The sequence below is a fragment of the Oreochromis aureus genome, linkage group 15 (genome assembly GCF_013358895.1).
Source record: "Oreochromis aureus strain Israel breed Guangdong linkage group 15, ZZ_aureus, whole genome shotgun sequence".
NCBI lineage: Eukaryota > Metazoa > Chordata > Actinopteri > Cichliformes > Cichlidae > Oreochromis > Oreochromis aureus.
The window spans coordinates 1,581,285-1,647,102 of record NC_052956.1 but is presented as its reverse complement, the minus strand read 5'-3'; the positions used below and the strand labels follow the sequence as shown (position 1 = coordinate 1,647,102).

Here is a 65,818-nt window from a genome sequence, read left to right as displayed (position 1 = left end):
TTTACCAGAGGCGCTGGCTTATTACTTTTGAGCCTGACTGACATAGTCTTATGGAAAAATAAATTGGCAGAAGCACACTTGAATCATGGCACAGCACTTATGATGCCGGTTTGGTCCCCGAGGAGAGACATGAAAGGAGATGGATACTCGACGATAAGATGTATTGTCATGAATGAGAGCAAAACCCTGAATAGGGCTGGTAGCCCCTTTGTAGCTGCAGTCAAAGTGCTTCTTGCAAATTCAGAGCCGGAGCCGATGATAATGTGCTTCTCGTGTCCCAATAATGGCTGCCGTGCTTTGCTCCCCTTATAAGAATCTGACTACACGTTTCACCAAGTCCAATGTTATCGCTTGTTAAACCTGCATACATTTCATATGGTTTTATATAAAAGCAAAGTGTCATGTTTCCTCCTCGTGCATTCTCTTTCTTTAAACGCTGCTGGGTGAATGAGGCTCTTTCATGGATGGTTTACGTCAAAGTATTTGTACAGTGACTGGTTTAAGGCAATTCCTGTGCTGTGGGAAGCGCGTTCTCAGCTGAAATGCAACAATTGTAAGAGGAGCTTATCTTTTGATGAGCCATGTGAGAACTCTATTGCCCAAAACCATCTGGATGACACATAAATGAAGCTGAAAGCCGGAATCCGAGTAACCTGAAATCTAGCGTTAACATGCCCGTTGTATCGCATTTTAATCACACATAAGCAGGTGGATGCATGGATGTGCTTTTCAGTGTTTTGTCGAACGAGTAAAACAACACAATTAAATAAACACTGAGTAAAGCAACTACGATTTGTAAAGTCGTCGAGAGGGACACGCACATGCTTGGAAATGCAGAGCAGCATGTGCTTATGTTAGGCAAAGATTAGCAGGATGTTTGCGTTCCAAATGATGGAAGTCCAAACGTATGTTGCTGCATCCATCCATTAGAACTGAATATGCTTCTGACAGCAATTCCTAATCTTTCTCAAGTCCTCTCCAAGTGTGGTGAATAAAAGAGAAACTGCAGTGACCCAGGCCCATAATGTCTCGATACATTAGCCCTGCACTCTGAGCGTGCCTGCCACCATAATGCCCCACCTGTAGCGCTGCAGTCTGTGCCAGCAGGTCTGACTCAGGAGTAATATCCATTTTGACTTGCTGAAATATTCATTGGCACACCTTGGGTGCACCGGAGGAGGTGTATAGTGTGTCAAATAAGGATGTGGCAGCAGTGTTCATCTAACCCTGTGGAAATGCAGGCTAATCACGGTGAATCATCATAAAATTGGACTTTGAATGTGATATCAGGATGGAGGGAAATCTGTTTGACGCATATTGTGAAAAATACCTTTCACATTTATGTTTTTAGTCACCGCTTTCAGGAGCAATTTAAAGGGTTCATACAGGAAACATTATGGCAGGAACTGAAACAGGTATGTATTTTCTAGAAGCCAACATCCACTATTTATTCTGACTTAGTGGCTTTTTTCCTCCATGTAAAAGCAGCTGTGACAAAAACTACTCACAGTAGTAGACTGTAATCAGCCACAACATTAAGACCACCTGCCAAATATTACGTCGGTCCCTTTTTGTGATGCCAGAAAAGATTCAAATCGATTTAAATTATATAGCACCACATCACAACAGTCAGACCCTACAATAATACAGAGAAAAGGGCAAGAAGCACTTGGTGACCGAGGGGTCTTATCCAAATGGAGGAGACCACTGCTGTGGCCATGTGGTTGTATTAGATCTGCATCAGTGTTTAGGTATCTGTGTAGCACTCACATGCCAGGAGCCAAAGTGCTTTTCAATGTAACAAAATGATTGGTTTAATCTTTTGGCTGCCTGATGTACAACAGAGCCAGAGTGAATTTTATCCTCACTAAAGTAGCTAATATTAGCTTTCACGTACCAACCATGAGTTAATCACCTGAGAATCCTTTGAAGGAAAATCTGTGATTTGCATTGTTTGCCATCCTTCTTCTCTACATTCACCAAATTAATTGTTGCCCAAGGGCAGAGAACTAAAGGAAGAAGAAGGTCTGAAGGGGTCAAGGTGCCGCACACAGGACCAAAGGTCCTCCAATCATACTGCAAAGGGTAAGTTTCCATCCAACTCTATACTGCAAACTGAAATGTAATCTACAGAGACTCTACCTTTGCATTCACTACTGCTATGCAAATGTAAACAACAGTGCTAATGCTTCAGTTAAACCACAGCAGAAGAAGAAGATCTAATTAGATGACACAATTTTAAAGAAAGCTAGACCTCAAAGGATGGAGAAAAAAATACGACGAAAATATTTTGATTTGTTTCATGGATTCATCTGAGGAAAGTTGTGCTCCTCTCATCGCTCCACACAGATCTCCACATCTCGGTGGGTGCCAAAATTTTTCATCCCTGCAGTGAGGCAGAAGCTTTTGTGGATGTTGAAGCAGCGTATTTCATTCATGTCATGATTTATGGGCTAAGTCTGTCTCGACTGCACTTTGTTAGATTTAATTTATATTTACTTATAAATAAAGGGGTGGAGCCAAGCTGGTGGCTGTCTTGGTTTCCAGATACTAAATTCTGGCGCCCATACCTGAGTGATGGTGAAGCCCGATACAGAGGTACAGTTACATTTTCTGACAACTGATTTTCTGGGAGATTATTGTTACGGTTCCCATACAGAGATATCTTCATCAACAATTAAATAATAATCTGTTAGCTACTATTACAGAGGATTCATTTGAAATACGTATATATATATATATATATATATATATATATACCACATGTGTCTTCTTGGTGTATTTCTGCAGTCATTCCTAAAAATGCAGAAATAAAGTAAGTGACCTATAAAAATGTAATATTTCGACTGTAGCGATTTGCATTGCAAAAATAAAAAAGAATAAGAAAGGAAGGCCACCCTAAAGTCAGTTATGTATCGTAACAACTCTTATAAAAATAGTCTGGCTCTGCCACTGCACACACTTCAGTGTTTCCACCTCTGCCGGCAGAAGGGAAAGGTCATTTTGTTGCACTAAGAAAAAATCGCCTTCTAGTGTCACACAAGATTATTGTTTAAATAAAACAATACAAAGTTCCAAAGGATGTTTTAGTAAAGCAAACAAACAAAAATAAATTATATTAAATATAAATAACACATTATTTTACTTTCAGTCTTTTTCAATTCAGTTTTTTTTACATCGTAAAGTAAAGACCCTCAAATAATACAGAAAAAGCCCCTCTGAGCAAGCACTTGGCAACAGTGGGGAGGAAAAACTCCCTTTTAACAGGAAGAAAGAACCAGGCTCAGGGAGGGGTTCTCATCTGGGGGGTGAAGGGGAGGAAGATTGAATGTTTGGTCCAGTTTTCCACAGCTCAAGGAAACACTGGCACATCTGCTTAATGAAAGTGGAACGCCCATGTGAATGTGTTCCTATTATATTATTATGCTGTCTTGTTGTTAAACCTCACATGTATCATTATAATAATAACAACTAGGCTCAAACTGAACATTTGGAGTCAGTGAAAATTAGAGTGAAAGCTACTGTGGAAACGAAACCAGATTAAAGACGAAATCGTAGAACAAAAAGAAAAGAAAATGATAACAAGCATGATAATAACTATGGAGTCACAGCTTGAACAGAACCATAAATAACGCTGCACCTGTGTTTGTCCTACAACAAAGTCAAAATATGTGTTGTTAGAAAAAACCAGCCTTTCATTTCCATCTTTGTGGGTGTGCTCATTTTAATTTTACGACCCTTATAAAGTGGTATCGAATATATGATTATACTGCTAGCTTGTTTAAACCTGTCCCACTGACAGCTCGTGGTACTCGTTACAGTGCTGCCCTGATCTGCACGGTTATTCTACCAGATAGAAATGATGGCCGACGGCTGTGTGTACGCCTGTTCATGGTGTGAGCTTGTGTAATCGTATCGCAGGTTTTGATTGGGAGGCCTGAATCTGAGCAATCGCACAGGACGCTTTGCAGTTTGCGATGAAATGCGAGAATCTCAGGAGCGCTTTTCTGAATTTGAATGCTGAGAAATGCATCAAACTGTATCACCGTGATTTGTCACAGTGCCGTCTGGACACTGCTCATCATCCACCTGGTGTGTCCTGTCCAAATGTTTATCTCTTCCTTCATTTGTTCAGCTGTCCTCTCATCTCCACAGTCGCTTCACCACACACACACACACACACACACACACACACACACACACACACACACACACACACACACACACACACACACGCGGAGGCCTCAAACTGTACACAGAGTGCATCGTTTCTGAGGACGGAGAGAATCTCTAAGATACACAGCAGGTTGTGTGATTGAGCAAAACATAAAAAGAGTGAAAATCTTCCTCGGGTGTCAGCAGGGAAACAGGAATGATCTTTATTTGAGGAAAAAACAACTTAACAGTAAGACTCGACCTTCACGCAGCATCCTGTCTGCTTCTTTCTAACTGCACCAGCGCTCTCTGCACGCCACCACACTCGAAATAGTTGAAGGAAATAAGAAGAAGAAGAATACTGTCATTCTAGTGAAGAGGTTTGATGTATTTCAAAACAGAGATCGTACCTCTCTAGTATCTCTCCTCAGTACATGTAAACATTCAGTCCAATGGAGATTTTTCCAGTACCTGACACCACCAGGCCTGATTTATGTAAGCACATCCTGGGACTGTAGGAAGAGTGGGATACCATCCACTTTGGATTTCTTTACACTGCTCTTAAGTGAAGCTCATGTCTGGAAATAAAAAGAGAAAAAAAATCCACAAGCAGTGCATTGTCTCACTGTGTCCACACACACACACACACACACACACACACACACACACACCACACACACACACACACACGCATACCTGGCCCAGGAACAGGGCGATGAACCGAAACCAGCTCTGGGGTTTGGTTCCTAAAACATGCAGCATATGGGCGAGTTACACAGAGTGTTCTCCTGGAATGCATTACACAGACGTTTGAGTGATGGGACGCTTACAAATGTGATTTTAGGTCGGCGCTGGATCCGAGGAGGAGCGACGCGAGTAAAGTGGTGTCGCCGTTCCTCCTGCAAACCTTGTTTTGCCATTTGGCGGCTCGCCTGCCGACCGACATGCTCCGAGGCCCGTGCTTCCACGGCTCGGTGGGCAGGTGACCTCGCTCTCCGCCTCTCCTTCTCTCTCCTCCTCCTTCTCTCTTCTACGCCCACCCCGGGCTTGGCACCACCAGCTGTTGAATGCATCAAGGCCCCAAAATGGCTCCTCAGCTGCTGCTGTGGTACGGAGCAGGAGAGAAAAAAGCCAGACAGGCTGCAGCTGCTGGGCTCAAATATGGTAAGGTCACTCTCAGAATGAAATATAGCTGTAGTCCTGCTCAAACACTATTTGGTACCATGTTATTGAACCAATCCAGCTCGAGAGCCTGAGAACTTCAACTGAGAGTTATCAGAAGAGGCACGCAGAGTCATCACACCGGTCTGAGTGACACTGTCGATACGTGCATCCATGAAACGTCTCAGTGTGCCTATAGCTCCAAATATGAGTCACTGACTGTTCTAAGTATCTCCTCTTTACTCAGTTACCACTTTTTGTAATAGGATTAGCATAATTTGTAATCAGATTGATGTAATTATGCTCCATAGGATTTGTCACTCTCCAATCTCGTTAACTGCCGTGTCAGTGGTGAGATAAAGAGCGGGCAGCTGATTTACTGTTGGTGTTGACACGCAGCGAACGCGGCCCTGTGGCAGTAGACGGGGGCACCACTCCCACATTAGAGTCTTAAAAGACGGCTGTGTCTAATAAAGCAGCCGGCGGTGTCAAGTTCATGGAACATGTGGCATGAAGCGATTTGATGTCATCTGCTCTTTGCCAATACTCCCAGAGGGCGAAGCTCCGAGTCGGGTTCAGTTTGCTCAGTTGGTGGATGGATTAATAGTTCGCAGTGAGGGGCAGGCGCACCACTACTCCTGCAGCAGACGGAGGGCACAGAAATGGCTCCTTCAATTTATAAAAAGAGAAAATATCATTTAATAATAAAAAACCTCCATGTTTTCTCAGACACTGAAAATGACAGTTAATTAAAAACTGTGTCTGATAATGACTGAACTCACTGTTGAGAAAAACAAACAACCTCCAACCCACTGAGTTCTGCTTTCATCACATTAGTGTTTGGGCTAAAACCTGAGAACAATAATAATACCGATCAACATTTTTATATGGCACTCACACATGTGAGGCTTTCAGAGAACGTGTCAAACACGGTGGTGGTGGCATCATGCTCTCTGGCTGTTTTGCTGGTACATTTGATGGAAAGGAGATGGAATAATGAAAACAACCAAATCAACAGCTACACAGGTGAAACTTGTAGGCAGTTGGCCGCACCAACAGGAGCAATCGAATACCCGGCCAGAATCATGACACACGCTTGCTGATGGCTACCTGTGACTTCTGGTTCAGCTTGCTAAAGGACATTTAACTAAATATACATGGAGAGCTATGTTGTAGTAGAACTTGAAAAAGTGTGATGCAAACTTCAAAGTAAAAGCTGTCCTTTATTGCTGAGACCAACAGGTTGGCTCAACTTTTACTCTTAAGGCGAGCGGTCTTTGTTTCTGGTTTGTGTCTTTTCACAGGTTCACTTGCAGTTGGCAACTGCAACTGCCGGCAACCTCAAGTTACCATTTGCAGAACACACATTTTTCCCAAGCAGTTGGTGGTTACCAGGAGATCACCGATCAGTCTGTAGCTCTGTGTTACTTGGGGTTACTGGGGCTTTAGTAAAAGCGTTTTCACAGCGACTTCCAGCAGTTTCCAGCAACCACTCCAAACCAGTTGGGAGAATACTCAGACCAGTGCCAGGCAGTTACCAACCAGTGTCTAGCTCTGTGTGACTGGGACCTTAGTAAAAGTGGCCACACCTTTAAATTTAATTGCTAACAAATTTGAACAAGTGATTTATTTAGAAAATTCACCCATTGTACAGTTGTCACGAAAACCGTGATAAGCTGTTTGTAGCAGGCTGTAACTATGTTACCCTCATAGATGACGTTGGACATTTGAACATGGGAGCCAATGAGGTTTCACTTTCTTAGTCAGCAGCTGATTAAACTGCACTTTTTGGCATTTCAGCAGTGGACTGATTTTTCATTCCACTCTTCTGTTTTCAACACTTAACATTTTTTTGTGTAATGTGGTAACTTGTTACAAAACTAGTTATAAGACTTTGACCTTTTATTCTATTCAAACCAAGGGAGCTGTAAAATAAAGGCATGCTACCAGCTGAGATAAACAAAAGCTCAGGAAATGCAGTATCTGTGTTTGGGACAGCATCCAAACATGATTACAAATCACTGTGATGCTGATTGTAGTAGATGGTGCATGTCACATTTAGGCTAGCAGCTATGACTGTAAAGGACAGATGATGGAACGAACAGTTGAGCTGAAAAGCATAACTAACAAAAAGCCAAAAGGAATTAGCCCCAAATACTGGATAAAGACGGGTTCGGGCGTCAGACAAAAAAGGTCTCAGCTAACATCAAAATGGCCCTGAGAGCTTTAGACCGGCTGATCCACTTATTAATGAACACTAAGCAGACCGACCGCTTTCCTTCTGAGAAAGGCCTGATCCTTGGCAAGTCCATTTGATTGACTTAAACAACCCCTTCCCACCCACCCACTCCATCTAGCCGGTGCTAAAAGGGTGTTTCCTGACAAGTGAGGTCGTTTTACATTTATGCGTAAAGGTTTTAAGGCCAAGGCTTAGGTTCAAAATTTATTGGCTATTGTATAATGTTTCACGTGGGAGACTGGGCGACTTTGCCTTGTGTTTTGCCATCGGCCCGCACTCAGGAAAGAGCCCATGTATTTTGATAGCAGTGAGAGTTGAAGCTGTCAAAGACTTTGCCTGAGGGAAGCTCACCTTTTGCATTTCTGACTGATTGCGTAAACTCCTGTCACACAACAAAAGCAGCTCTGTGAGGTCCCCGCCACTGTAATTAACTCTGACTCTGCCTCGGCGGACTGCTTTTACACGAACCTCAAGGTAGCAAATTTATCAAACATTAACCCACGGTGTGGCGCACATAGATAATTAATTATAGATGCATATTTGCACAACATGGCACTCTGTGCAGTCGGAAAGCATCCAGCAAGGAAAAACGGATAAACATTGTTAAGGTCGTTCCAACAGCTTCCAGAAAGAAGGATGGCTCGGATCGATTCAGGTGTTTTCGCTGATTTCAAAAGACCGGCTTAAGGTAGCAGTTTCACTTAAAAGAAATTTAATATAATCTCTGATTTAAAGTCAAGGGCGAGTATGAGAGTGGGAGGTAAATAAAGTGATGTGAATAGCTCTACTGCCGCTGTCGCGGTGTCAGCGATAAATGTTTTATCCCTCTGCACAAACCTGCTCGTCACTGAGACTCCCGGTTTAGTTATGGCTGCCTTGACCTTAGTCAACTCTTGCGCTCTGCATTTCCTTTAGGACGTACTTTAACGCAGCTCTTTTTCTTTTTCCCCTTTAAAATGACACCCACAGCGTTCATCAACCATGAGAAAGTGCCTCCGGAGGTTTTCCAGTCTACATGTTCTTACAATAAACCCTGAGAGCCAGCGTTCAAAAATGTGGAGAGACGCACGCACGTTGCACCCTGACAGAAGCTCATGAGGTCAGCAAGCACACACTGTAACCCTTTAACCCAGCAAACACACACTAATGAGTCATAGGACCGGCCGTGTGGGTGTGTGTGTGTCACCGCACAGATGCAGAGTCAGTAAAAAGTCTCTTGTTAAAGTCAGCTGAAATATGGATTCAAGTTACGCCTTAAGACTCCTCTACCTTCCCCATCTAGATAAACAGGAAATCAGCTTTTGTGGTTCCACGAATGTGAAACGAAGCCAAGCTGATCTGTAATTTTGTTTATTGCAGGGCTGCATTAGGCTCGCCGCAAGCCGCTTATTTTGGCTTCTCCGGAGCTTCTCGCGTTGCTTTTTTTTAATCTTTCCACTGACTCCTTCCTGCTGACTTTCTTGCATTATCATCACGCTTCATTGACTGAACGTGCAGTCCCAAGTTGCATCGAGCATTTTTTTCCTCCCCTTCCTCTTGTACTCAGATAAACAATTTACAAACCTCGGATGTGCCGCACACACATCGGAACAAATTACATGGTCCGGGTATTTGCACGCTCCTGCAAAAGCAGCCATTATGGTACAATTTTTTCATTGTAAACACAATTATGCAAACTGAGTTGGATCTATTTATCTGCTGCTGGGAATTGATGTGTAATTTTCCAAAAAGTGTTTGCCTTGCATTTTAAAAAATAAAATCAGTTGCTCTACAGTCTGTATATGCATCTCATTGCCTTGATATCGAATATGTGTCGGGTTAGGATTATAAAAAAACCAAAGACAAATAAACAAATGCAAAAAAAGAAAGAAGGAATGACTAATTGTCAGCAGGGTGTAAAGAACGAGGGAGTTAGTACTGTATATGTATGTAAGCTAATTATGAGCTGTTTGGATGTGTTTGTTAGTTTAATTGTGAAAATGCACATAATTCACTCTGTCATCTCCAGGCATTAGCGCAGTCAGGCATCACTTTTACCGGCGGAAGTAGCTCTAAGAAGTCACAACAGCTCAAACTGTGAGCAGGGTGTGCAGTTTTTCAGGCTCTATCGCTGACAGGAGGACATATCCGCAGGTTCTGAAAGCTGTCAGCACACTTGTAGAACAACAGTGCGTCTCCCATAGTTTCTGTCTGCAGTACATACATAATTGACAAATACAGCTAGAAAGCCTGAGTTCTTGCTCAGCCCTGTAGCGCTGCTGAGCTCTGCATTAGGAATCATTACTTTGCTAAAGAAATAAAAGGATCCTGTTTTTCATTATGAGTATGCATGTTCCAAAGCAATCTAATCAGTGCCTATGAATGAGCCCAAAGCCAAAACATCGTATTTATTAAAAGTAAAGAAGCCAATACAGAAGTGCCTTAAACCTGCATTTTTTCCCTCCGATGGCCGGCATGGCCCGAGTCCTGCCGGTGACGTAGTTGTGTAGAAGTCTTTGTTAAATTGCCCGACTTCTTATGTTATGCATGACCTCAGTAAATATTTTCTTGATGACTTTATTGGATTTTAAGTCTTCTTTGAAACAGCATGACTTTTATTTTGTATATAAACCGGGTATGACTTTGTGTGCTGCTAGCATGTGACTCACAAACTGCTATATGACCATAACAGATACAGAAATGAGGAACTTGAGGCTTCAAAACGGAAGCAAATGGGTGACATCACCATGACCACATCGATATGATCTCAGCTTTAGCTATTACAGAAAGCTACGGCAAACTAAAGTTAGCTTGTGCTGGCAACTGAAGAGTTGGCTCTTCAGTTGATGTCATGTGATATTAGGTATGGACTTGTGTTTAAGACTCATAAGACAACATATGAACAAGTCGTCAGATAACTTCACTCATTTCTTTATAATTTGCTTCAAAAGAGCCAAAGCTGCTGCTAATTTTTTTAAGTAGTCTTGAACAATTTCTCAAGGTCTTTCTAAGGTTTCTCTTTTTTTCACTTTCAGTCAAGTCCTTGTTTCTGACCATTTTCTGACTGCTTTTTTGGTTGTTGTTTGTTAAGCCAGTCATCACTGATCTATGAACCATTCAAGCATAGAAAGGCACCAAACTCAAGGGATGAAGCAGTGTTGTATCTACACAGACATCAAAGAACCAGTTATGCTAAAAATGCCAAAGATAACAAACAATGAGACACATGAAAAAGTATTTTTTTCACCAACAAGGTGCCAAACACTTACCTCAGCATGGCGTGCAGACTGGACAAGTGGGGGGCAAGAGAAGAAGAGTCAGGCCTAAAAACTACCTACAGTAGATGAACAGTATCTAAGGTCACGTCCTTAAATAGGGGGAGAAATCGAGCAAAGGCCTGACACAGGCCCTTTGGTCCATCTACTGTTTGGTCTCAGTGGAGTGTGGCTGTGAAGTTGTTGTTGTTAACAGGGAGAAAAGGCTAACGTATGCCACATTACCTGTTTAACGTATACACATTACATACCTGTTATTAACCTCTGTCTCTCTTCCACAGCATGTCTTTATCCTGTCTTCCTTCTCTCACCCCAACCAATCACAGCAGATGGCCCCGCCCCTCCCTGAGCCTGGTTCTGCTGGAGGTTTCTTCCTGTTAAAAGGGAGTTTTTCCTTCCCACTGTCACCAAAGTGCTTGCTCATAGGGGGTCATATGATTGTTGGGTTTTTCTCTGTATCTATTATTGTAGGGTCTACTTTACAATATAAAGCTCCTTGAGGCGAGTGCTGTTGTGATTTGGCGCTGTATAAATAAAACTGAATTGAGCTGAATTACACAAGAACTGGACTGAAGATTAGTGGCAACAGTATAGTGCCCTCACTATGTACCTGTGGCACTTCTACCTTAACTTTAGTGTATTTATTGTAGACTGAACTATTTTTTATTCTTAATCCTGCTGCTGTAACACAGTAGTTTCCTTTGTGGGATCTATCTATCTACTGGCAATAGCTCGTGGTCATGGATTGGCCTCCCCAGAGCTCAGACCTCAATAGTCTTGAGGCAGTGTGCAATCGATTTTGACAGAGAAAAGAACAAAAGCCAGAAACATCTAAAGAAGAGCTTTGAACGTTCTCCAAGAAGCCTGGAGAACTATTCCCAAAGACTACTTAAAGAAATGACATGAAAGCGGCCTTTGTTCAGAAGTTTTAGTGCTCAGACATGTTGAAAATTTGACTTTCAAACAAAATATAAAGAAATGAGGCTACCTCAAGATTTTTGGACTTTACTGTACGTGTACTGGTGATTATTAGTGCCATGGAGGCATCATTGAAGGAAACCACCCGGCACAGTAGCTAAAGAGTCAGATGTCCAGGTGGCCACCTCCAAATGAATCCTAACATGGCTCTGAAAGTTTGGGCATATAGTCAGGCAATGTTTTGCTTTGCTGCCAAAAAACGTGGACATAACAGGTCTGTTCACGTTCAAGTTATGCTGCATGCAGCATTAGGAAGGCCTAATCTTCATCTCTTCAGCAGCATCGTGTCTGTGGGTCATAGCTTAGATCCTGTGCTGGTTGTCACCTGTGTGTTTGACTGGACAGTGAGAGAGAAAAATAAGAGGGTCTGAAGGAAATACAGAAGAAAAGTATATGATATCAGACAGTGTGACATCATCATATTTCTTTCCAGGAGCTAAAAAAAAAGAAAAGAAAACCGTGTTCTTCGCAGCAAACCTGTTCCAGCAATCGTGTAAGCTTGGGCATAAACACTAATGCTTCTGTCCTGACCTTTTAACTTACCTCTTCCTGGCCGACTCGCTCTTACCCGCCAGGTAGTGCCATCTCCCACAGATGGAGAAGAAATGCTGAGACAGGCCTTAGCAGCTGGGGGCCACAGAGCGAAACCGAAAGCAGCATCATTACAGTCAGTCACCCACCGTTTAGCAGACATGCCCTGTGTCTCCTGTACCTGCTGCTGACCAAAGCAGTGAGGCCGAATCAAACCGTTCAGCGCCTCAAAGCCGGGCAGGGAGTGAATGCACCGTGGCTGCAGTAATGGACACGCAGCCGAGTTTGTAAAAAAACTTGAAAGACACAAAGTTAAAGGGCAAGAGCTCCACTGCGCCGAGTGTCCCTCTTCGTGAACTTTAGTCGGGCAAAGTCATATCCTGTAATAGCCTGTAGGATGTTGATGCTTCTTTCGCATTTTTCCTGCTAGCAGAGTAAGAAAATCAGGGAACAAGAGAAAAGGAAGCAAAAATGCTACTCATTTTTAGCTGCTCTGGCAGGATGACAGCTGGTCATTTGGGCTTTAATATGTTCCGCCAATTATTCCGTGAGCTTCAGTGAAATTTCGTACATATTCAGGGTTCCAAGAAGATGAATCACATTGAGTCATCTTCATCTGCTCGATGGACTGGCACAACATTCAGCAGTGCTATTCCCAATTACGTATTTTTAGAAAGTTGTATTTAGCAGTACTGACAACTCCTGAGTAGATTGCCATACAAGTTGATTTCATCCACTGCTGACAAGCCAAACTTTTAATCCTCTGCTTGATGACAAAATGCCTGCAAAACTAACGAGTTTGATATTAGATGTCATCTTTTTGTGTTTTGTCCTACTGAGAAAATGTTAGCATGTTAGCACACGTGCACAAAAAGACAAATAATTAACATCATCAACATTATACATGCTGAACAGTAGTATGTTAGCATATATGTCTTAGTATTTAGCTGGTGTGCCTAAGAATCTCACAGCAACCCATTTTAAATCCCAGCATGCATCATGGTAACATTTCATCAAAGCATCTGTGCGATGCACGTGAGGTGGCATCTGAAAGGAAACAAGGACAGGAGATATAATAATGGCGTAAATCACACAATTACCAAGTAGGAGAAAACATTACCACCAAAACTACTTCAGAAAAAAACAAAACAATATTTCCATTATAATAAATTTTCTTTTTTTTTTTTCAGATATCACCAATTCATAACAACAGTGGTGTCGAGGGGCTTTATGTTGTAAGGTAAAATCCCAACAATCAGATAATCCCCTGGAAGTAATGACTTTGTGACTGTGGCAATGAAGAACTCCCTTTTAACAGGAAGAGACCAGCTCAGGGAGAGACAAATGTTACACTGGCTCTGCCTACAGTGCTGATTATAATTCATATGTAGCTTTCGGAGCGACACCAGGCTCTTCACGGAGCTGCTAGCACGGCTGTCACAAAAGACGAGGAAGATGTTGTCATGATACGTAACTTATGATACAATGATACTGCGATTTTGCGATGTGCTGTGAATTGCACGAAACTATATTGCAATGTAGTGCAATAAACTGCGAGTTATATCTGCAGCATCTGTTTTATCTAATACAATAAATACATTGATTTGGTTCAGTTACTTTTGTTGGTGCACAGTTGGACTGTGAAGCAGATAAACTGACCACAAGTGTCATTAAAACTTGTGTATGTGCATGCACATGACAACCAAGTTAACTGTATTACAGTCTAGGTCAGCTCATATGTGTGGACTGCTGTGCTGCTGCATTGCTCCTCTCGTCCTGTATGAAGTAAATAGCTGTTATATTCACATATGAACTTTCTCTAGAGCCGGGGTTTCCGTGTCTCTGAAAAAAATGTAGTAAAAGTATCGAGTAACGGGGTTCCAGCATCCTGAGCATGTAACAAAGGCCCTTGATTTCCACCAAGTTGTATAGACACAGGTCATTTCACATGAAGGAGATGATAGATTGTGCTGTTTTCTTGGCTCACTCTTAACTGTCAGGTAGCTTTGTGAAGCTAAGTGTCTCCAGTGTTTGTTGGTTTTTCAGTTGCGTTCATTTAGGGTTAGCGTCCATAGCTAACATTATCTCAGGTGTCTTTGCAAACCACACATCATATCTGATTTGTCCTGTCATTGTTAAAAAAATGCAAAAAAAATGTACATATATTTGATTTTTAGAATACAAAGGATTTTTTAAATATAGTTTTTGGCCTTTTTCTGGCTTTATTGGACAGACAGAGTGAAGACTCACAGGAAAGCGAGAGGTGGAGACATGCGGCAAACAGCCACGGGTCGGATTTAAACCCGGGTCAGCTGCTCTCAGCCATACGGCATCTGGTCGCTTTCTCATCCAACTGAGCTAAACCAGCACCCGAATCTAAAGTGATTTAAAGCAATGCCACCATCTTTGTTTTACCAACTTCCTTCTGCACACTTTATCACCTCTGCTGACCTACCAGCTGGATCCACATGTTTGATCTGGCACAGATTTGATGCCAAATTGAGTTCCTGACACAACCTTTCCATTTAAGCTTAAGAAGTTTACTACACTGAGACCCTTTGAGGTTGTGTCTGCTCCCAGAATCAAATCAGACTTCTGCATATGATGAATGTGTTAACAGCTACCCAACAAAGTACTAATACGTTCAATTTATATGAGCAAATCATATTAAAAAACAAAATATTGCAATACACATTTTTTTAAAACTCATTTTTCTTATTTGGTCTTACAAAGTAATTAGTAAAATCATGTTGTGGTAAAAAGTACCAGATGGTTTTAACACTGCAACATAAAAAAATTCTTTGACAGTTACACTCTTCAAACTTTGCTGCGGTTAAAAAAATGCATCAAAGCGCAGTTGTTCCAATCACGTGAAACGACCCTTGAAACACTCGGAAAACGCATTCGAGTACCATATGTTTGATGTGTCTCCAGCCAGTTTTTACATAAGCAGTCCTCGCTAAATATTCCCAAGGTAATATTTCATTTCCACAAATCTCATGAGTCTTAAGCGATAGCAGCGAGGAGACCTTGATTCTCCCCACTTTGAATAGACCTTCATGTGAACATTATTATTAATTCATCAACCTGCCAGGCTGGGCTTTAGCCTTAATACATTTTGAGATTGAGCTATCTTCCCTGGCAAGGCTCGGAGTGATTAATGATTGAGGAGAGGTGAGAGCATCAGCTTAGTCCACTACAAACGTATGAACCCGTGAAGAGTCTGGGTCAGAATTCCAAATGATCCAAAACATTCCGTTACACCGCTCCGCTTAACATCAAAGTGTTTACATAAGAGCGCTAAAAACGGCGCCTCTCAGGCCGCCGTACAAAGTCGAGCATCTCCGACAATGCCGTGGGATCAAATCTGGTTACACACAGCTTTAAGCTTATCCTGTTTGTGTGATGGTTGCTTTTGTCAGGCCTCAAAGGCTTCTGAGCTCCAGAGTCACCTCAAATAAGAGGGAGAGAGAGGGGAGAGCTTCAGAGAGCAGAGAGTATCAGCATATGCCCCAGCGGCGAATGAGATTCTGCTTAGATTATTCAGCGGGAACACCAGCTCAGTCCTTATTTTTTTCCTGTGCTTGGCTTTTTTCTTTTTGGCTCTCTTGTTTTATCTACTCGGTTAAAAAGCACACACTCGCTTGCAAACGGCGCACATCCCTCCACACTCCAAACTACCCGACACTTTGTAGACAAAAGATAAAACGAGACCTTTTGAAGGTCGACGTGCAACAGGTGAAAGATGTTGGGGTCTTGGCGGTGCGGCGCGATTGTTTTGGTGTGCGTGAGACGTCTGGCCTCTTATCTCTGTTGATGTGATACCTTCTTTCCACTCTGCCCCTATGTTGCGAACACTCCACCTGCTCTTTGATGTCCTCGCCTCCGTCTTCCTCTGGCTGTATTGGTAAAGCAGCCGCACTGCGCGGTCAGCGGAAACCCTGAAAGCCAAGACTCAAAAAGCTTTGGATAAACACACTTTCTTTCTTTTTCCTTTTTTTCCTAATTGTGCGACATTCTCAGAGGCAAACGGAGGAGGAGTTTGTCAAATAAATGTCAAGGCTGATGGCTGGCTGAGCTTAGTCATCGAGCAGCAAGCAGAGACTCGTGCTGCGGTTTTAGTTTCACGTAAAAATCAGTGTTTTGAAGTCTTAAACTGCCGGCCGGATGCTGTTGCAGTCCAAACTGAACACAATCCGTTCTCATCAGTGACGAGTGATGAAACAGTCCCACCGTGCAAAGATCTGTTGTAACGTGACTTGGCCCCAACGCCGACCTACCTGCCGCAGTTCGCTCTGACACCTAAAACCTGAGCTTGCACTGTTCATGAGTGTAGTGTGAGATTTCGCAGCTATTTCTGGCCCTTGACCTTGTTTCTATAGGTTTCACAGTTCTCAAGAACTTAGCAAGTAAAGAGCTGTCAAGTTGTCACGTTAATTCCACTGCTGCACACCTTTGTCTTTGTTTTTTTGTAGTTTTTAAAGAACTTGGATGCGGTTTCTCCTGTTATGAATCATTTGGCAGACTAAGAATGTCAGCCCATCACTGAGAGCTGTCCACACATTCTCCTGCTAATAGTTTAGTTTGTCAGCTTCCTTTGGGGCGAGATTGTGAAACTTTTGAAGAATTAACAGTGTAGAATTCCATCTATGAATAAAAAGCATAAGTAATAGAATATATAAGACTCCTTTCTCGGCAAAACATCTACGGATTTTGTTACTGGAGCCTTACTTGGTCCAATCGAGAAGCAACCAGTGCCAAAAACTAGAATACATACATGTTCTGAAAATGAGCCCCATGTTTCATGTCACTGTGCTGCTCCTCACATACAAGGTCTTAAATAATCAGGCCCCATCTTATCTTAATGACCTTGTAGTACCATATCACCCTATTAGAGCACTTCGCTCTCACACTGCAGGCTTACTTGCTGTTCCTAGAGTATTTAAAAGTAGAATGGGAGGCAGAGCCTTCAGTTTTCAGGCCCCTCTTCTGTGGAACCAACTTCCAGTTTGGATTCAGGAGACAGACACTATCTCTACTTTTAAGATTAGGCTTCAAACTTTCCTTTTTGCTAAAGCATATAGTTAGGGCTGGACCAGGTGACCCTGAATCCTCCCTTAGTTATGCTGCAATAGGTGTAGGCTGCTGGGGGATTCCCATGATGCACTGGCTGTTTCTTCTTCACTCACTATGTGTTAACAGACCTCTCTGCACTGAATCATACTTATTATTAACCTCTGTCTCTCTTCCACAGCATGTCTTTATCCTGTTTTCCTTCTCTCACCCCAACCAATCACAGCAGATGGCCCCGCCCCTCCCTGAGCCTGGTTCTGCTGGAGGTTTCTTCCTGTTAAAAGGGAGTTTTTCCTTCCCACTGTCGCCAAAGTGCTTGCTCATAGGGGGTCATATGATTGTTGGGTTTTTCTCTGTATGTATTATTGTAGGGTCTACCTTACAATATAAAGCTCCTTGTTTCGGTGCTGTATAAATAAAACTGAATTGAATGTCCTGCACCTTTTTGGTGGCAGATGGCCCCGCCCCTCCCTGAGCCTGGTTCTGTTGGAGGTTTCTTCCTGCTCAAAGGGAGTTTTTCTGTCCCATTTCTGGGTAACAGCCATAAAAACTAGAGTTAAGGCTTCAAAACAAAAGTCCAGAAATGAATGCATGGCTATATTCATGGCACAATAGGATACCACAATATTGGTGTCCTCCCTGCAGCTTTGTGATGAGTGTTGTGTTACTTCCTGGTTTTAATCAGTGCACTACCTTCAATATTTTTGCCTATGTCTATACTCCCACCCCCCCAAAGTGTGAAAAATCGCATACACCATGTTGGTATATGCAGTGTTTGGGTCTATCATGAAGTGGGCTAATCTGATCTAAGTTCGGCAAAGATTTAGACAGATCCTGTTGTCTATGACATCAGCAAGTTTCTTTACTGACTGATACATCATTCATGCGACTCGTGAAAATTTTTAAAACCCTGAATAAACTCATCGCACTTCTTGACCTTTCTCTCTGAAATAGTCTACTGACAATGCAAATGATTTAAACCAAATGAGAAATCAAGGAAAATTCATTCAATCGTCATCACGTAACTTTCTGCAAGTTTAGCAAACTGCTGCAGATGCTGCAGACAAACATCCTGCTGCACGCTCCTCTGTGATTAGTCTAAGTTAAGTTGCATCCAGATGGCTGTCACTAATTACTTGCACAGAGAATGTTAAATGTTGTAGAAAAACATCTCAGGATTTAAGAATAATGACAAACTTGTCAAGTGAATTATGACAACAAGCATAAATAGACCATGAGGTATTGCAGCTGAGCACAGAGCAGTTAATGTGCAAAATGTGCCAAACCAGGTCACCATGGAGATGCCTTTTTCCCCACTGATATTTAATTGTAAGGGTAGCATTGCTGTCCTTTCTGCTCTGAAAGACTGGGTGCAGCGACACTAGAGAAAAGTAAAACACTTTAATATGATTGTTTTCAGTTTTTGCATCTATGCAACTAATGAAAATTAATGAACTGTGTTATGTTTTTGGTGATATCCACTATTCTTCAGTTCTCCAAAAATAAATCTGTCATATTTTTGGATTAATTGACTTGTTACATTAAAAAAAAAAACTTTATAGTGCTTAGATATTTCATCTACTTTTCTACGAGACAAACACGGGGTACTTTTCATAGTTTTCTCTTCTCCCAACCTTTTCCTTTCCAATGCATGTAACTCACAGGAACTAAGTATAAAAGATTATGAGCTTCAGCTAGAGCAACATAAACACCAGACTGTACCAAACATCTGTTTCAGTCAGCATGTATAGAATCAGATGTGTCAGTAACATCAAACAAAACGTTTTTAATAAGATATCTTATGTGTTTAATCTCATTAGATATTGCTTCTTTACGTTTTCCTCGTGTCCATCTCTCTGGAGCATTCGGTTGTTCTTCAGAGACTCATTTGACTCAAAAACTGTGATTTATCTGACTAACAAAATGTAAAGCAAGAATTCTTCATCTGAAGTTTCCTTTTATAAAAATGGATTTTGTGAAATTTGATCATTTCGACACTTTGTACACCGGGGCAGGGATAAGGACACTTTTCTGTTTCTTAAACAGCACCAGGGATCAGAGATCAGAGTGATTTGTTGCTTCATAAGCAATGAATGCCACTGCCCTTTTGGTCTGTCAGTTCAAACGGATGAGGTCAGGGAAACTCATCAAGCTACGGTCTCGGTTAATCACTCTGGTTCAGCTAAAGTCATTCTCTCCTAGCAATCTATGTGTGCAGAGTTAACTGGGCTAACTGGAAAAATGTTACCACTGAAGCTGTTGTAATCAGTGCTCTGCATTCACAACTGATCAAATGAAAGCAAATACTGCAGGGAGGTGGTACAAGGTGGCAACAGACTGGTTTTTGACCTTTGGCAACCTCCAACCTCACCGTAGTGGCAAGCATTTTTTGCAGGTTGTATCCAGGTGAACTCAGTCGCAAAGGTGCGTCACTTAAGTCCTCCTCGTGATTGCTTTGGTTGCTAAAGACACAGACTTGTATGTAAACAATGGCCAGCTAACACTCAAGAGGCAGTTAAACTTTAAAAAAGTGAGATTCAAACTGCAGAGACTGGCCAGGCCACACCATGACCTTGATGTGCTTCTTTGTTTCCTTGATGCTATGTTTCGGTTCAGTGTCACACTGGAAGACCCATTCACGACCCATCGGTCCATCAATCTGCAGAAAGAGGTTCCCACCCAAGAACTTACGATACACGGCTCCGTCCACTGGCCCTCCAGTGAAGTCGTTCTGTACCCGTAGCAGCAATGGCATCCTTTAGGTCATAGCAACACATTTTTCTGGCACAACTTCACCTGTTTCAAAGTGCATGGAGAAGACAAAGATCTGATGACATGAAGACTCCAGCAACACTTAAAATAATAGGGAATAACTTTATTAAGTGACCAACGTGTTTCAGCCTGTGGCCCTTATCAGGGTCTTCAGGTCATACTCAGCATTTATCTTCCTCAAAGACTGAGGACAACTGATGATTGTTGTGTATTTCTTCCATTTCCAAACAACTGCACCAACAGTTGTCACCTTCTCATTAAGCTTCTTTCTGATGGGCTTTTCCCTGATGTCCTTTCACAGCTTTGGTGGTGGAGAGGCTGGAATGGAAGACGCTGACTCGGTGGACAGGTGTGCTTTATACACATAACGAGTTGAGATCAGGAGTATTTATTCAATTCAGCTCAATTCAGTTTAGTTTTATTTATAGAGTGCTAAACCACAACATCAGCCCCTTCAAGGCTTTATATTGTAAGGTAAAGACCCTACAGCACAGCCCTATGATGACAGAATATATAGAACAGATGTGTAACTGATTGTAATCAGTGTGGCACATCTGCTTCATCAGCTTCATCCAATCATTCCTGCTGGTTTGTAGGCGATCAAATGAAGAGTTCACTCAATGACATGCAAATCAATTTCTAACTTTTATGAAACGTGCTTATATAATCTTTATTTTCTGAATGTTTGAGCCTCTCTACCTCTAAAACTTAGAGACTGTTAGTTTCTTTGCAAGTGAGCAAACTTACAAATTAAGCAGGGGATCGGATAATTATTCCCCCGCTGCATAAGGACCAAGTATGTTTTTGAGTACGACACATTTCAAAAAGTGCAACTATTTCTATGGCTTTCATTCCCAGACAGTTAATACAGTGCTTTTGTTAAACCCCTTCAAATGCAGCTTAAAGGCTGTCCTTCTATCACATCTCCATTGATTTAAAATCCATTCTGTTGGTGTGCAAAGGCAAGATTGCGAAAAGTTGTGCCATTGTCCAAATCCTCATTGTTGGTCTGATTTTGTGTACAGCAGGACATCTTTATTACAGAGCCATTCAATACTCTGAGGACTAAAATGAAGTTCCATTTACCTCCATTGTGAAGGAAACAGAATGAAACTAATATAAGCACGACTAGTTCAGGCAGAGATAGCGACATGATACGCTTTTGTTGCTGTTAGGCTGTGTTTTATTTTTCCCTGACGAGGTCATCTGTGTTCTGTACTTGCTCTTGCTCTCATGTAGCTATTCAGTCAGGTTACATAAATATCCAGTGAAGCTAAAAGCACCCATTACTCGCCTGGAAAGTTGACAGACAATGGCATTTGGCTGAAAAAGCAGCAAGCGGCAGAGTTTGATTGTCACGGGGGGATAATGTTTCATTTCTTTTGTTGCGGCGCGGTGAGCGACCTCTCACCCCTCCGAACCGCCCCCTAAATCAGTTGCTCTGATGTAGATCGCATTCCCTGCTGTTTACATTACCCCCCCATGCCAGACGCTGCCACCAGCCTTTCACACCTGTCCCGTCACGTCCACGGAAAGGAAACTGTGATACATTTTCAGAGTAGAACAGAAAGGCCTTTGTGTGTGTGTGTGTGTGTGTGTGTGTGTGTGTGTGTGTGTGTGTGTGTGTGTGTGTGTGTGTGTGTGTGTGTGAGTGCACAGACATTCACACTGAGTCAGAAGTGCCTGCATGCATAGGCTTACACAGCTGGCCCACACAAATTCACCAAAAACTCAATGAGACGCACATATTTGTGTGCACGGAGCTGTCAAAGCGTCAGCCCAGTGAGTTATGGAGCTGCTGGATGTGTCTGAACATGGAGGGAAGATTCCACTGCTGTAAGGAGTGATAAATTAGGGAGAAGTGAGGAGTACGAGCTCCTAACTCTGACGGAGATGCCTCAGCCGCTCACTGGAGAGGCCAGGAAGGCCGACATGTGCCGTCACCTCAGTGCCATGTTTTCCCACCCCATACATATATATTTACACCAGCATAAAGACTGGTCAATTTTAGGAAAAGCTGGAACAAAGCTGCTTTTCTTCTGCTGTAACAACACTCTTTCACATGTTAAAAAAAAGTACATTTTCTTTTCACGCTTGCAGCTGCTGCAGGTAAGATAAATACAGCTGTCCATACAGCGGCTTACCGGGGTCACTGAAGGTAAAAGACACAAATAAATAAGGGACTAGGTGGGGGGTGAATTTCAGAGAGAAACATCATTAAAGCAGCAAATTTACGCATTTTTCTATCACTGAGGAAGACAACAAAGAAGCTAAGCTTATTAAAAGGAGTCAGAGCTGGACGAACAACACACCGCTCTCTGTCTCTGTGTGGTCGCTCTGTTTCAGTCAGCTGAGAGATAAGCATGCAGGTCTACAAAGCACAACACTGAAGAAATCTCTGGATTCAGAACACAGACACACTCTCTACTTTTAAGATTAGACTTAAACACAGATTGTTGCAGCATCTGCAGCGATGCGGACACTGTACCGGTCTGCTGATGTAAAGAAGAGCTAAGCATAAAAGTGAAGACGTCAATTGACCAGCCGATCCACATCCTCACCCTCGCCTACATCCATGGGCTCTGGGTAGTGACCAAAAGGATGAGATCACGGATAGAAACAATGGAAATTAGCATCCTCCTAAGGGGGGCTCAGCTCAGCCTTAGAGACAGGGGGAGGAGCTTGGTCAGCCAGGAAGAGCCTAAGAAGAGACACTAGTCCACTACACTGAAAACCAGCTGAGGTGGTTCAGGATTTGCAGTAGGATGCCTCTTTGATGCCACCTATGTGAGGCGTTTCTCCCCTAAAAGATCCAGAGCAGGAAGCTGGGGAGAGAGTCGGGGCATATATGTATGACCTGGACCTGGATAAGTGGCAGAAATGGTTGGATGATGTATCAGAAGGTGCTGTAACAAAATATCAGGAAGTGATTCCATGAATATTTACCTCAGTGCTTCATCTGAACACAACTGAGGAGTGGAGCTACATATATGTGAATATGTATTATATGCAGACTGTTTTTTTCTCATGAATGAGTTCAATTCTTTTTACATAGCACCGGATCACAGTAACAGTTGCCTCAAGGCCCTTTAAAGATCCTACATGGCGACAGTGGGAAGGAAAAACTCCCTTTTTACAGGAAGAAACCTCAAGCAGAACCAGGTTCAGGGAGGGGCGGGGCCATCTGCCATGTTGTCTCAGTCCATATAAAGCATCAAACTAGTGACAGCAAAAAAAGCAACCAAACACAGAAATGTTTAAATGGCTCAGCTTTTTATCGATACATTTGTTTCCTCTTAGGACAAAACAAGATTTTTATCATGTTATGAGAACCTCCACACCTTGTTAACAATAATCACCACTCACTACAACAAGAAAGCTGTGAAATCACGCAGCTAAGATAGAAAGAAAAGAGACCTCCTGTGTAGATTAGCAACAAATGAGTTTTTTCTCTTGTAAAAAAAACCTTGTTAGCGTTGATGAGCGTGCGAGCAGAAAGTCTTCCCAAGCCCCCAAGTCTTATTATTGTTCTTTTAGGCACTGCATTTATTTAATAAATGAAGAATGGGGGAAAAAGGAATAAATCAGCAGATCTGCACTCCATTTCAAACAAGTAAGAAGCTGCTAATGTTAGAAGCAAAGTGTTTTTCTGCTGCTTGTAACAATAAGTGATTGATGATGATGCATCTGAAATACTCTTCAGTGTTTTTCATCTGAGGAAAATGCTGATTTTCTAATGATGATGATGATGAAGACGCTATCATTTCACACACACATTCCTTCCTGTTAGTGGAATTTTCCTTCCAGTTTCTCTCTTTGTGCTGGTACAGCTTTTGTGAGATCTTATATTCTCTCTGTGTGTTTAGTTAGGACTTCAGTTATTTTAGTTTTATTTCTCCCAACCAAACTGCGGTCTTTGTCTCGCATAGCTAAACTAGACGTGGCTCAAAGGATGGCACCGCACACCAGTCAGCCAGCTTCTCCGGCTCATGTCCAAATTGTCTTACTAGGACCAGTTATGAGCATTTTTACCAACATTCATGGTCTCCAGATGATCCGTTTTTTGCACACTCCTGAATAATGTCAGTAAGTGCTAAACTGACTGGCATAACTTTAGGTACAGAGAGTTATGTTACTATGTATCCCAATCACCCTGGTAACCACCAGACAACAGAAGTTGATCTTTGCATTCAATGCTAATTTAATATTATCATGCTTCTGTGCTAACTAAGGTGGTGACCAACCCTGGTGTATGACTAGTAATGCTTTCATCATTTGTTAGGTAAAGATGTGTCTATTCATGTTTGAAATATGTCTTTACTGACACATTTAAAGAGAACTGTTCATGCACGCTGTTTCGTCTTGTTACTAAAAGACAGTTTAAAGAGTCGTCACTTTAGTTCTTCAGTACACATCAAGTATGTTTTTTGTTATTGAAAACTCCATTCTGTTAATGTGACAGTGAATTACAGATGAACTTCATTAACTAAACGCAGCTAGCACTCGTGTAAGCTCCTCTGTTTTTGTCCATGCATGATCATATCAGCCAAGATTTCACACTCAAGGCTTCAAGTCCACAAATTATCTCATGGGTGACATCTGGGCGACTGTTTCATCTTTTATAAGCACTCTGTGCTTTTTGAGTGATAACATACGTGTTTCCATGTTCAAGCGTCTACTGTGTTGGATGAATCTCATCTCTTTTAATGTGTTGCAGAGTTTTTGGAATAGACACGAACCTCCAAAACCTATCCAGCTGTCATTCTAGGCACCTAAAGCTTTTTATTAGCGCTATTCATACGAATCACATCTTTAAGCTATCTGGTTTACTGGTCCTGGTGTACACAGTGGCTTACTGTGCCCTAAATACCAGTATCATGTACTTATTGGTCTTTGGGGACTGAAAGAGCATTTAGACTCAGAAACAGCAAATGACAGCTGAGTTATTCAAGATGATGTGTGGTTAAGCCAAACTCTGGATATAGCCATTTAGCTAAGCTCATCAAAGAGGAAGGGCTCGAGCACATTTTTGTTTTTGTAAGATAAAAACTGGTGAAATAATCTCACAGCGGTGTCTAATAAACTATCCTCACATTAACAAGAATAATTTCTCGTCCTGGCACTGCAAAATATGCTGCCGAGTAGGTACAGCTGCAAACAAGCTAGCTTTAAAGCATTTATATAAACCACAGCTGCAGATACAGTCCCCATCAAAGTTTAAGACCACTCGAAAAATGGCAAAAAATCATATTTTGCATGGTTGGATCTTGACAAGGTTCCAAGTCGAGCTTGAACATGAACAAGAGACAAAACAAGGCTGTTTTACAGCTCACTCACAGGACTGCAAGGGCATGGACAGACATGCTTTTTATTTTTTCAGTATGATTCCTATGATGTCACAATGATGCCATAAGGTTTTGTCATACACTGCATGAATACAGCAGCCGGGCCCTGAGCTGTCAGGCTGCAGCCTCCGGTGTAGAAGCACCGCGCTCGTTTTCATCTTCGCTTTCTGATGTCAGCTTTGTGTTCATACAGAAAAACTAAGAGAAAGATTCTAAGAGTAGTGTAACAAATTACTTTCTCCTGGGAGTGATTAAGTAAAGTACTTACTTGTACTGCATTACTTAGTGTACATATTAAACATTTAATATGTATAATACAGTGCTTCTCTGAACAATGACCCCAACACAGATCACAACACGATGGGGATGCACCTCCAACTTTGCACACCTAGGCTGTGCTGTTATGGTCTCTTCAGCCTTTCCAAACAACACATTCTTATTCAGCCTTTTTCTAATTGTTATGTTGTGAACGTTAGCATGTAAGCTCCTAACTGAGGCCTCTAGAGGCTCAGACATGCAGCTCGTGGGCTTTTCTGCATTTTCTCTGAGCACTGCACAGTCTGACCTGGGCTGAAACACACCTGGATAGACTGTGCTAACACGTATGTCTGAAATGGGGCAAATTTCTTCTTTTATAAAGGTGCTCACACTTGCTGACAATCAGTTAAGTGTATTTGATTGGCAGCACCTGGCTGCTACTTACCCTCTTCACTCCTATGGAAGCACCGAGGAGATGCTTGGGTTTCCCACATGACCGTACACGTTAGTGTATGTTGGACAAACACTGACATATCTGTTTTCTGTTATCTTGTTCTTTCTTCCTCTCACCACACAGGTTTCAAAGCCATCCATTAAACCACACAGTCACCACATTCATCACAGCCCACACACACACACACACCTGAGATCAGTCCACGCAACCCGCATTGCTGCTATTTCATTTCTCATCTTCCTCTCTCAGCACCGGAATATTGGACTAATGGGCCTAATAGCACGCCCACTGCTATTCAAAGAATCGGCGGCTGCACTGGAATAAAGGATCATCTGTGTGTGAAGAGGAAGAACCTGACACAGCGAGAGGACCAGGAGACCCAGTAAGAGGGGAAAAAACATGATGGTGAGAGAAGAGGAGCCATGAAACCGACATGCTGAGAGACAGAGAGTGAGGCGGGATGACGGGGCCAGACTGACAGGAAGCACCAGCAGAAGGAAAACGTGAAGTGCATCCGACTGTAGTCACACAGCGCTGCTTAGCTGTCGGCACCCCCGGTGCACGATCCAAACATCGGCACCTTTGATTGTGACATTTTTTTGGTTCTTTGTAGCTTTTGTCTGAGCTCAGAGTAAGTGAGGTCGGGTAAAATGAAAGCATCTGAGAGGGGAAAAACACAACAACACTGTCTCGCCAGTCACGCACAAACGAAAACACTTGTCTGTTCGGACTCTACTGTTCAAAAATGTATATCCCCGGAGCTTGAGTGATTTCCTCCCCACATGCTGTTAGACTGCTGCTGAAATCGAGACGGGAGCAGTTTTCTCTTCCTGATTCGCATGAGTTGATGGATTTTCATCTACCAGGAGTTTCGGCTCAGCTCTTCAAAATGATTTTTTTCTGTCTGCATGCACACATATTTCTGTACGAGTGGTTATTGGAGAATTACATTTCTACAAATGTACTCATTACTGTGTAAATTAGCACAGCTACAATTTCCTTTTGTCTTTAGTAGCCCTGATTTAATAAATGGTAATTATCTCCAGGCATTTGTAATAGAAATAAAAAAAGAGGTTTAGGAATGAAAATGAGATTGGATAGGAATATATATTTTTAATGAATTTAGTTTCCTGAGGAGGGAAACTCACAACGCTGTGTTTCAGCTGATAAAAACTATTTTTTTCTGTTCACAGCAGAAATAGATTTGTTTATTTGGTGAACCTGCGAGCGAGCCGCTTTATTCTTCTCCCTGAAACAACCTCTTCCTGTTATTTGCGTGTTGGCTCGCACTGACGACGTGAAAGTGTTTAAATCCCACTTTAGGAAAAAAATTAAGATCCAAAGTAAATCGAAGTGAACGCATCTGCAGATCCTTATTATGACCTTTATTAAATCTTACAGCTGACTCTCAAACAAATGCATGAATTATTCATGTCTGACTGACTTGATTGCTACAAGGGGCACAGACACAGCGCTCTTTTTTCTTTTTTAATTATCTCATTTGGGCCCCCCCCCCCTTTTTTTTTCACCACAGAAGTTTCCAGATAAGGTTCAAGCTTTCCCCCTAATCAAGCTAATGTTGGATCCTTTTAACGAGCCAAGCCTCCCCCAGTCTGACTTCTATCACTTTTAAACTTTATGTGTCTATTAACTATTCCTCCGTAGTAATGAACATATCAGCATTTTGCAGTTACACGGAAGTCTTCATGGATGGGAGTAATTAATAAACTACATCTAATTAAAATGCATTTTAGAGGGGGCGGGGATGGAGATGTTTGCAGAGGTATGATGGTGGGAGTTCATGTGAGACCGCGTACGCCTGTGAGCAGCTGATTTCTTTGCTGTCTTTGATAACAGTCGGAGTAAATTTTGGACTGATTTTCTCACTAATGCTTCGCAAGTTTTGTTATTTTGCAGCTGATGTTTTAGGGTAAATATTCAGCAGCTGTCGAGTCGGTTCATTCAGCTTTAAATCTGGGGAGACGTGTGGCATAATAGACTGAAAGGTTAGCTAGTGGAGCAGCAAGAGGCATGTTCCACTTCAGTCTCTACTTTAAATTGCTGGTATTCATCAAGTTAAGTGATGAGTCTGCATGATGAATGGTCTCTCATTAATATCATTATGCTATTAGGCTACATCTCTCACACTATGCTCTACCTAGAATATGCACATGCTTTGCATTTGTGTGCTCTGTGTGTCACACTGTGTGTGTGTGTGTGTGTGTGTGTGTGTGTGTGTGTGTGTGTGTTTGCACATCCCTCAGTCAAAGTGAGGCCGTGACAGTGTGGTTCATTTCTACAAGAAGCCAAGTTTTTCCAGTGAGACACATTTTAAACCATTGTTTAGGCTCCTGTTTTTTAAAATATACTTTCCCACAATTTAATTCATTCCAGTTTCATTTATATGGAGTCAAATTCCAACTACAGTCACCTCGAGGTGCTTTATATTGTAAAAGAAAGACCCTGCATACACAAACAACAATCAGACAACAGAGCAAGCCTTTGTCAACAGTGGGGAGGAAAAACTCCCTGTTAATAGGAAGAACGCTCCAACAGAACCAGGCTTATGGAGGGGCAGCCATCTGCTGTGAGGGGGGGCAGAAAGAGAGACACCAGATAAATATGCCTTATTTAGTAGTTATAGTAACGATTTACTATATATGCAGATAACACAGACATTTATGTGCCAGCTATGTGTACCTAGAAAACATGGTTGAAATCCCAATATTATCTCCCTGTCATATATCGATGTCCTTTCCGTATAGAGGTTGCATCAGATTGTCTCTGCAAAGTGAGAAATATACATCAAATTATTCCAAAGAAGCAATTAAACGTATTTGTCTTTGAGAACTAAAGACGATTTACTGTTATCCCCTTTCTGCCCACACTGTCAGTATAATAAATACTAGAAAGGTTCCTCTCAAATGCAACGCTAAGTAACTCAGTCAAATAAGTAGTGGAATTAAAAACTTGAGGCAGTGAGTTCACTCCTGAGGTTCTTCTGATCCTTTTAATCAAGGAACATTTGTTTTTTTTATTTCGTTCTAATCAGATAGTGGGAAACAGTTCTTGAACAAAAACTTTCTTTTGCTAGAAAGTCTAAAAAGGACCTCTAGGAGTACCAATGTTGACGTATTATCTGACATACATACTATTTTTCAACCATGACCAGAAAAGCCCACCAGAGGACGGGTATTCATTATTGAAATATTTGCAAAAATGTCTACAGAAATTGCCTAATTTCAGATTTCATTAAATACAGGAACAGGAGAGTTATAGATATAATAGTTCGCATACAGTATCAAAACCAACCACAGCATCAACCTGCACAATCTCTATAAGCAAACATTGAAAATAATGGAGGAAAACATTCTAACTGTCAACATTATAACAGCGAAATAGTTGCAAAGTACATTTCTACATTTTTGTAACTTTTGTTTAATATATAGGATTATCCAAAATCAGAGGACGGGACTATCACAGTTATGAAATTGCCCCCCCCCCAGTGCAGGGTTAGGGTTAGTAGGACTCAAATGGTTAACACGGCTGTTTACTAGAGATCTCGGTTAAGTTACACTCGGGCTTGAATGTTTTAAAAGAATATCAATGGAAACTCAACACTAAGACAGTGTTAAAAGAGTTGCTATGAAAAGCAGCCATGATGGTGCTAAAAATATTTGTGTGACTGATGTGAGTCCAGGTCATGAAATCATAGCTCGAGTTGTAGCTGATCATGTAGAAGAGGCCTGTGGAAGACTCCAGACAGAGACATGAATCCTGTCTCTTAGTACCTCTGTGCCCTTGCACACAAACACACCTAATATGTCTATCGCAGTAGATTTACTCCCACCTGATATAAAACCACAGACCTTTCCAGCTACGGCTGACCTCCTGCTGAATTTCTCCAAGCAGATGTTCTTGAACCCTCACAGCACATAGGCAGGATGATGCCTTATAATTATAGATATAAACAGATTGTGCACATGGTTTAACCTGCCATGGGTGATAAATTGCAGCCCGGTCTTGCTGTATAAACTGCCAATGCCAGAATAGAGTCCTCTCGGCTACCGAGGGTCAGCTGCAAGAGGAGGATTTAATGAGGAGGGCCACCCAAACAGTCTGGGTGTCCATCTGTTTGCTCTCTCTGCTTTTACATGTCACACATCTTGTGAAGGCGGCAGCAGCGCTGGACCAGCGGGGCTGCTCAGAAAGGTGTAAATGCATCACCAAAAAGTGCACTTTTACTGAAAACGGGGAGAGTGACAAACAAACGAAAACCTTTCAAGACTAAAACAAGAAGATCAAGACCTTTAAAAGTCAGGTACCAAAAAAACCCTCCATTTTTACACTGACAAGGTTGCCAGCATACCTGTTAACCATGCAGGCTTCATTTGTTGTACACTCTATGTGCTGTATGCACACATGCAGTGTCTGCTTGTAGGTAGAGAACAGAAAAGGAGTTTAAATAATTTTATTAGTTTTAGTGTGGGGAGCGTTGTGATTTAGGGGTTTGAATTTAAGCAGAAAAACTACAAATAATTAAATTATCAAGAAAAACATTTTGATTTTTGTTCAAGGATCACATTTTCACTAACTGTTAAAAATTCCCCAGCATTCAGGACTCCTGCTGCGTAATGATTTAACTGAAAAACTGTAACTAGGTATAACAGCTTACTTGTTTTAAGAATATTGATCATTACAAATAATTACCAACGACTCTCATTCAACAATAAACATAGGGAAAAGACTCCTACAACCAGCTGCAGGCAACAAGCCCAGCTAAACTTTGGTTAATATTTTGGCACACTTGGGTTGAGTTCTGATAGGTGTCATAACATCTTACAGAAAGGTGTTCGTCTGCCTCCGAGACACCGCTTATACTTAAACTGTGTCTTTCTCTTATCACTGTAGATCAAATATCTAGATTCATAGCTAATAGGTAACAGCTTACACTACAGTTACAATTAGTCTCGAATCATTAGCCTTATTCATTTGCATGAAAACAGAATTTAGTCATAGTTTGAACTGGTCTGACCAAGAATTGGATGTTGAAAAGTGTCCTGTGAATGTCACATCACATGGCTGATTTTCTACAGTAAAATGTCTGTTGATGAGAACCACAGATACTGTAATAGATGGACCTTTCCATTACGCCTTCACCCGGTGGTTTTTAACTCTACACTCTGAATCTTCAGCATTAACCATGTTAATGTTGTTTTTTCTTTGGAGCCAAAAGTCACATTATATGGATGCCAGGGCGCAGCGCTAAGTAATCAGTTAAGGCTTGTTAGCACCTGTCAGTGTTAATGTGTTGCAAACCTGTCAGCTAACACAGCCACAACCCTAACTCGGTTAATATGTGTTATAATTACTCCTGCTCAGAGCTGTTATGGAGGAGGAAAATATCTATAGAGACCAAAACCATTGTTAATACCAGCTTTGAATTAAAAGTTCATTAATGTTGTAAAGTTTAATATGGGAGTCTTATGGGAACCGACTCCCTTTTCGAGCAAGCCTCAAGCCACAGCTGGAGAAGTCAGTGCCTCAAATTCGTTGTTGTGCTCCTCAAACCAATTCTGAACTACTTTTGCTTCGTGGCAGGGTGCATCATCCTGCTAAAAGAAGCCACAGCCGTCTGGGAACGATGTACATGGTTGCAACAATGCTTAGGTAGGTGTTACGTGTCATAGCAACATCCACATTAATCGCAGGACCCAAGGCTTCCCAGCAGAACATTGACCAAAGCATCACACTGGCTCTCCTGGCTTGCCATCCTGGTGCCAGGCGTTCCCCAGGTAAGCGACCCACAGGTATCTGGTCATTTATTAGAACCAACATTCATTTTTCAAGCAGTTTGACCCTTTTACAACTGTTCCTTTCACTTTTGATAGATATGGACCATTGCAGACAGAAAACCGCCCAAGAGCTGCAGTTGTGGAGTTGTGCTGACCCAGTTGTCTAACAATCACAGTCTGTCCTTGATGGACTCCCTCAAATCCTTATGTTTGCCCAGTTTTCATGCTGCTAACACACTAACAGGAGCCATGATGAAGAGACAATCAGTGTTATTCACTTCACCTGTTATTGGTCATAATGTTTTGCCCGATCGGTGTATTACCATAACCAGCATACAAATTTAAATAAAATGTCCTACTTGCTGTAACGGGTTCAGCGAGTTTGAAGGCAAATGCACACATGATTGCAATTCACTGGCACAACCATTTATTTTTGTTTGTTTGTTTGCCAGCTGGCACGGGGATCTTATAATATATACTAATCACAATCGGCCTGCAAATCTAATATTGCTTTTTTGCATGAAAGCCTGACAGAAATCAACACATTCTGTTACAACCTGAACCTTCCCCAAATATTTGATTTGTTCAGCTATTCAAGGTTTTAACATCTGAGAGTCATTTCTCGACAGACGGTGATTCTTCACTTTTCCATGTTGTTAACAGATGTCTTTTCACAATAATGAGACAGTTCGGCAGTCTGTTTGTTTATGTGAGTAGAAAAAAAGAGCACCAAAAGTTAAACAGCAAACAGTATTTCATAAGAACAACTGAGTGAAGAGGGAGATGAGCGAGTGTGATGATAATTAATTGCGTATGTCTGTACGTTTGGGCAGCATCATCATTAAGTGGTTATTCTGTAAGTACTTTCTGTGATATACTAGAGATGTTAAAAATGCAACTGCCAACAGTATTTCATGAGAAAGAACAAAGACGGAAATGATTTCAGACCCAGAGCAGCCACCGCTTGTCTTGATGACACTTTAAACTGATCATAACCAGCTTCATGAGGCCGTCACCTGGCAGGCAAGCCTCCTCACTATGACTTTTGTATTTGAACAGTAGTATTAGCACAAAGCAAACAGCTCTGTTCGACTAGTCATATTTTGACAAAAACTGCTAAAAAAGTCAAGAGAAACAGGAGACGTTGTTGCTTTACAAGATTCAGTCAATACAAAGAAATATCAATAACTTTAAGAGTGAAGCTGTCTCACTCCTCGAAAGGATGACCAAGACGTTCCTCTGCTTTAAGGAATAAAAATATTACTCACCATCCTCTCAGATGAGAGCCCACATCAATACTTGCCAGAGTTCAAGTAGCAGACTCAACAGCAACTGTTGGGAGGAGACAGTTTGAAACAGGCCTTCATGGTTGAACTGCTCCTAAGAAACCACTACTGAGGAAGACCAACAGGAGGAAGACAACAAACGGCTGTTCGACCAGTGGAAATCTGGACTTGGATACGATGAGTCTACAGTATTATGTCAGACGTTTGTTTCCAGTTACATCGTCTCTCTGAGATATAGAGGAGAAAAAAAAGCTGGAGAGATGGTTCTGACCGTAAACGAGGAGGTAAGTGCGTATGTGTTTACTGAGAACTCACGACTAAAGATGTCGTTGCTACAAGAACCAATACAACATTCAGGAGTGACGCGCCATCCCGTGTAATTTGAGCGTAGTTGGTCTAACAGGTTTCGACAGCATGTAAAAGATGCTGCTATTGGTTGGTGAGCGTATTAAACATCTCACTGAGCTTTTTCATCGTCTTGAAACAGAGCGTGACGACACAAGGGCGGATCTGACAAAACAAGACACTGAACACATATAAGGTAGCCACACCCCTGCTTTAGTCTTTATTTTTTAAACTCTAATGGGGACCATCATTTAAAATCAGGACACGGATCAAGTGAGCCAAAATGTAATTTTCCCAAATGTGCAATTACATGTTTTGCCACCGTGGGAATCGTCCCCTGCTGCCCATTTGTAAGAGAGCAAGTGTTTCCTAATGGCTTCTCTTTTCAGACGTGGAAATTTCATTGTTTTGTTTAAAAATATACAATATATACCCAAAGCACACCTCCAGGGTACAGTGCACATTGTTTTCATCGAGAAACAGAGAGTTAGACGGTAGAATCACAATCACCAAAGCTCAAACTGCAGACTTAAGGAAAAGTGACCAACATGTTGCAGAGAAGGGTGGGGGCTTCTTTGGGGAACATAAAATTTCACTTATTTTGCTTTATTTACAGCTTTTTCACCAATGAAATAAATCCAGATGTTTCATTTTATAGTTGTGATGTCTTCAGTACTCAAGATGAAACTACTTTTGGCTGCTCTCTTATTTCCCAAGGGTTCAACACGACAGATGGATCCGCATGTTGATTTGGCACAGATATCACACTGAGCTTGGCACTCGGGGTACACTAACCCGAGGCCCTTAAGCTTGGTTTGTGCCTCCTCCTGGACTCAAATCAGGGATATGTTAACAGCTGCACCACGGAAGACACTGAAAACAATGAAAAGCCATTGAAGGAGAGGGTATATCTGAAATCTGACGAGTAACGTATGTATAGGTAATGTTCTCTAGGCCTACAAAGCCCCAAGTATTTTGACTGTTGTCAAAACCAAGAACGTAATTATAACGAGTACAAAAACATAGATTACATCTAGACTGGAGCAAACTTATTGTATACCGTGGGCTGGTGTCTGTATTCTGTACATAAATCCGAGTTTAATCTCGGGAGTTGTCTGTTTTTCCTCAGAAATCTCTTTGATGCCTCACTTATCAAATTCCCTGAAAACCAACCACACAAAATATGCAAACATTATCTTTACTTTAGCTCTGTTATGGTATTATCAGGCATTATGGGTATTTCCTGAAAATTAGGGGCTCGCCGTACGTGAAAATGATTCCAGTATATATACAAAGCCACATTATGCACTCAGGAAAACCTCCATCACCTTCAATGACCATTATGGCAGGAGAGACACATCGAGATGCTGACATAGAACTGCAGACAGCAAAAGATACCACATTGAACACACTATGGCAAAAAATTGATCTGCCGCATTCTCCTCGAAAACAGAAACGGAAGTTGTTTATGATTTTCAGAGGCGTCTGTGGTTTGTCCAACAATTCTCTTGCAGCAATCTCCACCGGCAGCGTGATGAAAACATTCTGTTCAAATCAAGCGGCTGACAACATTGTCTGGTCTTTATTAACAGTCTGAGGATCGCCTGTGTAGTCAGACCAACGCGCGCCTCCTCATCTAATATTCGGCCAGAGGTTGCATGACATTCCTCGGGGCATGTGCCTGACATTTGGAAGTAGACTCTTATAGATAGAGTAATAATGTCACAGGGGCTGTGGGTGTATTTTTGTCTGGAAAACACAGTGAATGAAGAAGACAGGCAGGCATTGTCTAATGTGGAGAATGATTTAATTCGCAGAAACAGACGGCGGCGAGACAGGAAGAATGTTTAACTTTTTTCCAACTGCAAATGATTGTCTGTACATTAACGGAGGAATCGCCTGAGGAACGTGCAAACAAGTCGTAGAGGCTGTAAAGTAAAACCTGCGCAATTAACTTTGTGGTTGTTCTGACATTAAACTTGAGTTTGCTTTTACAACAGCTAATCTTGTGTCTGCTTTGTGCTACAGCACGCGGCTCACTGAACTATAGTGAACAAGTAGAATCCAAATATCCATCTAGCTTTCTTCTATGTCAGCGTCACTCAGTCGTCTTCATCCACGCATTGTCCTAAACACTTATTCAATAAGGGCTGCAGGGATGATGTTGTGAAAAGGCAGGGTTGACAGTGGACTGGTTGCCAGTCCATCACAGGTGCTAATTCCTCAGTCACACACACCTAGAAACCAGTTGGAACTGGCAGCCACAGGTCCTTAGAGAAAGGTGTGTTTTGGTGAGCTGTTTCTGGCCTTTGCCAAGTTAAATCAGTGTTGCGGTAGACTGCGATGGTTGGCCCTGGGAAGACTTCTTGCTGAGCAGTAGTGAATCATGAAAAAGTGCGACACAAACTGGAAACAGAGAAGTTTCACCTTCAAAGTAAAAGATGTGCCTTACTGCTGCAACTTTTACTTTGGAGGAAATGTTCTCCTTTTCCGGACAGGTCGGCACTTGTGACCAAAGGAGGTTTGTAGTGCAGCGCTACATGTTTCCTGGTGACCAGTTTCATCTAGTAACTGGCAACAACTTCCAGCTACCGCTTGCCAACCAATTGGAGAATACACATCTTTCTCAAGTGACCTGTGGTTGTTGGGTTACAGTCAGTTTCACCTTGAACAGCCACTCACAGCCCTGCTAAGGGAAAACCTGCCGTTTCACGTTAGCAGAAAAGGTTGGCTGTTGTTGTGATCTCGACACTCAGCTGGTTATTCAGAGAGCAGGAAGGAAAAAAGACATAACAGTAAATATGCACATGAGTTAAAATGTGATTCAACCACGTGTGGCATAAAATCAAAAGTCTGGTAGCCCTGAGAGTCTTTTTCACAGCAAAATATTCAGGGCAGTCAAAAACCCACAGACTAGCAGTAAGTTGATTTTCACATGAGATTTGCTGTTGTAAAAACGAACTAGTCGCTCACTGCTGAACCCACACGGGCAACACGTGGAAAACTCAATACCTTCATGCACCGTTGGACAAGATTTATTTCTCACTTTTGTGTTTTCCCATAGATGTAACAGCACCGAAGCAGCGAGACTGGTGCAGAGCAGTGCAGCATGACTGTGCAGGGCCGGTGAAGCTGCGTGTGTTGCATCTGGCTATGCATGTTCTTGTAGTTCTTGGTGGGTGTTCCTGAGTTTATCCCGTACAGGTACATTTGTTTGTGTTTGTTTGTGTGTGTGTTTGTGTGTGTGTGCATGTAGGGCTGTTTGTCTTTGTGTATCTGTGTATTGTACACAGAAAGTGTAACGGATAAAAATGTGCACATGTTGCTGTCGGTGGCATTTGATGGATGGGGTGGAACACCGTTTATTGACACAACACCTTCATGTTTCACAAAACCATCAGTCATACAGAGTGCCCATCTGCTACTCTAGGCCAGCAAGACCACCGATTCACACACACACACACACACACACACAGCTGCTGAATGTCTTTATACATTTTGTCCCAGTAGTCATGACCTTCACCAATTTCCCAAATCTACTAGCAGAAGATGCAGCAGAGAGATTTTCACAATAGAGGCCATTCAGAGTAAAGAATACATGTCAGTATTTCAAAAGGACACTTCCTGTTATTATCACCGTATCAGCCTTTCAAGAGGATATCTTGACAAAAACAGTCATTTCTGGAATATTGAGTAAAGTCATTCTTCCTCCTTTGACTTCACTGTATAGATGCCAGCATGTCAGCCGCCATACTCTTTTCTCCCTGCCGTGCCTTTTTGTTCACTTGCTGCACTTAATAGTGTTTACATGTGATCAATAGCTCAGATATCTGAATGTAATGTGGAAAGGGTGGATCGCGGTGTCAAATCCACTTATTTCCATTTATCGCCAGATCATATTAGTGAAAACAGCATTCTCTTATTTCACTGTTGGTTTTTTGGCCTCCAGTTTTACTTTCACTCTGAATATACTGCGATGCACCCACCGCTCATTGGCTTTGGACTCATTTTGAAGCCTTATGGTTTATAAGATTTTGAAATCATATTTAGAAAACAGGACTAAGTGTTAGGTGAATGGCTAATGCTCATCTCATGACCTGTATCCATAAACTGTACAGATGCCCAGCGTTTACCCAGTGTTTTGACTGTATTCTGTAGTTTTTGAGTTTCTTGTGTTAGGTTTGTCATTATAAGCTCTTGTGTCATTCTTATTTGGGGTTTTTAGTTAGCCATGATTATTATGTCTCCTTGGTTTTCGATTCTGTTTCTTGTCTGTCATGTGTTTTATGGCTGTGTATTGTCAAGCTTGTGTTGTCATTTCCACGTCTCCATGTTTCCTGTTTTATTTTGAAAGAGTCTGGTGTGTTCCTGTTCATTGTGACTTTCCCCGTAGCGTCATTAGCTTCATGTGTGTCAGCTGTTTCCTCGTGTGTTCTCACTTCCCCTGATTACCTTTGTGTGTATTTAGTCTGCGTGTTTCTGTTCACTCACTGTCAGGTCGTCTGTTATAATCTTCACAGTTACCATCGTCTGTCATAGTTTTTTCATAGTTTCATGTTTGCTGCTGCCCTCAGCCACAATAAAGGCTCTGTTTTTTTTGGTTCTACCTGCAGCTCCTCTCTCCACATCTGCTTCTGGGTCCTTTTCATAACACATCGGCGTTCCCCGCCGTGACATGTGCTGTAGCACACAGCAAGTCGCATTATTTAACAGAATTCTGTTATTAATGACCAGAAAAAGAAATACAGTCAGTCCAGTGCCTCTAGTCAGTGAAGAGGAGCCTAAAAGGTACCAACCTCTCACTGATCAATCTACACCATGATATATTTGTTACAAAGGGAGAAAACATCCATCAAAACCATCTTTTAATTCAGGTGGGAAACATGTTTTAATGCAGCACAGTTGGGAGCTTTTACATGTGAGTCTTCGGTGGATGTCGGAGGTGAACTCGGTGGACAGTAGAGGACGTGAGGTCTTTGGGTTAGCTTTACTTTCCAGTCTTCTTGGTTTTACCTTGTTCCTCACAAGCTGTCAATTTTTAAGAGTTATTTTCTGTAACTAATCAAGTAATAAACAAACTGTTTCAGTGTGATTGGAATTAAATGAGGAGAGATTCAAGCCATGCGACAACCTGGCGACCTGTCCGGGGTGAACTCTGCCTCTTGGGCTACGGCAGCCTGGATGGGCTCCAGTCCACCCGCAGCCCTGAGTGGAATGCCAAAATATGTGTCTAATTTCAGCCGGCCCCTTTGGGAAATATTTTCCAAGCACTATTTTTTGTAATAATATATTATATACATTGCATCAGTACATTATAATTATAACCCACATAAAGTGTGTTTTGCTCTGCATATATTTTGCACTCTGTGTCAGGTGGTGAGAGCTTTCAGCAAAACTCATTCAAACCTGTTTGAGTTCCACTAGCTCTCAGTGCTAGATTTAGTTTTAAAATTGATATCCAAAAGATAATTTAGTTATATTTGCCAATACTGAATATTATGGATACAAATATTTAAGCTGTAAAAATGCTTTTACATCATTTATAGATGAGAATTTACATTTACTTCCATCCAAAACGTTATTTGGCATAATCAGATGTTAATATTAAAAATATTAAAAGCACATCAATCTAATATGAAATGAAAAAAAATGGTTTAACAATCTTAGCAGATTATTGAACCATTTCTGCAGTGTTGTACTTTTAGGGCTGGCGTGGTTTGCAATATTAAGGCAGGGGGGCCCAAACATCTCTTTTTACAGGGCCCCAAATCTCTGGGGGCCTGTGGATGAATCGAATAGAAATTTAATGATCCACTTTAATAATCAAAAGTTGTGACTATTTAACGCAGTTATTTTTGCATTAACCTCTTTTTTAGTCCCTGTAATGACAGCTTTACAGCTCCGTGAGCAAAAGCAGGTATTTTGGATTATTCCTTAATGACAGGAAACTGCATCCAGCTCGTGCAACACTTTGAGCTGGTAACCTTTTGGTTACAAAATCACTTTGAACAAATTAGTCAAAAGGCCCAAAATACAAAATGCCCAAAGTAGCGAATACGTGTTTTGCTACATCGTTTATTTCTTCTACACGAAGTTCAGAAGGATTAAGCAAAACTTTACATTCTCAGGTTTCACCCAAGCACATCAACAGAGAACGATAAGAGAGTGCAGTCTACCTTAGATTAGTCATAACCTTTTTTTTCTACAGCTCTGCGCTTATTATTTTCATGGCTCTCTACAACCTCTCCAATCTCCCCTTCCTGAGAATCAAATATACACTCCAAGCAAACAGCGAAGGATCCTCTCTCAGTCTCAAACATACAAATCTATTATAAAAAATGTTTTTTCTTTCTTTTGTTGAAGGATACAAAGAATGAAGCCTTTGATCCAGACGTGCGTGTGTCTGTGTCCTTGTACTTGGGGACCAGTTTATACTGGTGAAATCACTTCACGTATAAATCACAGCAGCTGTAAACAATCACAAATACAAGAGTCTCACGGTACGAACAAGTGAGCGCAGTAAGATTTCACCCTAATCTTTAATTGCATATGAAAAATGTGCACTTTCAAATGAAATTCTTACATTTAAACAGCAATCACATCAGTGTTAGCACAGGTGTCATTATTCTTTTCTACACAGCAGGACTAACCAGTAAGTTTATTTTGACTCTAATTGTATCGTACAGACTGACTCGCTTTTCTGCAGACTCACCCAAGTAATTAAAACCAAACCAGTCTCGTGTGCAGTGAAATCATCAACTGGCAACCACAACCCAGTGTTTTCCACAACCAACAAATGGCACTCAGACAGCAGTGAGACAGAGACACGCACCTACAGACAGGTAAAGGCAGATAGATGTGCAGCTGTCGTCTGGTGAACTAATTACACACTCTGTAACCCCCCCCCCCCCCCAAAAAAAAAACTGCCAGAAATTTTTTTAAAAAGCAAAATGCTAACAATTGTCTTATTTTTTAAGTTGGTGAAATCCAAAGTCAAGTGGGTTGCAGGAGCCTATCCCAGCTGCCATCGAGGTTGGATACACCTTAGACAGGCTGCCGGTCTGTCACAGGGCTAACTCAGAGAGACACACAACCATTTACACCTGTTGGAATCACCGGTTATCTTAACCTCACTAACTGCATGTCTTTGGACCGTGGAAGGAAGCTGGAGTACCCACGCAGACAAGGGGACAACATGCAGACTCTCAGCTGGTTTGGTGGATTCAAACCCAGAACCTTCTTTCTTTGAGACAACAGTGTTAACCCCTAAAAAACTAATTTTTCCACAAATTAGTTTTGCTGACTAGCTACAGTATGAATGGTTAAAGTTTTCAGTGGGTATGTTTTACAATCTTGCTTAATCTCTTCAATTACACAAAAGCAGAGTCCAACATTTCAGCCATGAGTTATATACAGTATATGTTTTTAAATGAATGAAAGTTACTGATTGTTAGTCATTAGCAATCATCTGATTACTGCTCTGCATGAAACTTATACTGAGTAATCAATAAGCATCCACAACACAGATTTGTTTTTCTATTTATAGCAGAGCATTACCCTGCATTACTCAGAGCCCAGCTACCCACTGGGTCGGCACACACGGTGTCACGCGGAGGTTTTCCAGTACAGCAGTGTAAAACTTATTTCCAACCCTTTCCCCGAGCGACTGTCGGGGAACACACATTTTGTTTCTAACAGCCTGTGGTTGCCATGGTGACATCAAATAACGTCTAGACTTACAGTTAGGGGGGTGTCCAAATTCACAGGCTGCATCCTCCTGAGGCCGCCTTTGTAGGCCAATTACGTCACAGCGACGCAGCGAAGGCTGTCCAAATCTGTAGACTCCTCCAAATGCGTCCTTTTCCCCAGATTTGAAGGATGGGTCGGGTGTGTCCTTCGTGGCCCAACCTATCCCAGAATTCATAGCGCTGCCCAGCCAATTCCAGTTTCCAGCAATGGCGGCAGCTACTTAGTTTTAATATTGCTCTTATTATTCTTTCTGGGTCACAAAATACACTTTTAAGATATTTTCTGCTCAGTTTATCAAAACATCACATATTTGTAAAAGTGCTCCAACGTTTTCTGAGACGTCTGTAACTCCCAGCACATCGTTTTCAACCCCCCCGCGGTCTTTCGCTACTCAGGTTAAACATGATATATAAGTCACTTAAAAATGTTATCGTTTGGCTTTTTTCAGTGTTTTATTTGTTCCTGAGTAAATCGGTTTGGCTGAGATTAAAGTTCTAGTTTTCACACAGCTGAATAAACGTCAAACAGAAAACTGATTGAACAGGAGGATGCAGCCTACGAATTTGGACACCCCCTATGTGTCTGAGGCCGATTCTTACAATTTGCTACCGTGAGCCCAGAAGTTGCCCGTTGCACATTAAACTTTTAGTTGTACTTCAAAAATCATCAGCTGTATCGACTGAAAAGGTGAGAAATGTCACAGAAATGAGAAAAATAACAAATAATAGTAGAATAAAGAGAAGCACTTGATCTATTTTGACGATTTGATTAAAAAAAGAAAATGGTTCATGTTGGATCGCACAGTAAACAGGTTGTCCTGTACCATCTATTCTTCCTCTCAGCAGCTTGTCACAATGATCTGAAAATCATGTGCTTAGGACAGAAGCTACCTCGACATGACGGACTGCACTTTGCTGCTCGTGCTGCCTCATGCCCCTGTTGGAGAAAAATGGAGGCATCGGGAGGAGAAATGAAAGAAATATAGGATGTGGGAGAGGAGAGAGAGGGAGACGGGTGAAGACTGCTGTATTTTTTTTAAAGCCAGTGAGTGTGGCGTTCTTCAGCAGTGACACATGCTGGGACGCTTCCTTTCCTCCTCGCTGCGGTGTCCTCATTACGGTTAATACGAGGATGGTGGCAGGGGGCTGCGCCTGGGGATCTCGAGGGAGTAATGAAGGGGGCCAGTGGCCAAGAGCCCCAGGAGGGTGGCTTGTTGGTGGTGATTCCCTGCTACTTATGTGGAGGTCACGGAGGTCATCTTCACCAGCTCATGCTTGCGAGCTCACACACTTAGACAGCTGCAGCTCGCTCAATTCTCTGTTTGCCCTTGGGAGAAAAATGGGACGAGAGAAGCAAACAGCGGGGAGTGTTTGCCCAGGCGCACACCACACCCCATCCATCTCTGAGCTGCCTCTCTCTCCATTCGCCGGGAAGACACAATCATTTCCCCCTCTCCTCTCTCTCCTTCGCTCTGTCCTTCCCTCCATCCCCTCGGGTGTATTGGTCCAGTCTCGGTCCAGCGCAGATATAATCCTTTAACGCCTCTAAATGATCCAGAGGTTGAGTGCTCCTCCTGGATGCCAATGGGGCCTGCTGGGCTCACACCTGCTGGAGCAGGTTAAGATAAATGCCAGCGGCCAGTCGGGCATCTGGCCCCGCATTAATATTTAACAGGCCGACTCTCATCTCCACGATGCTCAAGGTGTGAAGGTGCCAAACCCCAAAGACATATCGCAGCTTAATATGGATTTGTGCAAACCGCAGAAATGGAAGAGCGCTGATAGCGCGGCGAGATCCGGGCTGCATGTTAAGTTTGTGGCTGCCCACACGTACCAGGGTGAACTTTGTTCTTGGGTAGACGGCGAGAGCAAACCCGCATGTGTGGCTCTCGGGGCAATTATTCAAGCGTTATGTGGCTTTTAAGCTCCTCTGAATCCCCGATCGATTCTACTTATCGTCTGTGTCTGGCTTTTTGAAATGATCCCCAGATTTCCTTCAATTAGCTTGTCAACAGTAAAAGCAGAGGCGCTTTTTTAAACAATGCCCAACTCTCCCTGTGCCGTCTCTGCTTCAAACACAGGCCTTGAGTGTTTCCTGTGCGCTGAGGTTAAGTGCGCGACGTTCTTTTGTGATGAAGTTCAGAAACGTTACTGAGAGAGTATCAGCGGGGTGTTGTTAAGAATCCATCCTGACAGCTTCAACTGAACTCGGGTCAGCTTGTCTTTCTGAATCACCTCTTAGCTGGATGTACCTAATTGCCACCCAACCCAGAAAGATTTTGACCTTTCTAACAGGGTTAAATAGTTCACATGTTTGCTTTAGAGGCTTCCTTCGAAACAGCTGTTTCAAGGATCAGGTGCTGTTGACCTGTGAATCTAACCCTGATTAAGATTTGAAAGCAGCTTAGCCACTGGATGGGTTTACACGCGCACATTTGAAATTTGATGAAGGTAGCACATGTTATCTCACTGAATCAGCTTGAATCCTTTTTGAACATTTCTGTCCATTATGATGTCACATGGTCACCACTTTACAAGTCACTTCTCTCCAACAGAGTTAATTAAATTAATTTTCATCAAGAATAATAATAATAACCCTTTTTTCTGTAGAAAATGAGAAAATGTAGAAAATGTTCTGCAGAGACAAGATCCAATCAGAAGTAATTAAGTCGAGTAGAAAGGCGGAACAATTTTGGAAGTTATCCAATCAGAGGTAATTTTCCTTAAACGTGCAGATTTGACCTCCCCCTGACAAACAGGGTCAGAGGGGGGTTCAGCTAGCACCCACGCTACCTGTTTCTCATGAAAACATGGAAAAAATGTCAACACTTGGGAGGAAGAGAAGACATATGGACACATTTTACATTTGATGAAAGTGGATGTAGCAAAACATCCACAACCCAACATGCCTCCTAGACCTAGAAGCAAGTCTTCCTGCTCTGCTGCAATCTTGGCAATGACAGCTGTTATTTTGCAGTTTTTTTAAAGTTCCCATCTTAAAGAATGAGAAGAGATTCATACATTTGACTTTCAGTGGTTACTGAGACATAAAAACCACAAGTGTAGAATCAGGAGTCAAAGATGAGTTTTGCATCAAAAGCTTGAGACTCGCTCCAGAGTGCTGACGAGATCAGAACCTACAGCTGATCCCAGCACGGGATTGTGCAAATGCTATGCCAATTCACATTATGGATACAGCTAGCCAAGAAAAAGGATCAGCAGCCTTACCTGCTTCGTGTGAATCTCAGACATGAATGTGCATAAATCCAATAACATGACATTTCCAGGGTTAATTGGCCCTTTTCAGGGGAAGGGCAGGACCCGCCGACTTTAGCTTTTCAGATTTCTCCCATCGATTTCTACATAAAAGTTGTTCAGTGGCCAAGTTTCCTCATCACGTCTCACTCCATCTGTTCCGGTTGTAGTCTCCGTTCCTCCATGACTGTCTGGACCCTTATTATATGTAGTTACTCTCTGTAACGCTGTACCGTACGACTGGCTGCTAAAGTCATACAGACATCAAAGTTTCATGTTCGCCACCAGAGCCTGTCGTTAATTCAGTGAAAATCAGTGAAAGTGAAATTAAGACACAACCTCACCTTCCTGAGTGAATACATGTAAAAATGCAAAGCAAAAAAAAGATTTTTCAGCACAATAAAATGTCACAGTCAAGCTGACCTCGTACCTTTTACATGTCAAATATTATGTAATTATCATTTGAATTCTGTAGTTATTCCCAAGAACATGTTTTGCAGTCACAGTAACATTAACCTTTGACCGACACATTTTAATAAGTTCATTCTTGAGTTCAGGTGAACTTTTGTTCAGATTTAATAAACTTTTCCTGGAGTTGAGATATTAGCGTTGATAAGAGTGGGAGCAGCTGACAAGCCAAAACGATAAGCGCTCCCTGGAGGTGGTAAAAGTGTCTTCTTGAAGAGTTTCACAGTCCCAGGGAAGAGCGGAGGCTTTTTTAGGTCAGATCTTACTCGCTGCTGGTGTTTCCTCCTTTTAATGTTGCACTTCAGACACAAACCTGTTTCATGTGGTTGTCACTAACTCGGTTTCCATGTTCACAAGTTAAACAGAACACAATCATTCTCATACTAACCTCAACAAAATGTGTTGTATCTGCTACACACAAGGCATGTAGTGATTGAGGGTCATCTGTGGTTGGTGGACGTGGAGGAAAATTTCTGGTTTGATTACATCACTGAGTTTTGGGCACCTCTGGTAATGTGAGGGGAGTGAGTCAGTCACTTTAACTGAAATATTTCAGCAATTGTTGAATGGATCGCTGCAAAATGCTCCCTGTAGAATAAATTGTCATTATTTCTATTTGTCCAGTACTTTTTGACTAAATACCAACGTTATGATCAACTGGAGCCTCTAAAACTCCAATCATATAATGACTTTGAAACGAGTTGCTTTGTATTCATACCTTGTGAATTTTACCTGCTAAACATCAGCATAGTATTGTCACACAGGCATCATTTTGCCGATGCCTCAATCATAGACTGTATTTAATTTTGAGACATAGGTCTGAAAAGTGAAGCTAACGTGAAAGTGCATTAAACCTGCATTCTTACTAATGGACAGCAGGACTCAAGAAGTCTCTGGGAAAACAACCATTTCACTCCAGACCCAGTAAACATGTTCCTGATGAGTTTATAGTCCCACCAGGTTCAAGTCTTACTGGGTGAAGCATTTTACTGGCTTATTGAGATTAGACCTCCAAGACTAAAACTACTGTTGACCAAAAAGAGCACAAAGGCTTATCTCACATTTGCCAAAACACATCCTGGCGAGGGTTGTCTAATTATATCTGTCACAAAACTAACACAGCTTGTAATGAAAAACAGTCAAACACGGTGGTGGTATCATCACGGTCTGCGTCTGCTCTGCTGCTTTAGGACCTGCACGTCTTGCTGTAGTTGATGGAATCATGAGTTCTGCTCTCTGTCAGAAAATCCTGAAGGAAATTTCTGGCCATCAGTTTGTGCTATAAAGCTCAAACACACTTGGGTTATGGAGCAGGACAATGATCCAAGATACACCAGCAAGTCCACCTCTGATTGGCTCAAAAAAAAAAGAATTAAGGACCTTGTGTGGTCTTAAATCTGAGCGTAAGCAGGTCGTTTGTGCTCAAAAAACCTCCCACGTGTAGAGAAGAGTGGCCCAAAATCTTAATCTTTCTTTGTCTACCTCATACAGTCAGTGAACTGTTCCACAGTGCACCTTGTTTAGTTTGCACTGGTGTATTTCCGTTCCCAGGATGGTACTGTGTTTAAATTTCTGTGACAGGCTTTATTCGTGTCTTTGAACATCTCAGGATGTTGTTGCTGCTGCATTCAAATGACATTATAACTCAGCTTTTCCCTTTAATCTGTTTCTGTGAAACGATCCTCACCTGCCAAAGACAACAAGATGTCAGTTTGATAAAAGCTAATCTTGCTATGCGAGGATAGGGGTAGGGTAGGGCGGGAGGCCGAATGCGGCTGTTTATGTCTTTGCCTCGGTGGTTTCTGAGCACGATGTCACATGATAGCTGCTATCGTGTGACATCACTCAGATAGATTAAGGTAGTTCTTGTGCCAGCAGGGTAAAAGCAGATGCATCAGGCTAGCAGTGTGAGTTAGATTAGGCATCACCCCACCTCGCTACGGAGATCAGAGCATGAAAACCCAACGACACAACATCGGGCCGACCCAACCTCTTTTTACCATCCATTTCTCTCTGTGGGTGGGAAGCCACTTTGACACAGAGATTTTGTTTGGCACTAACCTAAAGCTGTAGCTCGAAAAGAGCGAATTTTGAAAAGAATGGACACAACAAATGGACAGTAGAAGGTTTGTATCATTTTCAGGGTTACCGATAGGTTGACAGACTCAAAATAAGAAATCAGTCGCGTGTGTACACACTGAGCGTTCTAATAGAGATGGCTTTCTATATGCACACAAAGAGGGCTTTCTCAAAGCAATATAATTCTATCACCACAGCTGAGCTGATAGCAGGAACCTCGGGGGTGCCTTTTAGCCGCACATCACAGTTTTTCCTCCTCTGCCTTTTGCCTGTTGGTGGCCTTTCATGCAGCAGCAATATCAGCTCATCCCAGGGTAATGGGTAACAGCCTCACAAGCAGTCGAGATCACTTTGAATTATTAATATTCGCTCTCCGCAAAGGGGCAGGCGGGGTGTGACTCCCAGTCATTGACACAGCCGAGCATTTGGACTGTCACCGCGCCAGTGTCAACACTAGGAGTCAAGCTGTGGCCTCCCACACAGACGCACAAGCGCACATTAGGCTCATGCACGGGTGACCTTCCATACCTCAATACAGGCTGTGACAAATGCAAAGAGAGGCGCACAGACAGAACAGCGAGACACATACAGTTGTACTGGGTTTTAGTCCGAGGTGGTGCTGTGTGGGCTCCCGTCTGTGCAAACGGCTCCATTTCCTCTGACACGACTGAGGATGATTCAAACTGCGCGAGTAGGAAACAGCCTCCGCAGTGTTTTTAGGCGCTCGCATGTAAAGACTTCCTGTCAAATTAATCAGAAAGCGTCGGCATGATCATCAGCAAACAATTGTATTTATCTGGTATTGTTTTTGTCGTACTCTGAGAACACAGCTGACGTGTTTGCTTCTCCCCCAGCGCTTCTGCTTATTTCTAACCTCTTCATCTTTAAGTGCTTCTCAAGCTGAATATACATCTTTTTTCCTGGATGTAACAAATAGTAACTGCTGCGGCTCCAAATCCCAAAGCATGAATATACTGTTCTGAAATGCAAATGCACTTAACTCATACTGGGGATTTTCCCTCATACTGGAACTTGGACACCACATTTCTGCACATTGTTGATTTGCAGCTACTCTGTGCTTCCAAAGGACCGTTACACACCACACTGGGAGCTGTGGGAAGGCGATATCTGCAGCGGTGGACAGCCAGCTGACATAATGGCTATGTCGGGGATGACTTCGACGGGAGGACAAAGGTGCGGTCAGTGAGAGTTTTTGTCTGTGTGTGTGTGATTGCACAAACAGATGGGAGCTGACGCGCTACTATCAACAGGAAACACACTCGGTTTGTTTTCTGCAGGGATATGACATCAGCGGGCAACAGGAAAAACACAGCTTCATCCCTGGAGGGACGCTCGCAGTCAAAAGCCACAGGAATGTAAGCGACACCTGTCGCTTACCTGCGCAGATCTGGAAACACAATAGACTTAATCCATGAATTATTCCTGCGCACCAACTGCACCTTTCAGTTGTGCATGCAAATGTGCTGTTCAGGTTCTGTTCTGCGCTGCGTGTTCTCTGTTACGATTACAGCACGTTCTCAAGAAAGCATTCAAGCATGACTGGCTACACGGATTTATCATGCATGTACACATTCATCTTTTTTTCTGTCTTTGTTTATTAGCAGTGTGCTGCAAAATATCCAAAGGCAGAAATCTGACAACATGATTCTGTTTTTAACTATTATTCAGCTTTATGTACCACAGCTGGTAACAGCAGCTCTGCTTTGTTTAGCCTGTTGCTTTGTTTTTAAAAAGAAAGCTGTTGTAATGTATGTTGATGCTGAACATCTCTCTCTCTCTCTCTCGCTCTCTCTCTCTCTCTATATATATATATATATTTATATGTGTGTGTGTGTATTAGTGATGTCAAAATTAACGCGTTAATGCAAATTAATCCGCCATCGTCAACATGATAACATTTTTTAACGCATTTAACGCATCTGGAGTTCAGAATGACTCAAAATGCCTGAAATGTTTCTGTCAACGCATTTCGGGCAGTTTGTCCAAGTAGAGTTACCCTCGCACATGCGCAAATGGGCAGTTGATCTGGTGACGGGCAGCTGAACCAATCAACTCAATCTGGAAGATGATAAACGCACATCGGCCCTCTCGATGGGAAATTTGAGTATTAAAAAAATAACAAGCTGGAACAGTCGACCGACAGAAAGTCTTATGCACATTGTGCAAGAAGGAATTTTCTTTTCACTGAAGCACTGCAGCTTAAAATATCACACTGATGCGAAGCAAACGTTAGCCAGGGATGCTGCTAGCACTTTGGCTAACGCGTCACCCAGCTTGGACAAACCACTCACGGAGCATCAGGGACTCAGTAAATCGACCTCGGACATTTTGACTGACGCAAAGTGGATTGCAACAAACTGCAGACCTGTTAATATTGTTGAGAACAGGCGCTTTACACAGCTTTGGTTCCTCGTTTCAAGGACTTGAAGCCTCCCCAAGAGTGACAGAGAGAGAGGATACTTGTTTACAGAGTTTTTTGTTAACATGAATGTTCAAAATGTTCAATAAACATGTTGAGTGTCTTTCCCCTTTTTTCTCGAGTCTGTTTGCTCATGCAAAATTAAATGTGATTAATATAGAATAAAAATGAATATTTAATTGTGATTAATCAAAATTAATCCACAGTAATCCTGCAATGAATCAGATAAAACAATTTAATTGTTTGACAGCACTAATATATATTATATACTAGTGTATACTTACCTATTGGTGTATAGGGTTTTTTTAAACTTGTATTTCACAGGAGAGTGCCTGCGCCAACAGACTGAAGAAAACTATTCAAATTCTCTTTGAATTTAAGCATTTAACATTCTTTGTGTTTATTCTGCATTTACAAGCTTAAATATAAAGTTGAAAAAAAGTAATTGCAATTAATCATGATTAATTACAGAAAATTGTGAGATTGATTAGTTAATTCAATATATTGACAGCACTAATATCTATATATATATATACACACACACACACACACCCATAGGTGTGTGTGTGTGTGTGTGTGTGTGTGTAAATATAGTCAAAGATATCACTAAATAAATGCACTTGCTTCTTGGTGGCAATGTGTTTGTTTTAGATTTTCATGCTTTAAATATCATTTGGTTTGCATTTGCAGTGGAAAGCAGTGAGTTTGCAGCGTAGAGCTCCAGACAGGCGCAGTCAGGAAGTCATGCAAACTCCTTTCATGAGTCCAAAAAACGCTTCCCTATTTTCAAGGCCTACATAGTGTAATCCACTAAGGTATAGTGTGACACTGCATTTTTCTAAGTAGGCAGAAATTAATTTAAAATACTCATCTGATCCCTGTATGAGAACAGAATTGAATCATTTCTTACAATTGATCAAAATTTCATTAGGAAAACATGAACATTATTTACTGCTTCTATTACTGATAATAATATTTCTCATCTTCATATATTTTATAATAATGTAGCCATTATTATAAAGTAACAGCAATGAGAGTCGGCTGCTCCAGGTTAACTATTAACTTCATTGATGATGTTGATGTGGAGAAATTCATTTTACTATAATTAGTGAAAGTTGGTGAATTGACTGGATATCTGGATGGTCACAGGAAGTAAGGACTTCCTGTGTTCACTGGAGGACTTCCTCATTCTGAGTTTCTAACAGCTCCTCTAGCTAACCAAAGAAGAGGAGGGTGCTGCTGCATGCAGAGGTTCCCCTCCCAGGACTGGGCTGGTCTTCCCAATCAAATTGTTCAATCTCTTGGTTTTGTCTCAGCAGACAGCAACAAAGAAAAATGGCACAAGCAGCCGCAGATTAATAATCCATCTCAGCAAGGTGCCACACATGTTGAAAGATTGCCTCCTCTGCAGGAAAAAAGCCAGAGTCCTAAATAATACCAGGATTCCTGGATCTATCATGCCCAACTCTGGGCTGTGTGCTTTTAGCCAAACTACAATCTGTTTGGCCCACAGCAGAAACTCCCAGCTCATTTTGTGCAGTTAGCATTTCTACTTTGGGCTTCATGTGTTGAAAATCAGCATAAAGAATTATGAGCTTGATCTCTTTAAAATGCACAAGTATTGTAACTCAGAAATAAGAAAGGATACGTAAGACTAAAGTTAAGATACTGGAACATGAAGGGATCGACTGAGAAGTGTCAGAGAACGTAAAGGCCTTCAGGTGAAGAGCACATTATTGGTCACTTTGTTTCTAAAGCCAAGTTAATGCTGCTGAAACATTGCAGTACCATCCAGTGCAACCCCAGGCCCCGCATGCCAGCGTGCAGATGGCGTACCTGTATCACGTGTGACGGCGTGTTTTCCCACAGCAGCTTCCTTGTCGGCGCGCGCAGAGGACGAAGTGCTTCAGAAGTGCTTGACTGGCACGTCCTGAAGATGTCAACAGAGGCAGGGGGAGTGTTCAACACGTACCGCTGACTCTCCCGGGACAGCTTTAACGTATCCACCTGCCAGGCAGCAATATGCCATCCACTCAGCAGTCATTCAATCATTCGCCCCGAAGCAGCAGATGGTATCACCTGCGATAAGGCTGATACACAGCTCGGCACAAGTTTGGGACTCTGGGGTGATGCGTAACTAAACTTAAAGCGCCGTTTCCGTCCCTCTTGTTCACGTTTCCTCGTCTGCGAGGCGGCCCGTGGTTGTAGTCACAGCAACAGAATCCCTGTCAGCCTCCTAAACGCAGTCTCACTGAACAGATGCCCGTTGTCGTGCCTGTGGGCGGTAATAAATTGAAACACCGTGTTCTCTCCTGCAGGTTAATTGTGCTGATTTGAGCGAATAGGGGGAAACGTTTTTGGCGGCGCACAAGCGCTCACAGGACTTTTTATTACGACTATATTTTCCAGAACATTAATTCTGTGGATTTTCATTTTTACAGTATGAAGTGAAAGCAGAGACGATACCGTATACAGGACTGTGTGAAAGTCATTTACTAATGAGAGCTCGTAAATAACCTGCGTGGCAGGGGCCAAAGCGATTTTGGCTGTGGCTACATTTACATAGCTTGGTGCTCGGACAGTTTTTTCCCTCTCAGGCAGCAGTCGGAGTCAGTGGATCTTAAATGAATCTGTGTGTTTTTATTATTAGTTTTTAGAGGTTGAATTTCATCACGTCCTGTGGTAGTAACTCATAAGCAGAATGAATAAGTGGTCCCGTGGCACTCGGGTCCTACCTGGGCGAGTCCAGACTACTTTGAGTGTAAATGTGCGATTTATTTCAGACGTGGAAAAGAAAAGAAACACTTGGAATGTGGTGAAAATATTAAAGCGCAGAGGAGCTCTGTTTGCTGCTGTCTATCGCACAAACACTTATTTTCAGGGGACATCTCTGAAGGGCACAGCAGACTGATGTTCTCCCTGGTATCTGTCATGTCGAAGCAAACTCATCGACTATGAAAAGAAGCTGTGAAAACAAACAGCAGCTTACACTGTGTCACATCTGACAGTGATCTAGCGGCCCCCATGGAGTAGCCGCAAATTTCTTTCCAGGCAAAATAATATTAAAAGAGAAAAAAAGAGGATTTGGATGTTCTACGCACACCTCAGCAATGAAACCTAATTTAAAGACACCTCCACCAAATCTAATGTCAAATACCATTACTGCCTCCTATTTTAATATTATGCCCCGATTCCTTTCATTGGACCATCGCAAAGCACATATTTGAGATGTACCAGTGGGGACTTTTAGGTCACTTAGTATTCATGCTTGTGATGATTTCCTTTAGCACCCCTGCTGGAAGTGTTTAAACCCTTCCCTGCGAACAGTAGAGCCACACCTGCACGGGTCATGCTGCGCCTGGCATCAAGGAGGCTTTGAACATGGCAGTCGACTCAAACGTAATCCCCGGAGACGTAATTAAGCTCGCACACGACAAGTAGTGGTGTTGAGGAGTTGGCTGAATTACTGGAATGGCACGTAAACACAAAAAATGGACAACAACTGTCAGAACAAACTCTCATTAATATCCATTATGTCTCCGAGCTCTGGGCCAGATGCACAGAATCCTCGGTTGGCTGTACAGCCTGCAACGACTGCACAGCAGCATGTCAGCACTTACCATTGTTTGGTCACAATGCACTGCTACAAACTGAGCTCGCCCAGGTGTTCCTCCACCATCACTAACCCAAAAGGGGTTAACATGCTAATTAACCTGGCAATTAACCTGGAACACAAACTGCCATTTTAACGTATCAGAATGAGCTCTACAGGGTGCTATATGCACTCCCCTGCTTAGACATTTCCACATTTGGGGAACAGTAATATTTATTTAAAAATTACTTGGAAATATAAAGATGCAATATCCATTTCAACAGAAATGATGAATCTCAGTATGTGTCCTGGCCTAAACTGTAAACAGGACTTTGACCCAAGACAGACTTTTAAAACAATATGTCATCTTAAAACCATTATTCACTAAAAAGTGTGTGTTTATCATTTCACTGTTGAGTCGATGAACTGTTCTACCCAAAAAAGTAAATAAAAAGAAGTAAAGAAGGAAATGTTCTTTTCCATTCAGTCTACATAATAATAATAATCAACTGTCAAATACAGACGCTTGTTGAAACTCACATGCGACTGGCTGCACACCCAGCGACCACGTTGTTCGGTAAATTCTGGGTTGGATCCGCTTTTGCCTTCAGAACTGCCTCAAAACACATGACATAGATTCAACAAGGTGCTGGAAACATTCTTCAGAGATTTTGGTCCATTAACATGATGACATTGCTCATTTGCTGCAGATTTGTTAGCTGCACATCTATGATGTGAATCTCCAGTTCCACTGGATTGAGATGCGGTAACTGTGGAGGCCACTGGAGCACAGTCAGCTCGCTGTTGTGTTCTAGAAACCTCTTTAAGATGATTTGAGCCTTCTGGAAGCAACCATGAGAAGACTGGCACAAGGAGGCCATAATGGGATGGAGATCACGTTGGACCAAGGGGTCCAAGGTAACCCCCACAACAACTTGAACCACTGATGCAAGGAAGCATGGATCCATGCCTTTATAGTGACTACACCAAATTCTGACCCTACAATCCAAATTCACGGCACAGATTGAGACTCATCAGACCAGGAAGTCTTCGATCATCCAATTTTGGTGAGCCTGTTTGAATTGTAGCCAAAGTTTCTTGCTGTGAACCAGTGGCACCACAATACAGTCTTCTGCACCTGTAGCCCAACCTGCTTCAAGGTTTGATGCATTATGCTTTCAGACAAACTCTTCTCCACATCTTGGTTGTAATAAGTGTTTTTATATATCCTGACTTCATATGCTCTCCTTTTTAGACTGTTCTCTGTAAACCCTAATGACCAGCCTGTTTGGTCCCAACAACCATGCCACATTCACAGCTGTTCCCCAGTCATGGCCTGAACTTCAGCAGGATGCCCTGACCATGTCTACATGCCTAAATGTATCAAGATATTGGTGGAAACAAACAGTTTAACTCATGTATCTAATAAAATGATCGGTGAATGCGTCTGCAAAAGAATGGGACGGTGCAGTTTTCCTCTTTCTGGTCATAAAAAGTATAGAATTTACAGTAACAACTACGATGGCTTGGAAGCTCAACTCACTCTAACTTAATCAAGGCAAATAAAGAAAAAAGATGACTACAGAAACATGAGGTGAAAGAAGCCCAATCACCAAGCTAAACCAATAAATAAAGCTGTCAGAGCCACTCCAAACATCAGATGTACTGTGCGTGGGAACAGAGACCTTCTAACCTCAGCGCCATATAGAAAGTGATTGATGTCATCATAGAAAACATACAAGATCTACCTTGTTTACCGTGCTCTGTTTCAAGGTCACGCTTTCATATAGAGCAGCTTGAACAGCGTCTACAGAAATACACGTCTCTCTCAAAGAGCATTGATCTGAAACGGGTGTATAACCTTGTAAAGGTGACGCACTTGCAGGTACCTGATAAATATTACAAGCACATGGCAACAATGCATACATGAACACGCATTTACACCGAACGCGTAACTGTTAGGTGTGCTATCTCTGTCCTCATGGGATGTGTTTCAAAATCCGGAAAAAGTCAAAGACATAAATTTCCAGATTAACAAGACACACCTGGCTGAGTCACATGTCAGACGCTGGCATGTGGCTTTAAGTGACAGAGAATTGAGGTCTCCGGGGGATCGGCCATCGGACGTGCCGCAATAACCGTGTGAGGCGGTGGCTTATTATCTACGGCCAGACAGTGTTTCTGCCTACCGCTTGCCCCCAATGACCGTGGCTGTTTGTCTGTCACCCTCACCGTCTGCCTCATATCTCGCCCGTTCAGCTGCCTCGATGATTCGTCTTTCCCCTCCCAGTCTGCAGTGCTGCTGCGCACCCTTTGGGAGAGATGTGGGGAGGAGCGCTGTCCATCCCAGCGAGCCGTATCACACTTTAAGTGGCATTTTAGCATGATACTTGATCAGCCAAATATCATTACGAGCTTTTCATCTCATCCATAATTCACCTGCAGGGGAGCTGGCTAAGAATAGTGTGCACTTTGGGTGCTTATGGCAGCAGAGGAGAGAGCTGACACGATGAGGATATGAAATGGGTACAGTGCACGGCTATGGCAGGGCAGTATATTGTTCATTATACAAAGACAGCCCGCAGGTCATGTTTCCCCATTTTTAAATAGAAGAGAGCCGAGCGCGTGCTGATCTGAGCTCATCTCCGCCCTCTTTCCTGTCTCATTGTGTCGCGCCTTGGCGTTGTCACTCAGGAAACAAACAATTAGACAGATATAGATGAGTCAAAATCGTTTCGTGCATCGCGACATTGTTCTGTCCTTCCCCTCGCCACTCGGTCACTTCAGCCAAATCCATATCTTGTAAGCACATGTGTTTGCAGGATGTGACTTTTGTGAACCCTGGAGTCTGCAAAGGGATGGTTGAGTCTACCTCATCAGGAGCCAAGCCTGTAACAACGAAACCGGGAGAGACAGCTTAGTCCCCCAAGAGGCCGTTCTGTTTTTGTCAGCTCAGACGGTCCCTTTCCAGAGTGACGATGTGGACGTATCTTACTATTAATCTGTTTGGACGGGATGTCAGTCTGAACATGACACATCTCTCAGCCTCGAGTCTGACAAGAGCTCTTAGCATGCCAGTGGGAGAGAAATCAAACTCCCAAGTCTTTGGCCTTTTTCTGTTCCTGCCCAGGGACGCACGCTATTCTTAGAGCCCGTAAAAAGCTGACATTTGACCTGAATAAAAATGCATATCTGGTCATAGTACTGCAGTGTCGGCCAGGGAGTCATTCTGACTATAGAGCCTCTCATCCTCTTGCAATGTCTGAATCAGCACAGAAAGGCCATCGACTAACCGCACTCCTCTCCCAGTGCAATTCTCACATTCCTGCAGCTGAGCAGAGAAAGTGTGAGATTGTTCCCCATGCAAATAGGATGGAAAGAGGAACAGCATGTCTGTGAATGGGCCTGTTTCTCCTCTCTGGTGGAAAATAAATAATTAAAAAAGAAAAAAAATGTAGAAAGGTTTGGAGAGGAACTTAGACAGGGAAGGCTGGGAGTCACCCAGTCAGTGCTTAATTCATGCATACCAGAGACATAATGTGACAGTAATGCAATTTGCTCTGGGCCAAAAGCCCAGGCGCACTTATCTAACAGTTACAGGGTTGATTTGTCTTTTTAGCCCTCCTCTCAGGCCACCATGCATTAAAATGTCCTTTCTACACTCTTTGCCAGGTCGGGGGGATGGTGCCCTTATTAGATGTGACTGAATGATAATGAAACATCGTAATGCAAAGTCAGAGCAGTTGACACAACACAAAAGGCTAAGGCTGGTGAAATTCCTAATCAGCTCAAAATGTCACAGGGCTCACCTTGGGTCTGAATCACAGCCGCGGACAGATTAGTTCTCCACATCGATGTCAACCTCAAGGATGCTTCTCCTCTTTGGTCTATCTCAGATAGTCACTCTGACTCTTGACTTACTCCCCTCTTTGCTCCTCTTTTTTCCTCTTAGGCTTAGCACCATGTGAGCAGCGAAAGCAAAGAAGGCAAAGCTGAAATAGCTGGCAAACAGCCTGGATGACAGGATTCAGTTCTGTGAAAGAAGGATGCACATTGAATCCAAACCATTTTCACCTTACTTACTTACTCACGTGATACAGAGTATTTTACAGTGACAATGGTATATTTCCCCACTTAGTTTTGAAGTAACACATGTTCAAGTTTGTGCCGAGTGTATAAAAGCAAGCTTTCATTTCTTTGTTCTAAAGTGTTACTTAGCGCTACCATAGTATTAGCTTTAGCTAGCGACGCATGCTAGAATTAGCTAAATTTCAGACATACAAATAACAGCAAGCTTTCATTTCTACACTCTGAAAATACACTTAATGCTACCAAATTATTAGCTTTAGCTAGCGATTTAGGTTTACTCCTTTTAAATAATGTGAAAGAAATAATTTATTAGTAAAAACAGTATTAAGCATAAGAATGAACCAGCGTTAGTATTTTACGATTACTATTCAGTTTTTTTTTCATTGTGACTTTTTGTTTTGAATTCAGTTTAGTTTTTAAATTTCTTTTTAAATATTTAGTTTTTTTATTGGATTCAGTATTTTTAGTCTTCTTCATTGTTATTGAATGGAGGGCAGATCTCCGAGGCAAGATTCAGGAAAACAGGTACAGGTATTACTCTTAAAAACAACAACACAAAAGCTTTTTGAAAACAGTCGAGTCACAATCTTATAGGCATCCAAAGTCTCATCAGCTGCCCATCAAATCCTTTACAAAACTAACTGATACTAAAACTAAGGACATTTCCTCCATAACTGTACTATATTATAGAGATTTTTTCAAGTTTTTCTAGTTTATATTTTGATTTTAGCTAACTAAAATGTTTGTTCACATCTAATTTCAGACTTTAGATAAACATATTGCTGTGTGCCCATGGTTTGTGTTAACATGACACAGAATCTTTTTTGTTATAAAGTAACTGTTTGGCTGCTTACCTTCCAGACTCTGTCACATTTGAAGTGTTTTCAGCAGGAAAAAAGGTTTTATGATGATGTGTTTAGTTAACAAAATGCTATCGCACTTTACATTAATGGGGTTGCTGGTTTATTTGCTCACCATAGTAAAAGAACAGGACAGAGCTGCTAAATTTTATGTAACCCCACAAACTCATACAGTTAGTTAATGCGCTCCTTGGCTTTGGCCATAAAGCACAGTTACAGCTGTACTTACGTAAGAAGCCAATTAGCTAGGCATGCTGATGGTTGCAGCTTACATTATAGCAGATAATGACAGCGCAGGCAACAAAGCTGATGAATAAAAAGCTGAGGACACAGTGATTCTGCTCTCACTCTGTTCAGTGGTCGAAAAGTTTCCAGAGGCGTCATAGCTGTACACGACGTAAGCAGTTTGCTGCAGTTCATCACTTCTGCTGTACTACAAACATGTTTGGGGTTTTTATTCATAGTTTGCCTTGAAGATTAAACTCCACCTCCTTACTTTCAGAATAACAACCCCTATGAACAAATCTGCTTTAATCAAGAGCTAATATTGAATCTTTGTGGTAAAGAAATAACCGGAGAATTCACCACGAACAGTTCAGTAGAAGCTGGTCCACTTTGGACTGCTCTAATGTAATAGAAGATCATGTTATCACAGCACTTGAACACGCTCTGTTTATTTTATATCGCCTGCAGACCCAGTTCATGTCCGCTGCCTTGATACAGCACTACATCACACCTCATTAAGTACCAAATCTGGATCTGGCTATTTATTTGGCTACACTTCTGTGCTCAGTCTCATCACAGTAAAGCGGACAGCAGTGCCTTCGCCTGCCCACTGGTTGCTGCAGAGGTAATTTCAGGGTAAGAACCAAGGCAACATGTTCATTGAGGGGAGAAAAGAGCACTGGCACTTGGATTTTAAAGGCTGGAAGGTTATTTTAGTGACATATCCTATTTACAGAGGAAAGACCGCCCAAACAAACCCATAAAATATCATAATAAAACAGTATCTACAGTATGACCTTCATTCTTCCTTATCCCTGTAACTGCTGGCAAAAACACTGTTAGCTTCAATATGAATGCAAGTGTCAAAGATTTTTACAAATGTACTGACTAATGAAGGCAATGAAAGAAAATAGCATCAAATGTCTCGTTCATCTGATTATCATCACTATACTTTATACAAAAAGAGTTTAACTATGAAATGGACAAGTTGTGCAGTCAGGGCGATTCCAGTCTCCTTACAGCGATTACAAAATTGCGAATATCCAGCAAAACTTCCCGAAACTCTCCGCTAATGTTTTTATGTTTTTAAAAGATACCGGCCATGAGCCTTTGTGTGAAGCAAGTGTTTATCTTTACATTTCTTACTGAAAAGCAAATCACGGATCTATATAAAATATAAAGATGCAATTCAATGCTACATATATTTTATGTGTAGAGCACAAAATCACAGGCCCTACAGTAATACAGAGAACACAACAATAAGACGACCTCCTACGAGCGAGCAACACTGGTAAGAGTGGAAAGGATAAACTCCGTTTTGACAGGAAAACAAACCTCCGGCAGAATCAGGCTGAGGGAGAGGAGCGGGGTGAGGGGAGGGAGAGAAAACACTAAAGCTTAATCAAAAAGCAAAGTTTTACGTCTAATCTTAAAAGTAGAGATGAGTCTGTCTCCTGAATCCAAAATGAGAGCTGGTTCCATAGACGAGGGTCCTAAAAGCTGAAGACAAAAAGATGAAAATGATAAATAACGCCACACTACACCTGCAAAAAGTGTGAACAGCTGGAAAGAGTTACAACTATGACACTGGCATAAAGGAGATAATGTAACATTATGTGGAAGCAAAATATAACGTGCCCAACAGGCTTCACACCACGCATGTTTTTCATGTTTCTCATTTTTTTTGAAACGCTCACGCTGGACATTAATTAATGCTGCAAAATAAAGTTTAATATTCATCTCTTAGGCAGCTTAACAGCAAACAGAATAAACTAATGCGTTTGCTTCAGCTCAGTACAGTTATTGAACAGTCCCAGAGCCAAATAAGGATTATGCATGGAAAGGTGCTTTTACCAAAGCACAGTGTGCAGTTTGATGACGTCCCCGTGGCGTCACTCGGTGTTACAAAAGAAGCTTAACACTTCCTTCTAACCTGAGCAGTAACTAAACACACATTAGTCTGGCACATTTCATCAACCTGTGAAGTTTTTCGCAAATCGGTATCAAGCATATATATTACAAGCTTTAGCAAAAAGTTAAGGCTTCAAACTTCTAAACACTTTTTTTCTGCTCTTCGAGCTGTGTGAGGTCAACGAGACACAATATCCCTCACGGCGAGCTTCCACTGGCTGCTCAGCCAATAAGGAGACAGTGAGTAAAAACAGAAAGGAGTAAATTAGGTGCCATGTTAGCCAATAAAAAGGCACAATGATAAACAGGTAGTTTAAAAAAAGGCAGTTTCACAGGGAGAGGTGCTGAATGGTTTGTCTGATGAACTGATGGTTAGTTTAAGAAAAATGATGATTATTTTGAACCGTTTGTCATGAAAAGTCCAAGTACAGAAATATTAAGCAGACTAAGTTCACTTTAACACAGACCTGAGTGTATGAAGCAGATGTACTGAGAGAGACGCAGGCTACTTTCACTGAAATAGATTTTTTTTTAAATGCATATCTTTTTTTTTCTGTCACTGATGCAGAAAAAGTCTGTCAGTAAAGGCACATTTCTAACAGAAGGGCTGAAACGTAATTGCAGCTCTGCACTGGAGAGCTGTGCAGTCAGGAGCACAGTCTTAATTCCACCAGGCGCTGGCCTTGCAGCATTTCCTCCCTGATTGATACTGCTATTGGACCGGTCTGGTTAGCCAGTGGAAACCACCATAAATTCCGGGCCCGTTTTATCGTTAAGCTTAGTAGCCCGGGAAATAAAATTAGCTGTGTCCAATTTTGGAAAGGACTGCGTAACACTATAAATAACAATTTACAGTTGGTGATAAATGAACAAAAATGGAATTAAAAAGAGAAATACAACTTAACTGGTTTTTATGTAAGTGTGTATTCTGTGTATTTATTGGGAGCTTTTCCTATACGGTTCGCTATTGTGATATAATAATTAATTTGTTATTGCTGGTGCATTATTCAGGCAATTTGGTTTTGTTGTCAGCACATAAAGACAGCATGTAAGTGCAGTCTTGACTGTGTTACACATGCCAACAGGCCCATCACAGAGAATGACTAATGGCTGGGCCTTTTTGCTGTTTCTCCCCCTACATATAAAAAAATATAAATATATATATATATATAAATATATAGGGAGAGAGAGAGAGAGAGCGCCTGCCCTGCGGTTTGTTGAAGGCTGTAGCTGTGGCTACACTGAGGCAGAAACAGCTACTATTCTTAATGTCAAATAAACATGTAACCGTACTTTATCATTTTTGACTGCGCCTTATTGCTAAATCTCGAGCAGGCCGGCTGTGCTCCCCATTTTCCTTTCAGTTAGAGCCGAAATCCTGCTGAGGAGGAAGCAGGGCTGAGGCAAAATAAATGACATGTCCTCCATCTCCCCGTTGAGGTATGTTTTCTCAGAGCTTTTTGTGAGTATCCGAGGCCCCGCGAGCGCCCGTGTGCAGCGCCGAGTCTGTCTCTCGGTATCCTCCTCACACTCGCCGGCATGTGTTTACCATTACAACCCTGCATTCCTCTCTCTCCGTCTCTCTCGCTCCCCTCATGTGGCGGTCCTAGCGTCACGTCTCTCTGCTGCGGTGTCCCATGAAGCCGCAGCGCACAGCGTATGATGAAGCTTCCCATGGTTGCCCTCCTGTATGTCTATTTTTCTGTCGGAGGAAGCTGCATTGTTAACAGATGGTAATGTAATAAGCTGACCTCCCGACCCCGAAGTAGCTGCCATGCAACCTCGGCTTCGTGCTGGATGATATGTTAAGTGTGTCCCGGACAGCTTGTCAACAAACACGTAGGGGAAGCCAATAAACGACGCGTTGCGGTTGTTTTAACCCCAGGAGGGCAGAGCTCATTAATCACAGTTAAGGCAGCGATGATGATGAGGTGTTTGGTGGTCGGCTTGAAATAGCTGGTAATGAAGCTGCGATGCTTCGGGCTGTTTCACTGCTGGTTGTTTGGGCAAATCCAGCAATGCACAAATAGTGGCTTACATAAACGGGACCCAGTATGTTTGTTTCCAGCTCCAAATACATATTCTGCGACTGTAGCAGAGAATCCTGCGCAGTATATTCAGTTCAAAATGAATTTTTTATTGGGCCTCGGAGCGGCCTCTCAGTTCATCTACTGTCTGAACCGAGCTGTCGTAGCCGCCTAGTCAACCTGTTTCTGATTTGCTGCCCCTCGTTTCGACAGCAGGTGCGCGGCGCGTCTGTACTGACAACCAGAAGCTGTGTGACCGAGGCATCACGTATAAGGAATCACACTCTCTCTGACACACTGATCCAACAGTAGAAAAATTAGTCTGAAGCTGAGCGTTGAGATTTTGGCTCACAGCGATGTGAGCATTTTTCGAGTTGGGCCCAGAGGCGCTAAAGATCAGAATACAGCTGCCTTTGTGACGTGTCAGATCTGTTTCAGTCGTTTCAGGTAAGCGTGTCGACTTTACGGAACTTTATGGAATTATTAACTCAAGGAGGAAAAGGTTGCAGTGTTCAGCATCACAGCTGAGGTGATATCCTAATGTTTGCTGGCACGTCTGCATTAGCTCTTCTCCTTTGCTTGTGGACATGAATATTACAGATATGCTGCTTATTAGCTTTGTTCTTCCAGTGAAAGGAAAACACTGTCTTCCTATGAGAGCTTTCAATTCTGCATTAATACTGTCATCAGTCACATAGCATCGAGTCATAGCTAGTCTTTTTTTAAGCATACTCGTTTAAGTTGGAGGGAATTTAGCCCCTGCAGTCAACACAGCAAACAAGCTGAATCATGAGTAAAGTGTTGAGTGTAAAGGCTGATGGGAAAAGTCACCTGATCACCAAAGTTAATACACAGAAACTGGTCGCATTTAAGCAAAATAATTGGTTAAGCCATCTTCTAGACAGTTAATTTTTACTATATTTTACAGTTTATATTTCAGTGAAGATGTTGCCAATAACATGCTAACATTCTGTTATGGGGTGGAGGCGAATCACTCGTCGAGCATTCATTGGAATAGTAACATATTTATACTCTTTGTAAAGCATCCTTGAGTTTCTTGAAAGGCGCCATACAAACATAAGTTAATATTAATGAAGCTGACAGCTGCTCACTTGTGGACATGCAGGCTATGGTTTGATGTGGTGTTTACTACCACGTATGTCAGTCGACAGTGTTCTTCACTCTTTAGATGCGCTCCTGGACGTTCGGAAGAGTTTATTGCATGCCCCTCCCACTTTGCATCGCCAGCTATTATTTTGAAGTTGGCAATAATTTTTCACTGAGGTCTGTCGTTGCTGTGAGTCACTTACAGTTTGTACGCAACTTGACGATTTATGACAGGACACAGTTTGATGGAGGAACAATAAACAGACGATTTGTAGAAGTCTACTTACACGGAAACCTGCGAGAATCTGAACATTGAGCGAAATGTTTTGTTATGAAACTCTTAATAAAGCCATCTATCTTCCTATTAAAGTCCAGAGAAAGTGAGTTCTTGATGATATCAGAAGTTGTTTTGATGCATGCTCAATCATCCAGGTAAGAAAACCCCAAAATGTTGATTCTGTTCATCTGGACGTAGCGTCCAATGGTCCTTGATCAGTGGCTGTTGATCAGTGGTCATGGGAATTTGCATATTAATGACCAAGGAACTGACCTCCCAGCCCATTGTTCATTCAGTGGTGCTGGTTTCAGTCATTGTGCAAATGTCCTGTTTATAAGGTTGGAAACCTGCAGTCAGTCAGCTGGTGATGATGAAACGTTTCTCCTACTGAAAACGTCCAGAGGAACAGAATCAACCTTTTGGGATCTATCAGAAGCTGTCTGGTTATTCCACTTGATGCAGACACTGGGTGTGAAATCTTTTCTGGATACTCCATCCAGCAGTTGCCTCGGTTTCCACTGAACTAGCCTCTGACTGCAGCCGCAGTGCCATAGATACAAATCTGCAGCCATGATTTGTGGCGCTGTAATAAGGCTACAGTACTTTGAGCTGCATGCATCAGCATGCTCATGTGCTCACAATGACGACCCCAGCGCAGTGACGATAAGCAGGCCTCATGTTTGCCGTGTATTGAATTTCCCTGCAATCCCTCCAGTAGTCGTTGAGATATTTTAGTCGGGGCCGGCGTGATGATTGACAGACTACGAGAGCCACGCAGCTAAAAAGAGCACACGTGTGTATTAAATAGTCTTTGAGCGTGTCGTTGACCCATTACATCAGCACATTGTGTGTCAACATGGCGTGTGTATGTTTTTTCACATTGTAGAATTTAATATCCGATTATTTATATTAAAATGAGGAACAGGTTACTTAGTTCATTCAATTCTGATACGACAACTGCCGTGACATTTAGGAGAGCAATTATTTTCAGATCTGATGTTAGCGACCGCGGCTGTGATGCAAATAAGCTGATCGAAATCCCGACGCTTCCCAATATTTAATATTTCAGCTGCGCCGCAGTGATGAACCGTGGCGCACAGTTCAATGGCGGAGGCGCACGGAGGGCGCGCACACAAAAACATGCAGATAATATTTCGCTTTTCTCCAAAACGACACCTCTCAGGGTCACGCTCGCTCGTGGTGTTTGGCATTCCAGCCGAGGCCAGGCTGCCTTACCAGGCGAAGCAGGTCCACTGCAAGGTCGGCGCACATGGGCGATCAGTTTCACGGTGAATACCAAATGTAAAAGCGCATCCGAACCCTGAGAGATGAGACACGACATTAAAGCTACGGTCCCTGGAGGAAGGAGGAAGATGAGGACGGCGGGGAGGAAAGAGCACCGGGGGAGGAAAAAAACAGGTGGCAGTACTTCAAAGCTGCAGAGTTTTATGAATTATAGGAGATAATGTGACTGCTGACTTCTGCAGAAGGTCCCAGTGGTGCCGGGTATCATTCTTTATGGACAGTATAACGCACTGTTTTTCTTTTCTTCTTTTTCTTTTTTACACAGCTGTAAATAATACGCATTTCCATACTCTCTGAGGCCCTGTCTTCTTCCTGGAATTATTCCGGCAATGAGCTCAGTTCACGTGCCATCATTTTTTACATAATGAAATCATTTCCTTTTTCCGCAGACCGAATTAAGTGACCAGCAGCCAAAGCAAATTAAGTGACTCATCTCTCACTAAAGAAATAATGCTCTCCTTACCCACATAATTCAATTGCAATATCTACCCATTAAAGCTAGGGTAAGGCATAATCATTTTCCTAGATAGTCTATCATTATTATTATCGCTATTAGAGGCTTTTTTAGAGGATAATATTCAAAAGGATTGATACAAGGACACCCACAATGTGAGCAAACACAATGATGGGGTTTTAGTCAAAGGAGAATACATAAACTGATTCTGTAACCTGCAGAAAATCAGGGAAATGAATGAAAACGACTGACTAAATTTAGTTTGTAGCTTCATGACTGTTATCATATTAGTTTTTTTATTTATGCTTTAGCTGTATTTGATCAATTTCATGTTT

At 42.1% G+C, this 65,818-nt stretch overlaps 1 long non-coding RNA gene across 1 annotated transcript; it reads left to right on the top strand.

Moving 5' to 3' along the window:
• The first annotated feature begins 8,121 nt into the window (after positions 1 to 8,121).
• Positions 8,122 to 32,009, top strand: LOC120433059. Its single transcript, XR_005608284.1, has 3 exons — positions 8,122 to 8,243; positions 8,525 to 8,654; positions 31,822 to 32,009. It is a non-coding gene; the product is annotated as an uncharacterized LOC120433059 (long non-coding RNA).
• The last annotated feature ends 33,809 nt before the right edge of the window (positions 32,010 to 65,818 follow it).